Below are 72,089 nucleotides of genomic sequence, written 5' to 3'. Positions count from 1 at the left end.
AATAGTTTCAGTAATTTATCATCTTCTTTCCAGAGGATAATAAAATCAATTTGAGAAACTAATGGTGAAACACGAATTTTAATCCACTCAAGATATTTTTTATTACTTCACATTCACCCCTCCTCAAATTTCTCTTGAATATATTGTGGTATACATATATATATGTAATACACACACCTATGTATTATATGCATGTAACTAAGCATACACATACACATATTTTTGTAATGTCTTTTGTAATGTCTTCAGTCATCTTTCAATTTTGAGACATTGTTTTAATTATTCTTATTAATTAATATATAATGTATGTCATGTTATAAACATGTTTTATGAAAGCACTTGTTAATTTTATTTGTCAATTTATATGAGTGATGGAGTAGCCTGACATTCATTATTCTAGGTTTGCCTAGAATTAGGTGTATTTCCAACTCCTTTATTTGCTATTACTGAAATATTTTTCTTCATCTCTCTTTTATTTGAAAGGAATTAAAAACTGAAGTCACAGCTAAACAACTAACATACAAAAGATTCAAATCTAGACACTATTCTAGGTTTGCCTGTGAGGGTATTTTTGAATGAAATTAACATTTAAGTTGGTAGACTGAACAAAATAGTTTTCTCTTCCTAATGTGAATTGGTCTCATCGAATCAGTTGAAGGTTTTCTAAATCAAAAGGGCTGATTCTCCTTGCGTAACAACTGTTTCTGCCATCAATAGCTTTTGAACTGTGACATTAGGTTTTTTCCTACCTTTGTACTCAAACCCAGTCACTGGCTTTCCCAGACCCTGAGCCTGTCAACCTTTGGACTAGAATTACACCATTGACTCTCCTAGTTCTCAGGCATTTGAACTCAGACAGGAACTATACCCTTAGTCCTCCTAGGTCTTCTGCTTGCCAACAAACCCTGCAGATTTCTGCACTTTGGAGCTTCTATAAACTCAAGAGTCAACTCCTTATGCTAAATCTGTATACGACACACACACACACAAACACATGCACATGTACACATACACATTGTGTGAGTTTTCATTCTCTGGATAACCACAGGACTAATATAGTCAGTGTTAAAATAGCTTACTTGAGATATTAAATTTGTTTGTTGTTTATTATATTCACATTTTATAAGAAGTAAAAATAAAATGTTCTCCATTTTAAAGGAAAAATAATCTCATTGGAACTTTAAATATTAGACTTTAATTATAAACTAAAACTAGTATTAGATTATTTATAGCACACCAAACCTTTAATCTTGTAAGATGTTGAATTTCTTCATTTAATGAGTTCCTATGATAGTTTATTTAGAGGGCATTATAATCTTTTTCACATGGTTACTTGTATTTATAATTAGATGTATTTCCAACTCCTTTATTTGCTATTACTGAAATATTTTTCTTCATCTCTCTTTTATTTGAAAGGAATTAAAAACTGAAGTCACAGCTAAACAACTAACATTCAAAAGATTCAAATTTTTCTTTCCCTAGAGATGAACACAATATTAAATTAAGATGGATCATTTCTATGTAATATTTAGTAACTACCCCAAATTGGTACTAATGTTGTCAAAAATATCAAATGTTAGCATTTTTATTTTGCTTAGACTTAGTATAAACCATTAATTCAATGTTTTTAAGTATGTGTAAAAGCTATCAGGTAATAGATCATCATTGAAATTATATTTTTCAGAAAAACTCTCTACTATTTTTATGAAAGGTTGCTATACAGATATGTTTATCTTTCCCATCCCCTTAAACATCTCTGCTGCATTCCATTATCTGAATAAGTCAATGGTTGGTTATTCAGGTAGTCCCTGAAACAACTTACAAGTTTCTTCTCTGGTTTTTAACCATAATGCTGTAATGACCATGAGTCTTCGTGTTTCTATGAAGAATGAAGACCAGAATGTCACTATAATAGAACCCTTTAAAAGAGATCACTGCATTATTGTTCCTATTTCTCAATCCCACAAGCTATTTCTAAATTGCTCCCCAAAGTAATTATACTAATTACTGTCCAGTTAGTAATATGTGAGACTTTGGTTTTTACCCAGCCAATACTTTTCATATAATTAGATGTCAATTTTTATAATATAATAAGCCTAAAGTGGCAATTCATTGTATTTGTTTTAACTTATAGTCTAGTCCCTTGATTACATGCATTGCTGGGTACCTTTATCTATATTTGTTGACCATCTGGCATTTTCAATGAATTGTCTGCATATGTATATATTCATATATATAATGTGTATATATATATATATATATCCTTAATATATATTATTGTGTTATTGGTTTATGTTTGTTATTGGTATTTATTTATTTCTTTTTGTATTTCATGTTACTTTAATTTGACATTCTGATAATTCTAATGTATCTTTTATATTTGATTTCAATTTAATATAATCAAATTTATCTTACATTTTTATTACTTGTGTGCTTCATGCATATATAAGATGTATTAAAAGATGTTATCATATTCAAGAAAGATACCATAAAGAATATTTTGAGTAATTTGAAGTTTTGCTTTTAATGTTTGTCATTAATGCATAGTGAATATAATTTTGATAAGATATAATGTATGTACTTAATCACATCAAACGTTCACTTTTACTCAGTCATTTGTGCTGACATCATTAATTTAAGAGTTCTTTTTTTTATTTTTATATTTTGGTATCAGGAATTGAACCCAGGGATGCTTAACCATTGGGCCACATCACCAGTCCTCCATTATATATATATTTATTATGTATATATCCATATTATCAGAGATAGGATCTCACTGAGTTGCTTAGGTCTCCCTAAATTGCTGAGGCTGGTTTTGATCTCAAATCCTCCTGCTTCAGTCACTGGGATTACAGGCTGCACCAGAGCACCAGGCAAGAGTTCAATTTTCACTTGCTTTTTTGTAATAAAAGTTGGTATGGCATTACTTTGTCAATGAAAACATTTAGTCACTGGATCAAAAGTGGTAAGTGACAAAACGCAGGACATTTTCAAAAGGAAAGCTACTTTCTTCATAAAGATTGTCCTTTTCTCTATTTGGAAGGAGAGAGTTCCTCTAAATTACTGGTTTGCATGTCCAGTTCCAACCACATCTCTTTTCACTCTCTTCTCTTTGTCCAAACTAACCCTAAACAAAACATTTTAATCTGGTCATCTTTATGCGTGACACAGAATATGTAAGACAACCTTGTTGTTCTACAAAGAATTCTAGGAATCTTTGTTTAGGTGCCTGTCTTACCAGAGGATGATGCCTGGGTGGTAGCATCAGGGAAATGTTGCAACTGAAGTGACTGTTCAGCTCTTTTGGATTTCTTTTTAAACAAGGGTTTAAATATTTATGGTCTGTATAGATACAAATTTCCTTAATTTTCACTTTAGAAACATTGAGTCTCTGTAAGTCCTAATTTTTGTTCCTGCATCTATTTGGCATGAAATAAAAAGACACTGTTAAGAAACTCTCTAGTCAGCCATTCTTAGGTGGTAGCGTAATTATATACATGCACTATGTTTCTGAGTTATTGCTGAAATTTGCATTTTTTATATCTGCAATATTGTGTTTTATTTCTGCTTTAGATGGAGATGATAACTTTCCTATCTTGCTACTATTAGTTCCTATGACAAATTAGAGGCACTTAACGATTATGGAGAACTCAAATGCCCCAGGTGAAAGTCGCCATTTGTGACAATCCAGCTGACCTGATCTGCTTGTCCTTTAATGTTTCTAATCCTGAGATTGTTTCATATTTAAATGTGGGATTATAATATAAGTGCCAGCCAAGTTAGCCCTGATGACACTTTTTGGTTGACCAAGTTATAAAATGCTAGCTAAGAACTTGGTTCTTAGAGAAGTTTAGAGAAGTTAACTAATTCTCACATGCTTCTTTCTTGTGGTTATGTACATAATTATATTTTCAGAGAGAAATCATAGAAATAGTCATGTATGTGTGTATTATATGCATGGATATATGTATTATCACCACATACATATTCATATTTAATAAAATATTATATTTTACTTTGTTTAATGGTAAAGGAAGAACTTAACAGAGGAATTACTGAAACAGATCATTGATTCTTCCCCACAAGTCATATTGGTTTTTTGAATCCTTCTCTAAGTAAAAGAGGAAAACTTAGAAAAATATTGGAATTTGAAGTTATGGTGTTTTCCACACTTAAAACTATATTATTAAAATTTACTCTATAGAAATTGTTGTATAATATAAAGCTGCTCCCCTGCCCCTTACGCTGCAGTCATTTCCCGGCCTCCCAACTACTTGTCAGTCTGTGAACATCCTAGCTAGCTATTGGTTCATCAATCAGCTTGCAAGTATTCTTCTCTGTTATTGGTCCCATTAACCCACGGAATTTGACTGCTTACGGATAGCTCCTCGCCATTTTTTCTCTCTTCCTTTCCTCACTTTCATACTTTCTCTCTCCTACTCACTTTTCTTTCTCTCTCCTCATGGCCTTTCGCACACTCTCTTGCATGTGCTTTCTCTCTTTTCCTCTCATTTTCTCTCTTACCCTGCAGGGAGATGCTCTGTTTGCTTAATAAACCCTCTTACATGAGTTTCCGTGTCCAGAATGGTTTCTGGGTTCTTACAGAAATTAATGTCTATAATGTAAGAACTGAGATCATACTGCTTCAATTTCCCAGATAATTTCCCTTTTTATCACCTGATTTTTAATCCACTAGTTATATATTCTTATGATTTATACAATTTTCACTGTGTGATTCGATAGATGTCTTGAGTTGTGTATCATACTTCTGGATTCAAGTTTGAATGCCCACTCTTCAATTTCAACTTACGAAAATACAACTTTCTTTAGAATTTATAACAGAATCCATGCTACTCATGGGCGGTACCATGCCAGCTGTCAGTACAATATAAACCATTTTCTTAATCTTGAAAATTAAAGCAGATCTGAATAGTTCTAGATTAAATGTGTTCTTTAAGTCTTACTGTCATCCAGCCTTCCTGGATCCACTCTTTCTGTTTTCATACATGTATTCCTAGTCCAAGTGCCTTCATTGTTGTGTATCTCTATCCTTCTGGCACCTCTGCTGGGGACCCCTTTCTGGGAAAAAGGGGGGAAATTTTGAAGACAGTTTTCCCCAGTCTGACGTAGCACCTAGTACCTCTCTTCTATAAACCTTCCCCTTCCTCTCCTTAAGCTTAGGGTTTATAAACTGTTAGAGAATTTTGGGGGGAGCTCCCTCAACAGCGGGCAGAGAGGACCATCTCTGCTGATCTACATGAACCTCCACAGGCATGCCATTCCATGAGAGAAAACAGAACACAGCGAGTAGGTGCCTTCTCAGGCTTTATACTTTTCTATATAGCATCTGATATAGTTTGGATCTGTGATATTCCTCAAAGACCCGTGGGTTAAGGAAGGTCCCCAGCCTGTGGATGTGGTGGAGACTTTAGGAGGTGGGATCTTGTGGGAGGAAGTTAGGTCATTATGGGCATGCCCTTGAAAGGGATATTGGGATCCCAGGATCTTCCTCCGTACTTGTGCTTACCAGTCACTATGAGGTCAGCATATTCCTCTGATGAGCTCCTTACCACGGCTTCAAAGGAATATTGCAAACTGACCATAAACTGAAACTTCCAAAAGTTGTGAGCCAAAAGAACCTTTTATCTTTTTAATTTGATCATTTCAGGTACTTTGTTACACTGATGGACAGATAACACAAAAGTAGTCCCAAGAAAAAGGGTTATTGTTGGGAATACCCCTGACAAGGTATAAAAACCTCTGGAACTGGTTTACAGGAAATTTGGAAGTTTGGAGAAGCAGGCTATAAAAATCATAGAATGCTATAAGTGGAACTTAATGGACAGTTCTGGTGATGACTCAGAAGACCAGAATGCTGATGGGAATGTAAGCAGTTAGGGCAATGCTTATGAGATTTCAGATGAGAATGAGTATTCATTGAAAATCAGACTAGAGGGCCCAGTGTTAAATCATGTTAAGCCATGACAGAGCACTTGGCTGCATTTTGTCCATGTCCTGAGATTTTGTGAGAGGCTAAATTTATCTAGTAGAGGAAATTTCAAGGCATCATGGCATTCTGGCAGCAACATAAGTGTTCTTGGTCTTTGTTAGCCAATTTACAGTGATTAATGGAAGCAAAATGAAACGAAGCAGAAAGATTTGGAAAATTTGTAGTTCTCTGGTAAAGGAGTGTATTTGAAGGTGCAATCAGGCTGGGTGCAGTTACTAAAGAGATTAATACATTAAAAAACCAAGCCCAAAATCCAAAGGCTGAATGTATTCCCTGATAAGTGGAGAATGATATATAATGGGGATGGGAGATGGGGAATGAGAGAATAATGGGAGAACTTTAGAATATGTAGAAGGAAATGAGAGGGAGGGGATATAAAAAATGGTGGAATGGGACAGACATCATTACCCTATGTACATGTATGATTACACGAATGGTATGAATCTACATTGTGTATAACCATAGAAACAAAATGAGGGACCCTGTTTGTGTACAATGAATCAAAATGCAGTCTGTAAAAATTTAAAAGCTAAATAATAATAATAATAATAATAATAATAATAATAATAAAAGAAACCAAATGCTTTGCAGGAAGACAATAAGAACAAAGCCTTGAGGGCATTTGGCATTTCAAGCATTGTCTTAGAAAAGACTTTAAACTTGAACTTTTCAGTGGTGCTGTAATATTTAAAACTTCAAGGACTCTTGGGATCCAACTAAATACCTTTTGCATTGTGAGATGGAGATGAGCCTTTAGGAGACAAGGGAAAATGCTATAATTTGGATCTGGGATGCCCCCAAAGGCCTGGTCCCTGGCTGTGGCAATATCTGGAAGTGGTGGAGCCTTGAGGACATAGTGCCTAGCAAAAGGTTTTAGATCAGCAGGGTGTGCATTGAAGGGACTGAGGGATTGGATACCTTGGTCTCTTATTCTGTTTCATTTCATGCCCTGAAGTGAATTTGCTTCCAATACCACCTGTTCCCACTCTGATGCTGTGGCTTACTACAGGCCCCAAATCAATGGATCCAACAGACAGTAGACTGAAACTTCCAAAACTGAGGTAAAATAATAAGTCTTTTCTTTTAAAAAATTGATTATCTTAGGTATTTTGTTACAGCAAAGGAAAAGTGACTAGCACACCATCTCAAGAAGTGATTTAAGGTTTATCTCTTTCACTTTTGGTTTATACCTGGCAATTCCATGACACACACACACTTTCTCCAACCTCATCTCAGTTCTTGACAAGAGGGATGGTAGGACACTTCCTTTCACCAACCATACCTCTCTCTACTTAAAGGCATAACTTTAGATCTGGAAAGCCAAGGTCAATGAACAGAGGAATTTGAGAAAATGGCTGAAATGTTAGGGCTAGTATAATCTAACATTAGTTTATTCTGAACATAGCAAAAATATGAAAGTTATTTTTTCTTTAATTTTCCTCTCCTGATATCTGAAGAACAATTTCCTGCAACACATACTAACACACATACAAACAAATCAACAATGCAGTGAGTCTCCCTCACAAAGTCCCTTTGAACATAACAGAACTTACCTGACTTCCTTCAACCAGTCCATTTGACCCCTTGGAAAATGTATCCTAAGTACCTTCCTGTCACAGGTTATGCCCATCTGCATTCTCCCTGTGAAATGTGTCTTGATTTGTTTCTCAAATTACTAGTGACTCAGATACCAATCCCTATGTCTTAATTCTCCATCAAGTTCCATTGATCACACACTAGAATATTGAATAAAAATGCTGAGAAGTCTCCCATATAAAGGGATACAAAGGAAAAAAAACACAACATCCCAAGCCAGTGCTGTACAAAGCATTTCCTATTATATTCACTCCCCTTTATATTTTGTTGAGGTTAACAATGACTTTGAGTCTGTTTTGAGGTGATTTTTTTTTTCACATAAGGGAATTTATTAAGCAAAGAGAGTGTCTCCCTGCTGGGTAAGAGAGAAAATGAGAGGAAAAGAGAAAGAAAAGAGAAAGGGTGCGTGCTAGAGAGAGTGGAAAGCCAGGAGGAGGAAAAGCAAGTGTGTCTTGAGGTGATTTTTTTGTCTAGTTTTATATAAATTCCCTAGCAGTTCCGAAACTCCTCCCTGCTTTGTTTTTTTTGAGTTTTGATGCATCAGCAGAAATGGAAATTAGGAAACTTGTAAATTTTACATTGAATGTGTTATAACTTCATACTTAGACAAAACTGGGACATCATGGGCACTGCATAATCCTCAGTACATATCTCTCATCAATTTATGAAAATAGTTCTATGTGAGCTGACAAGTGATAGTATTCCCCTTTAAAGTAAGAAGAAAATAAATTTATAATCTTAATATTCTACCATTGTGATGACTGAGCTCATGAAAAAATGATTGTGCCATGATTCACTGAAGATCTTAGAAATACATTAAATAATTCAAGACCATTTTAAAAGCTAACAGAGCTCGTTCTAAGAGAGCTATTTCTCAGGCTCATATTAAGATGAATATTTTAACATTTTCATATCTATTTAAGAATACATTTTTAAAGAAAATATCAAAGGAGTTTTCCAGATGGCTTAAATTTAAAAATTATCTTTCAAATTAAACAAGAAAAGCTTATAAATATGACTTGCTTTTATCGATCTGCCCACGTGTTTATCAGATGCCTGTTCTAGTTATAATTCTACCATTTGAATGTAAGCACAGAACATTAGTCTCCTCTACACACTGTTCTTTTTAAGTTGGCTTAAACTAATTAATACTTCAATTTGTATTAACTGATCTAAATATATACTGTTCATATGCAACCACATTTTGAAAAATATTAAAAAGTATGTCTGTGCATACATCCACTTGAGCGCACGCGCACACACACACACATACACACACACATACCTCTTGTTATGTACAGAATTTCTGGCATTTATCTTTTGTTATGGTTTGGATATGAGATCTCCCCCAAAAGCTCACATGTGATACAAAGCAAACGGTTTCAGAAGAGAAATGATTGGGTTATAAGGGTCTTAACCCAATCAGTGAATTAATCCTTTGATAGGGATTAGCTGCAAGGTAACTGAACTGATAAGATGTGGCTGGAGGAGTGGGCCCCTGGGGGCATGCCTTTGGGGTATTTATTTATTTTATATCTGGAGAGCAGAGTCCCTCTCTCTGCTTTCTGACCAACATGTGAGCTGCTTCCCTCTGCCACACTCTTCCACCATGATGTTCTACCTCACCTGGAGCCCCGAGGAATGAAGCCAGCCATCTATGGACTAAGACCTCTGAAACCATGAGTCCTTGATTAAACTTTTCTTCCCTAAAATTGTTCTGGTCAGATCTTTCAGTCACAGCAGTGAAAAAGCTGACTAAAACATCTTTATATCATTATTCAATTTATTAGACAATGGGATCAGATTATAAGACTGTAAAGCCTTCTATCACCTCCTGAAAATAAAATGAATAGAATTGAGACTAAAGGACATTATTTATACTAAAATAAACACAATTAAATAATAGTAAATCAGAAGTTTAAAGCAGATATGTATCTATTCGAATATTATCCAGCATAATCATTAAGATTTATATAACAGCCTTCATTTTCTTTGACAAAAAGTATTGCTCAAATTAACTAGAAAATGTGACTTCTATCCAATCTTCCAACCTAAAAGAAAACCTTAGGTGACATAATAATGTAATGATAATTTATTGCAGTGGTAAAAATTATTGACTCTGAAGAAAATATATTAAAAATTATGTAACTTGCTCTGGAAATGATTATATTAGTGATGGTGTGTAATTTTTGTTGTTTTTAAGCCTTAGATCCTTCATATTTAAATGGAAGTAGCAAATACACACACACACACACACACACACACATACAAAGGCAAAAACACACTATGAAACACACATTTGTATTTTACCTCTCTCATTAGCCTAAGATCTCTCTTAAATGTCTGTGTTCTTCAACTACAGCTTAGCTACCATGAATGTTTAGTAATCTGAGTACACATATGGTTAAATTCAAAAAATGCTTATCTATCTTCTAGAAAATTAAAATACTTTGAATCTAACTTATACTGCTATGGAATTAGGATTCCCAAGTTCTGAAAAAGACACCCAAAGAACCCACTTTTAATTTTACCTTTAAACATTCAAGGAAAATGCACAAAATAATAATTTTAAGTAATAAATTTACAAATGTGTGAATATAAAATAATTTTAAAATAATGTGCAAATGTCAGGTGAAAAGCTAAATATTTGTAATTTCACATTTTATTTCAACTGTGAGCACATGTATATTTATTAAAAATGACAGCTGGAAACATATTTTGTTTTAACTATTGTTTCTTATATTCAATCATGTGATAGTCTAAATGCAAAGCCATTGAAATGGAAAATAAATTTTCAGTGAAAAATGTGTGAAATTGTGTATAAAAAAACATAAATCGCTGTGGGTTTTTTATGACTTGTCAAATATGAAAAACACTTTTGAAATTAGAGCAATCGAAAGAAAAATTCTTTTAAGATAGGTCAGTCAGATATTTAAGAGTAAGCTCTCATGATTCTAAAAACCTGTGACAGTTCAATGCAAGATTATAAGTAATGTTATTTATATTATAGATGACTACAAGTTTCTCCAAGATTCTTTTTCTTAAGAAAGATTCCTTAGTCACTATTTTGAGGAAAGAGAATGTGGTCAACAAAAATACACTGTTGACATCAATATTTTCTTAGCATTGCAAGCACTTTGAGAAATGATTGTATAAAGTAAAATATCAGAGATTCCAAAAATATAGTACGAATTGATTTTAAGGGTAATGATTTTGTTACTAACTCTTGTCAAATGAACATTTTTTAAAAGTTGAATCATATTGTCCACCATAGTATGCCAAATAAAAAATATCATTGTCTCTAAGTAGAATATATGTTTTATCAATAGCTTTTTGTTACTAAGGCATCATTCCATGCCAGCAGAGTCTCATGGTGTATAAATGTTCTGGAGAATAGAAAAAGAAAGTTATCGACATCATCTTACAAGAATATCTAAACTAAAATAGACAAAGACAGACAAAAAAATCATAATGTAATCTCTCAACAGTATAAAATCTTTCATGCAAAAACCTAATTAAAAATTAATACATGGAAACAAATAGCAAAGAGAAGGCATATGCTAACACTACACAGCAACACAGATGATACTCAGAAAATTAATGTTTGGTCAAAAAGGACAGGCATGCCAAGCATAGTGGTGCATTCCTATAATCTCAGCAACTTGGAAGAAGGATCACAAGTTCAAAGCCAAACTCAGCAACTAAGCAAGACCCTAAGCAACTTAGTGAGACCCTGTCTCAAAATTTAAAAAAATACATAAAAAGGGCTGGAGATTTGCTCAGTGACTAAGTGCTCCTGGGTTTAATCTCCAATACCAATAAATAAATAAATAAATAAGTGAAATTAACTCATCCAAGGCACAACTGTAGTGGTATATTAGCAACTGCAGTGGGCCACCTGACTGTTGATTCTTTTTTTTTTTTCTTTTGGTCTAGATTTTAGACACACGGGTATGTACACGTAAGATTGAATAAGAGTTTTTCTGTTAAATTTAGGGTTGAATGGGCCTTGGGGGAAAACACGAGATCCTATTTAATAGACTGAAGGCATTTCAGCATGTCAGCATACCTTGAGGTAGTTTAGGATATCTGCATCACATAGTGCATACAAATATCACATACAAATAATGGCAGAGTATCAAGGAATGGTGGTGAAAGTAGTTATTTAAACTAGAAGAGCTGTTATCTCTTCTTCCCTATATTAACATGGCTCACTCCCTCAGTGTGTTCGTATTTCACCTCAAATGTTTCCTCACCCTAAAGATCTTTCAACATGATTTTAGTTTTAAAAAAATTAAAGATTAATCCATAAACATACAATCTATTTTGGGGTTTCCTTGTAACATCTATCACCATTATAAATTGTAGAAATGAATGAATGAATAAAATTCAGGTAGTACATAGAGACAATGCTATGGATATTCATGGATTTATAAGAAGGATGAAATTTATTCTTTTTCTAAGATGTCATGAACAGGTTTTCATGAACAGACTACAAGATCATTTTTATACTCAGGATGATTGCCATGCAGCATTGTGGAAAAGGATTCAGTGTAAAGAGAATCCCAAAGTTTGAGACAATGGTTAAGGAACTGATGAAATACTATAGGGATTAGCCTGTAAAAAATCTTTACTTTAGCATTCAGCAAGATATAGAAGGGAAGATAAATTTAATTAACAATGATGAATATGTAATGACTTAATCATTGTACGAACAAGAGAAACAGAAAGACCACTATGGGGTTGCTTGTCAGGTTCTAGCATGGTTATCTCTAGGGGTAGGATGTCCTTTGAAAAGAGGAATCTCTCATATTATGATTTTATTTTATTTGACCATTTGCTTATTTCTATTTCTGGTCTTGGTAAGGACAAGTAAGTTAATGATACAGAAATAATAAATGTTTGGATTGTGGTCCACATCACTTATATACCTGATAGGGTTAGTGTATGTGAAATTCTAGCAGGGTAAGCCACATAAAAGAAGATGTTCAGTGAATGATCAAATTGACTTGTGGAAGTATATAGAAGGTGAGAACAAAGGAAACATGAACTGAACTGGGTTTAAGCAAAGAACATAAAAGGTAAAAAATAAAATAAAAAATAAAACACTGAAACTTTCAAGATTTCTATGGCCTTGATGTTTCTTTTCTTTCCCCCCTGTGAAAAGCAAGAAAACAACAGAGGCTCATACTGCTTGGTATTACTTGAAATAGAAATGAATGTTTACTAAAGAAATATGAATTATTATTAATAGTTCAGTTAGAGCTGATCAAAGTATTTTTAGATGAAATGTCAATTTTCTACAATTATATGCCACTTTCTGGTACCAGAGATTGTGTTATGATCTCTACTTTTGTGTTCATTCATGAGAGGAATTTAAGCAAGACACAAAACATGGTAAAAGTAAGGCTAAGTGTATTAGAAGAGAAAGAGGAAGGGGAAAAAGATTCTCTCTCTCTCTCTCTCTCTCTCTCTCTCTCTCTCTCTCTCTCTCTCTCTCTCTCTCTCTCTCTCTCTCCCTCTCTTTCATTGGTCCTCTCAGAGAAGAAAGCAAAATCTCACTTCTTTGTGTCCCAGCTGTTGTCTGGGTAAGAAGGAGACGATAGAAGGCCTGGCCCAAGTACCAGCTCTCTTTACTCTAGATTGACAAACAACATTATCTAACAACCTACGAACAAATTTTGGCCATGCTGACAGGTCCTAATTGGACTGGTTTTACAGAAATTATGGTCAGTTGATTCTAGTGTTAAACATTTAGCTTTCTTAGGTCTGAGAATCTCTGGTCTGTATTGTGTGTGTAGGATCTTGCTTAAGATGTCAGCAATTATACCCTTTTGAACAAACATACCTTTGCCCTTTGGTTCACCTGAATTTATCTATATTTCTCCTGTTGTAAGAGAAATAGTTTATAGGGTTGAGATAGGGCAAGGGGCCTGAAATAGCTATCTTGTCAGAACTTGAGGAGCCACAGAGGGATGGTTAGTGATCAACTCATTTATTTTCTTAAACTTCTGACCCAATGCTCTTGTCTAACTGCTACTTAACTTTTCCACTATCATAAAAGATGTATAGCTACTTCAGAAGGAAACATACAACCACAGAAATGAAATGATGTACCCCATTTCTGTACAATGAATCAAAATGCAGTCTGTAAAACAATTAAAAGATAAATTTTAAAAAAAGAAAGAAAGAATGGATACATGGGATTAAGTGCTACATCTGGATACCTAAGTGTTTTTTTCTTATTTAGATGCAAGATGGATTACAAGGATTCTAAAGTCTATTCTGAAATCTCTATTTTAGCAATTTCTGTAGATAAAATGTAAGACCTAAAGTTTATTTTATTTCATTGTTCATGAATTTCAGTCACACAGAACTCACTGGCAATCTAATAGTATTCATTTATCCTTAGGTTGGTATAGTGTAGATTCTTAACTCATCAAGGATAAAGGATTTGGATCCAGTAGATTCAAATTTTAGATTTAAATTATAACAAATTTTAATTTAGATTTTATATTTAAAATATTTTCAGTAGCTTTTACTAATGACTGCAAAGATAATTACTGGTGTTTATTTAAATATTGACTCTTTCTTTGTCAAAAGTGCCATAGGTTAATTTCATGTATAGCTGTTTGCATCCTAAATTGTGATGTCCCATCACATTCTGAACATTATTACGTAGTCTCTACATGCAAGACATTCATATTCTTAACCATATTACAATCATTCCAAGTTAGCATACGCATGTCACAGTATTGCTCCATAATACTCAGAGCCCCTTCAAATTTCACCAATTTTTCTGTAATCCAAATGAACTCACTTCAGAATCCCACACTGCCTTTAGTTATCATGTCTTTCAGTCGCCCTCAATCTGGAACAGTTACCACTCTTTCCTTGACTTTCATAGCTTTTTTAAGATTACAGGCCATTTATTTTGTAGGATGCTAACCAGTTTAAATGTGTCTTAATGTTTTCCCCTGATTTGATTCAGGGTGTGTATGTTTGGCAAGAATTTCACAGCAGTTTTGCCTTGTTCTCATCGCATCCAAACAGATGGTGAAGTTCCAATCTGTCCCCATACTGATGAAGTTCATTTTGATTACTTCATTAAGGTGCAGCCTGATGTGCTTTTTCATTATAAAGTTACATTTATTTCCCCTTTGTAATTTATTACTTTTGTGGGAAGATATCATGCAATTATGTTTTGTTCTTTATCAAACTTTAAATTTACTCATTATTTCTAAATAGATTTGTTTTTATATTTTATATAAATATAAAATGAATTTTTTAGAATGTATTATAGCATGTTAAAATTACTATTTTTTAACTTAAATGATACCAGACTTGACCAATGGCATCTTGTTTCTGTGTACTTTTGTCATAGTATCATTCTTCTGTTGAGGACTGACTTCTTGGAAAACAAGATGCTCCTACTCATCTGGTGTTTCCACTAGTCCAGCCCTCAAATCAGACATTTTCAAGGTGATCTGTCTTTATAGTGAAAAAATATTGCATTTGGAGGCAAGATTTATTTGCTAGGTGTGCTGGTGTTCTTATGATACTTAGGGTGTTGGTGTTAAGTTGGAAACTTGAGTACTTTGGCATATAAATAAATATAAACATGTATTTATTCTTTTAATCAATACTGTATATGTAACCAGGCTTCTTGTCCCACTTTGGCCCTCTTCCCTGCACAAATGCTGTTCTCACCCCAATCCAACTCTCTCATGCCATGTGGGGTTACACCACCAGGCAGAGGGCCTCTGTTTCCCACCCAGAATCCTGGATGCTGGAACTAGTTGTCCATCCTCTCAGAAGTTTCCCAGGTTCCACAGCCTCGGGCTCACACCTCAGGTGGCACCCTCCTCAACCTGCTCATCCTTCATTGTTCTGGGTTGCCCCACCATCCATACCTTCTTGGAAAAATGTAAAAATGTTTACATAAGTTATTTTAGTTCATGGAAAACACATTGCCATCAGGGGAGAGATTATAAAACAGTGTTCCAAAAGACAAATATTATCATTCATTTCTAGAAAATGAATGGAAAATAAATCAAATGAATGTAAATACAGATTAAAGTAAATACTATGAAAATTTCAAAGAGAATATGCTTTTATGTTCTCAAATGAGTTGAAGAAAAATTTTAACCTCGCTTGTCTGTGTGGAAACCTTTGCGGTAAATTTCAAATACCATGCTACAGTAAAGTTAAGTTTTCATGAATTTTGACAGAACATTTTATTTATTATTCCTGTATCATCAGTAAAACATTTGAACTCATTATCTAAATAAAAACACATTCCCTAATTATAATGATTGGCTATACTAAACCATAACTGAATACAGTTATCTTCTTTAACATATACACAAGTTTGAATGATAAATGAATTGAAAATGCTCTTTCTCGTGGATTTGAATGAATAAGTAAATAGATGTTTCTGGAGAACGCCTTATGTATTTGTTTTAACTTGTGGAAAGAAAAATGTTTTATAATGTGAGAATGAAAACATTTATCAACTATGACAATATTTACCTATTCAGTAGAAAAAGAAGAAATAATTTTAAATAATTACATGAAATTCAGATAGATGGCTCTTTGCCATGGATTCGAAGTTTTGAATGTAACAAGAATTTTCCATGAACTCTCTATCCATATTTTTGTAAAGACAGAATGGAAAGTGTTTCTTAATATTTTCTAATACTCTGTTTTTAATTGATTCATGGAAATTTGTTCTCTGCCACATAAGAGTTAATGTTTGCAGAGAAAAGGACAGTAGATATCTTACATACTATCTGGACAGTAAAGGAATTTGACTTGCTTAAAGAAAAAGCCTGGCATGTGCCTTGACATCTGAGAGGTAATCCCTGGGCCCCTGTATGTTACGCCTGATAGGAATGTCTTTGTTTGCCTGGAAGCCTTGTCCATACTTAGCTATGTAATTTAGATCAGGGACTGGCCACACCTGTGTAGTTTTAGGATAGGGCCAGGACAGAAGGAATAAAAATTCCACTTAATGTAATAGAGGTTTTCAGTCAGGTGTCCAGTGACCTGGAGGTTGAGAACCACTATATGAAAAAAAAAAAAAAAATCAATCATGACCACATAATCAAGCCCCAATGAAGTCTCTGAACACTGAAACTCAGGCTCAAATCTCCATATATCATACATAAATGCAGAAAAAGAGTAATGTATCCTGAAGCCCTGTGTAAAAGGCAGTTCTGTATTTGTATCCTTCGGGGACTCTAAGTATTTCTTCATCTGATTTTAATATCTGTATTTTCTCTAATAAACTATAGCCATAGCACAACAGCTTTCAATGAGTAGATAAATCTTTTTTTTGTAAATAATTTAAAATGATGCAGTTTGAGGACCTTCTCTCCCCTGCTTCTGATATTGCAGTTAGTGTCAGAAGTGAGGCAGGCTTAGAGATTTTGTCCTCTCATTTGGTAATCAGTTCAAGTCTTTCAATAGTGTAAGGAAATAGATTCAGACTATCAAGAAAATAATATCGACGCGGCTGCCGGGGGAGGAGCTGCGTGGTGAGCTGTTTGAACTCAGAGCAAGCGCTCCTGAGCACCGGGGGGTTGCCCGGAGGAAGAGGAGGAGCGCGGCGGGTCGCTTAGTCTGGGAGTGACTGCATTGGAGCTACAGGCGGTGGCCAGAGGAGGAGCTGCGGGGCGAGCTATTTGAACTCAGAACGACCGCTTCTGGGCACCGGGGGATTGCCCGGAGGAAGAGGAGAAGTGCGGCGGGTCACTTGATCTAGGAGTGACTGCATCAGAGCCACAGGCGGTGGCCAGAGGAGGAGGCGAGTGGTGAATTGATTGGATTAAAAATGACCGCTCCTGAACACCGGTGGCCTGCCTGGAGGAGGAGCACGGTGGGTCCCTTGGTCTCGGAGCCACTGCTCCTGAACACCCGGGGGGCTACCCCGAAGAGGAAGAGGAGGAACAGGGAGGGTGATTTGGACTTGGAGTGACTGCCTAGGGCTACGGGCGATTGGCGGGAGGAGGAGACGCTAAGTGAGTTGCTTGGACTCCTAGTGACGGCATCGGAAACCGGGCGGCTGACCGGAGGAGGAGGTGTGTGGCAGGTCTCTGGGTCTCGAAGCTATTGTACAGGGCTCCAGGTGACGGCTCAGAGGAGGGGCCACATAGCCAGGCGATTAGGTGCAGAGCAGGGTCCCAGGACCGGCTTCTTGGTAGAACAGCCGCACAGAGACACGCCTAGGGGCGGAGCGAAGTTTCCATGACTGTGGGCAGATTCTCTGGGAGAGGCAGCCTAAGGAGACTCGCCTGCGAAGGGTGAGGCTCTCAGGCCCAGGAGGTAGGTCCAGGACCCTGGGAAGGTTGCAGAGGAAGACAGCCCAGCCCAGGCGGTAGTTGTAGATTGAGGGGAACCTCTAGGAGGGGAACTGACCAGTGAGACCTCCCCACCGGGTGAGTCTTCCCTGCCGGGTGAGGTTTTCCCACAGGGACGGTAAAACCAGAGACACAGGTACAAACAGGCCTTGCCTCAGCCCGCAGCCTAGTTCCCCATTGGATGACCATTGCTCAACAAGTGGAGGCACCTCTGCCGACTAGCAGGGAATATACCCCACCTGAGGGTCACCACCCCTACAGAGGCAGCTTCTTCATGGAGCTCCGCATTATCAATTTCCTCCAAGATTTCAGGCTACTGAAGGATAAGAGGGGATATACTACCAATCTTCAGGGACATTATATGTCGATAGAGGAAATCTGCAATATCTTAATGACCCACTGATTCCTGAACAATATGAAAAAACAAGGGAAGAAAATGCCCCAAACAAATCTAGATGTTACATCAATAAAATCCAACGACAGCATGGCAGAAGAAATGACAGAAAGGGAGTTCAGAATGTACATAATTAAAATGATTAGGGAAGCAAACGATGAGATGAAAGAGCAAATGCAGGCATTGAACGATCGCACCAATCGACAGTTAACAGAGCAATTTCAGGAAGCAAAAGATCATTTCAATAAAGAGTTAGAGATATTGAAAAAAAACCAAACAGAAATCCTTGAAATGAAGGAAACAATAAACCAAATTAAGAACTCCATAGAAAGCATAAAAAATAGGATAAAACACCTGGAAGACAGAACTTCAGATATTGAAGACAAAATATTTAACCTCGAAAACAAAGTTGAACAAACAGAGAAGATGGTAAGAAATCATGAACAGAATCTGCAAGAACTATGGGATATCATGAAAAGGCCAAATTTGAGAATTATTGGGATTGAGGAAGGCTTAGAGAAACAAACCAAAGGAATGAACAATCTATTCAATGAAATAATATCAGAAAATTTCCCAAATCTGAAGAATGAAATGGAAAATCAAGTCCAAGAGGCTTATAGGACTCCAAATACACAAAATTACAACAGACCCACACCAAGGCACATTATAATGAAAATACCTAACATACAAAATAAAGACAGAATTTTAAAGGCTGTGAGAGAAAAGAACCAATTACATTTAGGGGGAAGCCAATACGGATATCAGCAATTTTTCAATCCAGACCCTAAAAGCTAGAAGGGCCTGGAAAAACATTTTTCAAGCTCTTAAAGAAAATGGATGCCAACCAAGAATCTTATACCCAGCAAAACTTACCTTCAGGTTTGACGATGAAATAAAATCATTCCATGATAAGCAAAAGCTAAAAGAATTTACAAAAAGAAAGCCAGCATTACAGAACATTCTCAGCAAAATATTTCATGAGGAAGAGATAAAAAACAAAGAAGCAAATCAGCAAAGGGAGGAATTATCCTAAAGGAACTGTCAAATAAAAGAGGAACCAAGATGTGTCAAAAAATAAATAAACAAGTAAATAAAATTTTAAATATGAACCAAATGACCGGGAATCATATCTCACTAATAACCCTGAATGTTAATGGCCTGAATTCATCAATCAAAAGACATAGACTGGCAGATTGGATTAAAAAGAATGATCCAAAAATATGTTGCCTGCAAGAGACGCACCTCATAGATAGAGATACCCATAGACTAAAGGTGAAAGGATGGGGAAAAACATACCATGCACATGGACACAGCAAAAAAGCTGGAGTATTCATCCTCATTTCAGATAATGTGGACTTCAAGCCAATGTTAATCAGAAGGGATAAAGAAGGACATTTCATACTGCTTAAGGGAAGCATAAATCAGCAAGATATAACAATCATAAACATCTATGCCCCAAACAGTGGCTCATCCATGTATGTTAAACAAATTCTTCTCAATTTTAGAAACCAAATAGACCATAACACAATAATACTAGGTGATTTTAACATGCCTCTCTCACCACTGGACAGATCTTCCAAACAAAAATTGAACAAGGAAACCATCCATCTCAATAACACAATCAATAATTTAGACTTAACAGACATTTATAGAAAATACCATCCAACCAAGAGTGAATACACTTTCTTCTCAGCAGCACATGAATCCTTCTCTAAAATAGACCATATATTATGCCACAAAGCTAATGTCAGCAAATACAAGAAGATAGAGACACTACCTTGTATTCTATCAGATCATAATGGATTGAAGTTAGAAATAAATGAAAGAGTAAAATACAGAAACTACTCCAACACCTGAGATTAAACAATATGCTATTTTATGATGAATGGATAACAGAAGATATTAGGAAGGAAATTAAAAAATTCTTAGAGGTAAATGAGAACAAAGAAACATCATATCAAAATCTCTGGGGCGCTATGAAAGCAGTACTTAGAGGAAAATTTATTTCATGGAGCGCATTTAATAAAAGAAGTAAAGCTCAACAAATAAACGACCTAACACTACAGCTCAAAGCCCTAGAAAAAGAAGAACAGACCAACACCAAAAGTAGTAGAAGACAGGAAATAGTTAAACTCAGAGCTGAAATCAATGAAATTGAAACCAAAGAAACAATACAAAAAATTGACAAAATAAATAGTTGGTTCTTCGAAAAAATAAACAAAATTGATAAAGCTTTAGCCACACTAACAAAGAGAAGACGAGAGAAAGCCCAAATCACTAAAATTCGGAATGAACAAGGAAACATCACAACAGGCACAACTGCAATACAAAACATAATTAGAAGCTATTTTGAAAATCTATACTCCAACAAAATAGAAATGGTGAAAATCTAAAAGCATTCCCCCTAAAAACTGGAACAAGGCAGGGATGCCCTCTTTCACCACTTCTTTTCAATATCGTCCTTGAAACTCTAGCCAGAGCAATTAGACAGACCAAAGAAATTAAAGGGATACAAATAGGAAAAGAAGAACTCCAACTATCCCTATTTGCTGATGATATGATTGTATACTTACAGGAAACAGGAAATTCCACCAGAAAACTTTTAGATCTCATAAGTGAATTCAGTAAAGTAGCGGGATATAAGATCAATGCACATAAATCTAAGGCATTTTTATACATAAGCGATGAATCTTCAGAAAGAGAAATTAGGAAAACTACTCCATTCACAATAGCTTCAAGAAAAATAAAATACTTGGGAATCAATCTCACAAAAGAGGTGAAAGACCTCTACAATGAGAACTACAGAACACTAAAGAAAGAAATTAAAGAACACCTTAGAAGATGGAAAGATCTCCCATGTTCCTGGATAGGCAGAATTAATATTGTCAAAATGGCCATACTACCAAAAGTTCTATACAGATTCAATGCAATTCCAATTAAAATCCCAATGATGTATCTTACAGAAATAGAGCAGGCAATTATGAAATTCATCTGAAAGAATAAAAAACCCAGAATAGCTAAAGCAATCCTTGGCAGAAAGAGTGAAACAGGGGGGATCACAATACCAGATCTTCAACTCTACTACAAAGCAATAGTAACAAAAACGGCATGGTATTGGTACCAAAATAGAAAGGTGGATCAATGGTACAGAATAGAGGACATGGATACAAACCCAAATAAATACAATTTTCTCATACTAGACAAAGGGGCCAAAAATATGCAATGGAGAAAAAATAGCCTCTTCAACAAATGGTGCTGGGAGAATTGGAAATCCATATGCAACAGAATGAAACTAAACCCATATCTCTCACCATGCACGAAAATAAACTCAAAATGGATTAAGGACCTCGGAATCAGACCAGAGACCTTGCATCTTATAGAAGAAAAAGTAGGTCCAGAGCTTCAACATGTTGGCTTAGGACCAGACTTCCTCAACAGGACTCCCATAGCACAAGAAATAAAAGCAAGAATTAATAACTGGGACAGATTCAAACTAAAAAGCTTTCTCTCAGCAAAGGAAACTATCAGCAATGCGAAGAAAGAGCCTACAGAGTGGGAGAAAATTTTTGCCAATCATACTTCGGATAGAGCACTAATCTCCAGAATCTATAAAGAACTCAAAAAACTCTACACCAAGAATACAAATAATCCAATCGACAAATGGGCTAAGGAAATGAATAGACACTTCACAGAAGAAGATCTACAAGCAATCAACAAACATATGGAAAAATGTTCAACATCTCTAGTAATAAGAGAAATGCAAATCAAAACTACCCTAAGATTCCTTCTCACCCCAATTAGAATGGCGATTATCAAGAATACAAGCAACAACAGGTGTTGGCGAGGATGTGGGGAGAAAGGTACACTCATACATTGCTGGTTGGGCTGCAAATTAGTGCAGCCACTCTGGAAAGCAGTGTGGAGACTCCTTAGAAAACTTGGAATGGAACCACCATTTGACCCAGCTATCCCACTCCTTGGCCTATACCCAGAGGACTTAAAATCAGCATATTACAGAGACACAGCCACATCAATGTTCATAGCTGCTCAGTTCACAATAGCCAGATTGTGGAACCAACCTAGATGTCCTTCAATTGATGAATGGATAAAGAAAATGTGGTATATATATATATACAATGGAATATTACTCAGCCATAAAGAATGATAAAATTATGGCATTTGCAGGCAAATGGATGAAACTGGAGAATATCATGCTAAGTGAGATAAGCCAATCTGAAAAAACCAAAGGACGAATGATATCGCTAATAAGTGGATGATGACACATAATGGGGGGTGTGAGGGGTTAGTGTTAGGGTTAGAGTTAGGGTTAGGGAGGGGGGCAAGAATGGAGGAAGGAAGGACTGTATAGAGGGAAAAGAGGGGGGGGGGGGGGGGGGGGGGAAGGGAAAAAAATAACAGAATGAATCAAACAACATTACCCTATGTAAATTTATGATTACACAAATGGTATGCCTTTACGCCATGTACAAACAGAGAAACAACATGTATCCCATTTGTTTACAATAAAAAAAAAGAAAATAATATCAACAGCACACTAAAAGGAAAAAAACAGGTGAAGTCTAAATGTGATTATTTTGACTTTCATTAAAATTGTCAGTAATACAGTACTAAGTCAATTAATTAAGATAGGACTCTTTTCACATTTAAAAAGATTTTCTGAAATTACAGATGTTTAATTAACTGAACACAAAAAACAAAGAATTTTAATACAACATGAAGTAGGATTTTTGACACTTTTGTAAAATGAGTAAAAACAGAATGCTGTCATTTTACAAACATAAATTTTCACAAGTAGAAAATTTTAATAAATGCAGATATACACAATTAAAGTCAATTCAAGAAATCAAGATAAAAATTAAAGTCAGAAATACAATCTGTCAGTTGTTAAACCTGGAAGACAAATGTGGTGTCTGAGCCTGAATGAGCTTGGGTGTGAGAAACTACTGGAACCTTCTCTGGGGGTTCACCACATTCTCTTGAGTTTAACTGGTAAGAACCTCACCAACTCTGACAGGAAGATCTGGGGAAAATACTCTTGTACTTCTGGAAGGGGAACAGAAGAATAATCATTTTGAAATATTCCTAGTGCGTTCTCTACAACAAAGGCCACTCACCAGGAAAAAAGCCAGAACCAGAGGCTCCTCCCATCTGAGATCATGTCCCCATTGCAGCTGGCCTTCTAGACCCTTCCACCTACAAGAAAAGAACCGCTGCATCTCCACAGAAACACTGATGAAGTTTGCATCCCAGAAACATGGGAATAGCAAGACTATTTTAATCACAAAAATATAGAAAGTTTCCCTCTGAGACATCTCCCCACTCTCTGAACCTATGGAAAGTGAGCTATGCCCTGCTCTGAGTTACTCAATGATGTATAGAACAGCGGTTTTCAGGCTGTACCTAAAACTGAGTTGCTCCACTTTGTAAAGCATTTATTTGCGATAAGCTACTTCATTTTGAGTTTAAGTACTGAGGTAGAATGACTTTACACCTTGTTTGCACAAGTAAACAACCACTAAGCCTGGCACAACTCTGAAGTACAAACTGATAAATAAGTTAATCATGCTAATAAAAATGATCACCTGTGAATTTATAGAATTAATTAAAAGCACATGGATGCATGGGCATATCAAGGTCATATCAGCAAAACAAGGCCCAGGAGTTTATCAAACGCACCAGACCGGTGAATAATGCAAACTCCTCCTTGAAACCCATGAAAGGAGGAGCTCCTGCAAGAGTAGACACTGAGGCCCCATGATCAAAGTTCATGAGCTTGATCCTCCTCATAAACTTTGCCCAGGAAAATCACCACAGTGATGAACCTCCAAATCTCTGTCCTCAGACTTTAGCAGAGTGTGGTTTCTTCCTGACCCTGATGACCATGCATGGCCCACTCTAAGCTGGTACTGTAAAACTGCCATGTTTCTGGACCTGGCCTAGAAAATGTTCCTGTGCTTTGACAGCTCTGTGTGAACACATTCTTTGGCTGGTTCTTAGTTGACCATTTAAGTGACTCTTTGCATTAGTATCTCTGTCTTTACTCTCAGTTCAACCTCCTGATCCCCTGTGACTGCCTGAACCTGTTCTTGACCTTTAAATGTGAGATACACACACACACACACACACACACACGCATATACACACTCCCAAGGCCTGCCAAAGTCAAGGGGAAAAAAAGTGTAGAAACACTGAGCAATTATTAAAACTAGATTCAGGTCTGGCCCATGTTAGAATTATCAGACAGGAATGTAAAACAATTATGTTTGACATGTTAATGAGTCAAACATAAAAAGTAGATGCCATGAATGATGAATATGTGAGCAGACATGGAAATTCCAGAAAGCATCAAATGATGGATCTCAAACACTATGACAGAAATAAAACATTCTTTGATAAGGTCATTTTAGATTGGACACAGCCAAAAATGAAGTCAATGCGCTTGATAATAGGCCAATAAAACTTCTCAAACTGAAATGAAAAAAGAAAAATTTTTAAAAAAAAAGTAACAGAATATCTAAAAACTGTGGGACAAGATATGAAAGTATAGCAGAATGAATTGGAATATCAGAAATAAGAGAATAGAACAAATAAATTGATAATAATAACTAAAATAATGATATTGAAATAATAATAATAAAAATAATAATTTTCCAGAACTGTGAGCAAAATGAACCATATTACTTCAAAAGTAGTCTGTGTCAAGTGTTTCCTTATACTAATAGAAAACTGACTAATACAATGGTATATTTTTCTATCTTTTTAATTTTGAAGATTACCCACCAAGGTGAAAGACAAGATGCTGTACCACATACTGCTTATGTGAAAAAGACCAACAATATTTTTACAGCATTTTAGGTTATGGAAATTAAATACACCATATTTTCATGGACCAAACCAACCCATTTATAGACGTCCAGTAGATTGCCAGTTTCTCGTAGGTGACAGAGCAAGAGAAGGCCCTGCAGTATAGCCAGGCTATGATACAAGCCACTCCACCACTTGAGCCTCATGATAAAGCAGAACTAGGATACTTGAAGTGCCCGTGTGGTAGGAAGCCTGGGGAAGGCATCAATAAGGCCAGTCGTAGCACAGAACTCTGACATACCTCCTTATTTCTGCAAACTATCTCTGCCTTGTTCCTCCATTTCTACCTCATGTGACTTCTGTTAATATTTCCAAGCATGATGGCATGAAACTCACAGATGAGAAGGATATCTATTGCTAGCAATGAAATGAAATGTTGAGTGCATTCAAAACTAATTTATCATTAATGATTAGGGTAAACTGGAGTGAAAATAGACCAAGAAAAGCTCACCTCTAGGGGCTGCCTCTCTTTCAGCACATTCTCTTTTGGGTTACTCTTGCTATGATTTAACGATATTCACATATCTTACTTTTGCTCTCCTTGCAAATAAACATTTACTATTTTCTTTTAGTTTCTGTGCCCAAATAGCTTCATTCTGCATGCTGTCTCAGCTTGCTGTTTCTCAGGCTTTATAGTAAAGGCCCTCACTTCAGTTCCTATATCTTAATTCAAAATCAAGAAAGTACAAATGTACTTTTTTGTGAATCTGACCAACTGAAAAAATACCATAAAATTAAAAGAACTGAATCCCTCTGTTTCAGATTTCTATCTGTGAAAAAATTAGGGATAAGATTGGAATGGGGTAGTATGATGTACAAAATATCACTTCGTCTTACTAAGAATTTCAGCTCGGAAAGTTTCCACAAATGAATTCACAGGCATTTTATGAATATTGTTTTCCTACTATGTCTACTTTTTGAGATGTCTGCATAAAATTATTATACCAGTGTTCCTTTTTGCTTGTTCTTTTTTTTCTTTTTTTATTTATCTTTTAATATTTTGCAGACTGCATTTTGATTCATTGTACACAAATGGGGCACATCATTTCGTTTCTATGGTTGTACACGATGTAGATTCATACCATTCGTGTAATCATACATGTACATAGGGTAATGATGTCTGTCTCATTTCACCATTTTTCATACCCCCTCCCTCTCATTTCCCTCTACATAATCTAAAGTTCCCCCATTCTTCTCTCTTTCCCCCCACCTCCACCCCTATTATATGTCATCATCCACTTACCAGGGAAAACATTTGACCTTTGGTTTTTTGGGATTGGCTTATTTCACTTAGCATGATATTCTCCAATTCCATCCATTTATTTGCAAATGCCATAATATTATTCTTCTTTATGGCTGAATAATATTCCATTATATATACATACCACAGTTTCTTTAACCATTCATCTGTTGAAGGGCATCTAGGTTGGTTCAACAATCTAGCCATTGTGAACTGAGCTGCTACAAACATTGATGTGGCTGTGTTACTGTAGTATGCTGATTTTAAGTCCTTTGGGTATACACCAAGGAGTGGGATAACTGGATCAGAAGGTGGGTCCATTTCAAGTTTTCTGAGGATTCTTCACACTGCTTTCCAGAGTGGCTGCACCAATTTGCAACTCCATCAACAATATAAAAGTGTGCCTTTTTTCCCACATCCATGCCAACATCTATTATTGTTTGTGTTCTTCATAATAGCCATCCTAATTGGAGTAAGATGAAATTTTAGAGTTTTTTTAATTTGCATTTCTCTAATTACTATGGATGTCGAACACTTTTTCATATATTTATTAATTGCCTGTATGTCTTCTTCTGTAAAGTGTCTGTTCAGTTCCTTGGCCCATTTATTGACAGGAGGTATCACAATACCAGACATTAAACTATACTACAGAGCAATAGTAACAAAAACAACATGGTATTGACACCAAAAAAGACAGGCAGATCAATGGTACAGAATAGAAGACACAGAGACAAAACCATATAAATACAGTCACCTCAAACTAGACAAAGGAGCCAAAAGCGTACAATGGAGAAAAGATAACCTCTTCAACAAATGGTGTTGGCAAAACTGGAAATCCATATGCAGTAAAATGAAATTAAACCTCTATCTCTCACCCTTCACAAAACTCAACTCAAAATGGATCAAGGACATAGGAATTAGACCAGAGACCCTGCATCTAATAGAAGACAAAGTAGGCCCGAATCTTCATCATGTTGGTTTTAGGATCAGACTTCCTTAACAAGACTCCCAGAGCACAAGAAATCAAAGCAAGAATCAATAAATGGGATGGACTCAAACTAAAAAGCTTTTTCTCAGCAAAGGATACAATCAAGAATGTGAAGAGAGAGCCTACAGAGTGGGAGAAAATCTTTTCCACATGCACTTCAGATAGAGCACTTATCTCCAAAATTTATAAAGAACATACAAAACTTTACACCAAAAATACAAAGAACCCAATCAATAAATGCTTGTTCTTTTTCATTATTGTGTATAATACTTTAAACTCACACTCTATTTTCCTAACCTTCTCTCACATTCTCCCAAATATTTACAATGTCATCCTTAATTGTCATATCTAACATCTTTGATCACTGAGCTTAAAAATTTGCAGTATTTTTCACCATTGAAACATGTTTAAATTTCATTTTCTCAAGATACAATGTTGGTATTTTTTCCTGGTTCTTAATCGCCTTCCACATCTATGGCTTCACAGGTCTTTTTCCTCTGCTTACTCCACTGATGGTTAAATCTTTCTGGGGGTTTAGATTTGGTCTATTTTTTGCATTATGTCTCCCCACATATGATCTCATCAACAGTCATAGATACAACTCACATGTGTTACTCTTATTCTGATGTATATTTCAAATCTAACTCCCTGCCATAAGTTATAGAACAATGTTTCTAATGCAACTACAATAACAGTCCCACTATAAAGTGAATTAAATTCTAATAGAAGAAAATATTGTTAAGTTCCATTGACAGAATTGCATATTGAGATGGAATGATGAAGAAATGTGAATCCTGAATTGAAAAACTACATTGGAGAAGGTTAGTCAGTCACATAAACACATAATACAAAATACTAAGTACGAACCACAAATATGTTTAGCATAGTGAAGCTTTGCAAATTAAGTGATTATGGAGTTCGCCTTTTGATCAAGCAAAGCTATCAACTTGCTCACCTACAACGTCTTGAACGCTTAGAAATTTCTATGTAATATATATTTGTAGATGTTTTCCCAGTCCATCGATTGTGTGTAAAAATTAAAGGCAAGGAGTAGAATAAGTCAGATGAGAGGTCAGGAACAAGGTGCCTTTTTTAAATGACTGATAGAAAGGAAAACTTTGTAAATGTGAACTCCTGAAGACAATCTAAAAACAATGCTTTGATTTTCCAAAGTTTTGGTCCCATTGGAGAAATGAAACCCTTGTGTTTAGGAATAAGCTTGTAGGGATCTTACTGTGTTGCTTGAATAGAAAAGCCAATAAGCTAAAATCCAAGTGAGATCAGAAGCCTGGAACAGGGAGGATTTTTATTGATTTAATATAGATAGACATCTAAATTATTTTAGAAACCATGCTTCTGCTGTTGAGGCCTCAAAGGGCGATATGTATACTGGGACTATGTGTATAAAGGGACTACATGAATTTTAGGAAATCTGGACTGGAAACCTCAGGTGCAAGCACTGTGTAGAGCACACTTCTTAGAAGCAAGTTCAATGGTGTTTCTCTCCTTTAAATCTAATCAGTCTGTGCAGGTAGTTGAATCTGCAAGATCCAGCTCTGTGGGTCTCTGATTGCTGGCCAAATGTTGGAAGACCATATGTAATGGCAATATTGTGTGTCAGGAAGAAGCAATATCTTCAGCCACTCTAGACAATCGGTATTTTCTCTCTTTGCTCTAAAACTTTGAGAATAGTTCAGTATGTAGATGATCATTAAGTGGAAGAAATCCAGCCATATAATAGTTTTTTTTGTTTTTCCAACTAGACTTCATACATAAAATCATACTTAAATGGAGCTGTTCACTCTGTATGCTTATGTAAAATTCAGGAATTAATACTTGCCTATGAATAGTGAAATCTGTTAGAGAAAGCTTCACAGTTGTTATGCCTGGCCAGAGTTCTGAATAATTTATGGAATGCTCGTCCAGTGAATATGATGGCAGCGAGTAAACAGGGAGGTACTAAAGAGTGGATACTTGAACAAGTGCATCAAAGTGTGAAACAGCATGATGTATTCAGGGAGTTGGGAATTTAGTAGATGTGAGATATATGCTTCCAAATGACAATAAATATATCTGTTCCATACCTATAGAACAACAGCAGTTTCAAACAAAGAGCAGACCTTTAGTATATTTATTATGAGCACATAAATGAGTACATAAATTATTGTAAAGTGGGGAGGGGAGTGAATCAAGTAAAAAAAGTAAAGAGACTTGTGATTTATGAAGTTTCTTGTAGGTCGTACTAGGATACTTTGGTTTAACCTTATAGTAAAATATTGTTGAGTTGAAATCATGAGAGTGTGTACATTTCTTCATTTCTATGAAGGCAGTATAGTATAGTATAGTATAGAAGAGAAACAACATTAGCAAAAAATCTTCCAAATGCAAATTTTACTTACAAAGTAACACTTGGATGTATTTCTTCAAAATAAATTGATCAAGATGAGGTTTGCTAAAATTGTAGAAAAATCACAAAAAATTAAAATCACCTATCTTAAGGAACATCTTGTTACATATTTAAATCCTTCAAATGAAAGTGAAATTTAAAATAATGAAATCACAACTTAAAGTGTTTTAAATAACCTCATTTACCTCGACATTAATTTCCTGATCTAATCATCTCAATTACATTTCCATTGCAAATAGCTCTACCTTGATGATTTGTGATCAATTTTATATTTATATTGTGATAACAAAAATTTGTGTTTTGATGACTAAATCACTTAATGCAATAATTTCACTACATAAATTTACATAACTGTTCTGACCAAAACTTACTTGTACACACAGCTGGGGAGAAGCATATCTTTGATGATAAACTTATTTCATTGTAATGCTATGCAATTGCAGTGACTTCTAATTTATTTTGATTAGGGAATAACATGTTATGCACACATATACAAATTCAAATTCACTAAATATATATTAGGTATGAATTATTGATGTAAGGTTGAATCTTTAGATTCTTGGCATTAAAGGAAAAAAATTTCAAAATTTCAGAATACTCAATCAGTGGGTGTAACTGATTTTTTAAAAATGTTATGTCTTAGTTGTGATATAATAAAAAAAATTTCATTATAAAATAGGATTTGAATGATTATATGTGAATAGTAATGTCTATGTACAACTTTTAGCAACAGAAAATGGCTTGGAGGTTCAAGGTTCAGATTAATCATCACAGAAGATAAAACCAAAAAAATGTTAGTGAGGTTCAACAGTGGTAATATTATTACCATTATTTTTTAATCCTATTTTATGCATGAAGTAAACGTGTCTCAAAGAGACTTTTGCTTAAGGTTTTGATGATTCTCTATGACACGGGGATAATGGCAGGGATTTGATTTTATGTCAAGTAGGTAAAAATTGAGATGACATCTTTCTTGACACCTAGTTTCTTAACTAGCCCTAGATTTATTTTATCACTATCTTCTAAAATAAAAATATCAAATTAAGTTTTGCTTTCTTTTCTGCTTATAGTAAACTTGGTAAGAAAGACTTGAAAATTAATAATTTGAACTAAATCTTCATAGAAATTAAATATAATTGAAAAAGGAAACTTTAAACTCTAGTTCATTTTGATCAAATGTAGTAACCCTGTAACTGCTTAATTCATAAAATTAGTGGTCAGCCTTTTAGTAGTTCTTGAAGCCATTAGCATATTTTGTGTTAATCTTCAAAATACATAAAATATTTTGAAATATTTTTGACATAATGATGTAGATATTAAAATTCCTTTATTTATAGATTGTCTACTTTGTATACATTAATGATAGACTTACAGGCATTTTGTAGTATTTTAACATGAACTATAATTTTATATTAAGTTTGAGACATTTATGTGTTTTCTACCACATTATGTAAAAACCTTTCATAATTGCTTTATGCCTGTGAAGCTTTAATGATATTTGAAGTATAAGAGACAATTTCTTTAAAATTATAAATAATATGAATATTTAAAAATTAAGTTTTAAAATATTAGGCAGTATTTTAATTACTAAAAACAAAATATTTTGATTAATTGTTTCAGACCTGTTGGAAAATGTATTAAAATGCAAAATTAAAATGTAAGTCATTTCCTCTAAACTAGCCTTTATTTATAATAAATCTGGCATCAAATAGAGGAGGGAGAAATGAGTTGGATATTTTTTGTTATTTGAAATTTTTTTTTAAATTTATATCAAATTCTAAGGAAAACACAAAATGGGTAGAAATTGTAGTGTAATTTAGATTAATTTGTGTCAATATTTTTTTCATATTGCTTTTTTCTTATCATAAAATAAGATTCCTTTTCATTTGTCTTCCTTAATATCTGTTGATTGATCTTAATAGTTTTCTTCAGACACTTTATTTTAATTTATTTTTTTATTTGTTCTTTTTAGAACAATACAATAGAATGTATTTTGGCAGATTATACCCACATAGAGTGTAACTTATTCTGTTTAGGATCCCACTCTTGTGGTTATATGTGATGTGGAGTTACTCGGGTCATGTATACAAATATAAGGCTAGGAAAATTATGAAAGATTAATTCTACTGTCTTTCCTATTCATTCATCCTCCCCACTCCCTTCCCTTCATTTCCCTTTGTCTAGTCCAGTGGATTTCCATTATTTCGCTCCCCAACTTCCCCTGTTTGGGTTGCATCCACAAAACAGAGAGAATGTTTGGCCTTGGGGTTTTGGGGATGGGTTTATTTCACTTAATATGATGTTCTCCGTTCCACCATTTACCTGCAAATGCCATAACTTCATTCTTCTTTATGGTTAATATTTCGTCCTGAATATATACCATATTTTATTTATCCATTCATCTCTTGAAAGACATCTAGGTTGTTTTCATAGCTTGGCTATTTTAGTTGAGCTGCTATAAAACATGGATGTAATTGCATCACTGTAGTATGCTGTTTTTAAGTCCTTTGGAGATATTTAACTGGGTCAAATGGTGGTTCCATTCCAAGTTTTCTAAGGAATGTCCATATTGCTTTCCATAGTGGTTGTACCAATGTGCAGTTCCATCAACAATGTATGAGAATACCTTTCTCCCGACATCCTCACCAACATTTATTGCTAATTCCTGAAATTAACCAAATATGGCAATTGCTTATAAATTTTTTCTTTGTAGAATCAAGTAGCTAAGATTTTGTTAGTATTTTCTCATTTTAGTTCACAAAATCATTTAAAACGCATTTTAATGTTTAATTCTGTCTTCATCTGGTTTTAATATGTACTTAATATCAAACTCATAAAATAATTTCAGAGGTGACTGTTATTTATCTCATCTCTGAATTAATGACTATAAGATAGACATAATCTATTTCTGGAATATCTGATAGAATTAACCTCTATATCCATGTGGGCATGTTTTCTTTGTTTTAGATATTTGGTTATTTGTGCAAAGTATAATTAATTATCTTAGTACCATTTAGTTTTCTGTTTTACAGTTTTGCTATCAATGTTTTTTTAGAAAATGACAAATTTTGTTAATTATGTTAAAATTAACAGCAAAAATTTTTATAAAATTCATATTCTATATTTTAATATCTCTGAATGCATTGATATAATTCTGTATATCAATATATCTGTACAACCTATATATTTTTTCTAATTTATTTGTCTGTCTTCTTTCTTTTTTATTTTTATTTATTATTTATTCCAAATATTTATCGATATTTATCTTTTTATTTTATGGAAAAAAATTATTTTTTGTGGTTACACTTTTATGATAGGATTGTCCAGAGAAAGAGAATGAATAGGATGTATATAGATTAGACTGACAGATACATAGATAGAGATAAGATATTTATTTTAAGAAATTGGCTAATAAAACTCAAGTTCTACAACTGGCAGACTTGAGACCCCAGATAAAGTAGTGTAATTCTGGACATAGAAAAAAAAGAGAACATAAACAATGTCCAGTTCAAAGAATCAGGCAGGCAGACTTCCATTATATTCATAAGGCAGTAAGCCTTTCTGTTATGGTCAATGTTTGTAAATCTCCCATATGTGCTTGAAAAGAATGTGTATTTCAAGGCATGTTTCATTTGTATCCATGGCTAAACTAGAATTTATGCTGTTAAGATTCTTAAAAGCTGGTTTAGTTGATGTTTGTTTTCTTTATCAATTACAGATTAAGTATATACAAATATCCAAACACATATATTTAAAATTTTCTCATTTTAAATCTCTTGACATATGTATGGAGCTGTGTTATTAGGAACACATTTGGACACTAACATATCTTTATATTCAATAAAATTATTCTCTACTAACTTGACAATATTAATATTTTGCAATCTATTGTAATTGTTTAAGTCAGTGATCATCAATGTATTATAAAACCTTTGGTTGATAAATTATTGGGAAATTTTATGGTGATAAGCTGCTTCCTACTGTTTATGTTCTCATTGTGAAAGATAAACAAAACTTTAAAGTAGAAGAATCAAGTTGGCCACTCCTAAATTCACTGGTCAGTCTTAGAATATATAAGCTAAACAGGATCGCATACAAATGCAATCCTCAATGATTAGAAATTCTATATTCAAAATAGCCCTAGAGTAGAATAGTGGATAACAACATTCCACAAGTCCCACCCACCATCTCTTTGTCTTTTTATCCTTTAACCCAAGTTGAAAGTAGAGACAGACAGGCACTATATAAGTCAGGATTTTTCTGACTGGTGGTGGTAGTGTTTATTCTACCATTCTGTCACTTCATGTCTACCCTCTTTATCACTAAGTTCTGAAGACTATAGGTCTAGTTAACTCATCCAGTTTAGGACATGAACTATTTGCCATTTCCTGAACTTATAGTTTAGGCCCCAATGTTTACTTGCAGTTCACAAGCACAGAATCATTAGGTGATCCTTTTCTGCACATTCCATTTTGCTGGATAAATTGTAAAATTGCAACAGTTTAATAGATAATTTCCACTAGACTCAAAAGAGGTTAAAGTGTGAAAAATCAGAAACATGTTTTATTTTGTAGATCCTACATGAATTTGTATAAACGAATTCTCATTTTCCAACTAAAAACTAATACAGTGAAGTGTCCAAGGCCACACAATAGTAAACAGTAAATTTGGGGTTTTAACACCAGGCTGGCTGCAGTCTTACCTGTTATGATGTATTACCTTTCTCATATGAACACTTGTTGGAGTGACATTAGCCCTTGCTTTCATCCCCTCTTCTTTTTGATCTCTTTTTCTAAATTTCCACACTAAATAAAAATTATAGCTCTCCATTTTATGACTACTGACTTTTTTATGGGGTGCAACTTAAGAACAGACCAATCAACACTGAAAAATCCAAATTTGAGAGTCTTCATTAGCCGGCCACTGACTATCTCACATAATGCCTCAAAAATGGCTACTGGAAGAACAGCCTCAACAATAGGGTTGCAGGGGTTTTTATATCATAAATTTGTACATCTATCAGAAGTGTATGTTGCTATGGTTTAAAATGACAAACTAATGTATGAAATCATTAGCAGAGGAGGAAGTGGGTCAAAATGACCTTACTTAAGTACAAACTAAGGAATGGTTACTAACTTCTAAACAATCACTGTTGACATCACCATTAACATGGTACATTGTTTAGGAAAAATAGGAATTAAAAAGAGAAAAATTTTTCATTATATAAGAATTGTCATTTCATCATTTTTTATTTTCAACATGTCATGCTAAGTAATTGATGATGGGTTCAGAGGCCGGGAGATCCCATGGGAGAAGCATTTCCTATATAACACAGAGTCTCAGAGCAAAATGTTTAGTCATTGCCCGTATAGCCTGGCTTATAACATTTCCATGGAGTCAAATATGTCAAACTGTCACAACTTCACTCTCTTCTATCATAAAATTTCCAAATTACATTCAAATATTAAAAAAAAAATATTAAAGCTTATCTCAAGCACTTCAGCTAGAGGAAAAACACAAATAATTATTAAAATGTCCTCTGTTATGAGATGTGATTACCACAAAGCTTTATGTCTTAGATTGCACTCCAGCATGGCAGTACTAAGAGCTGGTAGAATTTATAAGAGGTAGTGCCTAATGAGAGATGGTTTAGTTATTGGGGACACTGCCATTGGAAGGGGCTAATGCTGGTCTTAGAAAGTTAGTTCTTATGAGTTTTTATAAAAAGAGCAAAACCGGCCTCTCTCACTCTGGCTTCCTGTCTCACTATTTGTTCTCTACCTCTTCTCGCATGAGCTCCTGTCATGATGCCATCTCCATATGTAATAGATTCTAGTTGCCCTCATAAAAGAGCAAACTGTGTGGGTTTAGCCAATATTGTGGACTTTCAGCCACCAAAACTGTGACTTCACTCAACTTTTTTTCTTGATAAAAGATCCTGCCTGAGTTATCTTGTTACAGCAACATAAAACAGTATCTTTTCATTGTTGTGTTTAATTCTGAAATTGCAGCATAAACATATTTAAATATAAAACATTCAAAATGGAATATATTAATGTCCTGTTTCCTTTCAGTTAATCTCATTTGTAATTTCTTAAGACAATTCTGAATATACGTAATATATCAAATCATACATTTTTTAAAACCTTGATTCATAATTTTTTTTTCTTCATCTCATCTTTTTTTGTCAGAAATGCTGCTTGCCAATCCTGAAATGGAAATTTCAGCCCCAATATATATGCACATTTTCTTATGACGATAGGGAAAATAATTCTGTAACTACATATATGAGCATACATACATTTACACACACATTGTTCATTTGTTCATTGTGAATTTGCCTTTGAAGTGTCCCTTTTAAAAACTCAAGAAATTTTTAGATTATTAAATCAAAATAACATTAAATATTTGCCATCCAACTATGTCTACTAGTTATGAAGTTAATTAATAAAATTATATAACCCTATTAAACTAATTAAAAATCTTAGAATATTTTATGCTTTGTTTCTTCATAATCATTCACACATAATTACCCTTATCTATTTTGAAACAATGAAACTACATAATATGTTTCTATTTTAAAATGTCTTTATTAGTGCATTTTAGTTATATGTAAGAGTGTGGTTTATTTTGATATAATCATACATGCATGGAATTTAATTTGTTCCATTTGAATCCCCAGTACTTCCTCTTTCCCTCCCTTCTTCCCCTGTTCTCATTCCTTTACTCTACTGGACTTTGTCATACTTATTTATTTTTAATTGGTGCTTTATAGACATACATAAAAGTGGAATTCACCATAATATGTTCATATATGTACATAGCATGACTTTTCTCAATTTCATTCCCACTGAATCTCACTTTTAGTATTTTTGTACACCAAGGTTCAAGTCTAGGAATCTAGACACAATAAGATAATGATTATCTTATCAATATCTACTTAATATTTGTATAGAGATACACAGTATATAGGATTATTTTTCGATGTTGCATTATATTGGTCGTCTTATTTAACAAGCATCAGACTTGTGTTAGGAAGGTATTGTTTTCATTTAATTAAGGAAGGAAAATCAGATTAGGATTTTATTACATGTCTTCATGTAACAAATTCAATGCAAATTTAAGTGTACTTCACTTGCTTGTCTTCTCATAATGATTAACTAGAATAAGTTGAAATATTAAAGTTCATTCACTGATATTCATCCTCTAAATTCAGAAATTATTCTTTTCCCTGAAAAATGCATTTCCTATTTTGGTTAAAGAAATAAGAAAGTACTGAATGAGTGCTATAAAATGAATCTCTAATATGACAAACCTGAGAGCTTAGAAAAGGCAGATCTTTTTTTACACCTTTAAACTAGAAACATCGAAAGCATCTGGAAATTGAATTTTCACAGCAGGGGCTGGAAAGGAAAAGTAAGAACATAACAATATAGTACTTAATTATCATAATTCACCCCAGGTGCTGAAATGCTCAGAAAGATATACTTATGATGAGTATCACACCTTGTATTCACATATTGCTAAAGATAAAGAGTCTTGATTAAAAGTCATGCATATTATATAAGAAGATAAAATAAGGCAAAGTTAATTTTTGCCAAGTATTATTTTTCTTTTTTAAAATGTTTACCTAAAAGTGAAAAAGTCTTGTATTGTTGTATGCATTCTCATCTGTTTATAAATTAGATATTTTAAAATCATTCATAAAAGTCCCATAATTACCAAATTATATTTTCACCATTCAGTACTTATTTTACCCAGTATAAAATATTGTATTAAAATCTTTAATATCAGTTGCACTGAGACTATTGATTGTTCCAAGTAAATGTTTACAAGACATAAATCCTAAATATATATAACAATGTTAAAACATACAGATTCACTAATGTTAAAAATTTTAAACCAAAAAGGGGTGGTGTGGTGGCACAACCTATAATCCCAGTTACTGGGGAAGTTAAGGCAGGAGGACCGCAGGTTCAAGGCCAGCCTAACAACTTAGTGAAACTATTATCTCAAAATAAAAAATAAAAAGGGCTAGGAATGTAGCTTAGTGGTAGAGTGCCCTTGGGTTCAATCCATGGTAAGAAAATGAAAAAAGAAAGAAAGAAAGAAGAAAGATTAAATCAATAAGTGCCCATTTTAGAAATTACATATTAATGGATATTAACATTTCTTAATATTGTTCTAGAAAACCACAAATGAAAGGAAAAAAAATGGGAGCAAACAAAGAACTTTGAAATAGTGATTTACCTCCATCTGGCCTTTTGCACAGCTGAATATCTCTCTTAAAAGATCTTCACAAACTAGTATTAGAAATAAGCTATAATAATCAACTGATAGTATTAAAGATTTAACTTAGATTCTTCTTTGTTACAGAAAAATTTTATTGTAAATTCAAGACATGCTGTTCTTCCATCAATATTTTTTTTACACACATTCAGTTTGAGAAGCATATACATTCAACAAAAAAGTTTACACTAGAGAAGTGATTTATCCTACCAGGTATCATTAATAAAGGAGATTGCCCTATGAAATGGTCTTGACACAATGTTATCTTACAAATAATTAACACCGAAGAGACATTTACCTGAACTCTTTGTATGTTACTCTTATTTTTGTAAAATTAAAATCAACTGAAACAAAAAATATATCACATTCAGGGAATAAATCCAATAAGTAATGTCTATCATATTTAGGAAAGTGTTTGAGGGTAAGACACTTAAGGGTAAGAGGTCACATTTTGGTGAAGAAAGTTTACATTTTATAAATAAATAAACTTAAAAAGTTATAGTCAGAGACCTCATTTTAAGCTGACACTTAAGCAGCAGCTGAGGTTCCTGAGAAAGCACTTCAAAGGTTGTTCAAGGAGAAGAGTACACAGGCATAGAAACCTTTTAAGTGCAAATGTATTAGAATGGGAATATGCCTGGATTGTTCAAAGAAGAGTGAGTTGGTCAAGCCAAATAATGAGCACACTAATGAAAAACAAATAGGAAAAAGAATAAATAGGATACATTGATCAAACTACAACAATAAGTCCAAGTCTTTGGGATTCTATGAAAAACACATCTGAATATTGACACAAGAAAAAAAATAAATCATAACTGCTTAACTGAATCTATGTTTAATAGACCATCCTTCATCCCTGAAACAAAACAAACACTTCAGTTCCAGATCACTTCACTGAGTAAATCTTTCAAATGTCTAAGAATAAATGAAGACCAATCTCACACAAACTTGTCTACAGAATGAAAAAGGAGAGCCTGCTTCTCAAATCATTTCAACAAGCCTGTTTAACCATGTTTACAAAATGTGCCCATGACATTACAAGAAAAGAAAGCAACAGGCCAGGAGCAGTGACTCAGGAGGCTAAGACAGGAGGATTGCAAGTTTGAGGCCAATCTTAGCAATTTAGCAAGGCTCACAGCAAGTCAGTGAGAACCCGTCTCCAAATAAAATACAAATGAATAAGAAGGGCTGCAGATGTTTATCAGTGGTAAAGTGCCCCTGGGTTAAGTCTCCAGTACCAAAACAAACAAAGTAACAGCCTACTATCTCTCATGAGCATTGACTCTCAAGAAAATATTAGCAAATCCATCTGGTAAATATATAAAAATAATAATGTATTCTGAGCACGTGTAGTTCTAGGAAAGCTGGAGGGTTTAACACTCAATTCACTCACTTAGAAAAAAAGGAAGTAATCATGCAGGCATAACAAAAGGACCAAATTTTTTTTAGTGAAATAAAGCACATATTTATGACAAAAGATCTTAGAAAAACCAGAAATTAAGATTTCCTTGATCTAATAATTGTTAGCTATATTTTAAATGAAGTTACCATTTAAAATATTGGAATATGTTCTTTGCAATTAAGAACAAGACAAGAATACTCCTGAATATTAGCAACTTCTTGCTAATTGTTCTGGTGAATCTAACCATTTCAACAAGTACTAGAAAAATATTTGAAGGCATAGAAATAAAATGTAAAACAACACAGAAAATTCAAACATGTAGTTTATATATGTTTGAATATATAAATGAACATAACAAGGTTACTGAATTAAAAACTAAGAATACAAGTCATCTGTACATTCTGTTCTTTATGCTTACAGATGCTATTGGAAACTAAGATTTTAAAATATCATTTTAATAGCATTAAAATAAAGAATCTATAAATAAAGATGAGGGAGATATATCTCTACATGAAAAATTATAAATTATAATGTTTAAAAACTGAAGAAAACCTAAATATCTAAAACAATATGCCTATTTAATAAATTGGAACACCTAATAGTCAAAATATAAATTTCTCTCAAATTCATCTATAAACATAAACAATTTAAATCTGAGAATTTTTCTTGTGAAAACTAGAAAATTTATTCTTAAATTTACTCAGATATATGAATATCTATAAAAGGTAATATATTTACAGGAGAAGGTATCTGGAGGATAGAAGTAGGTATATAGATAGAAGACTAGATCTGTATATGTATTGTATATACATGTAATAGAAAGAAAAAAAATTCCTAATCTTTGTATTAGTATGTGTCTATAATATAAATGTACACACATATTATATATTAATATATTTTATAGATACCTATATGAAATTATTACAAACTATAATCTTTAAGAAAGTGTGTTATTGGGGTAGTGGAATTCTAATTGACAAATGTAAATGAGTATAGGAACAAGAAATAATCCAATATCAAGTGATGTTGTTTCATTGTTTCTTTCCCACCAAATCTTATATTGAAATTTAACACCCCCAAAAAACACATTAGGAGAAAGAGCCTTTATGAGGTGATTGAAAAAGATAGGAGAGTTTCACAATTATGTACAGAGTAGTTTCTTATAAAAAGGTTTGAGGGCTTCACCCCTTCCATCCTATTTTGCCCTTCTGTTTCTTCAGTCAAGTAAAGATATAGTGTTTGTTTTCTCTATAGGGTAAGTCAAGAAGGAGTCATTTTGTAAACAGATACTAGACTTCTTATAGTTTCAATATTGGGTGACCAAAAGAGCTCATGTGTGAAACAATGCAAGAAAGTTTACCAATGAAATGATTGGGTCATGAAAGCCTTAACTTAATAGGTGATAGGTGAATTTACCCTCTAATAGAGATTAACATGGTGGTATCTATAGGGAAGTAGGGTGTGACTGAAGGATGAGAGTCACTGGAGACATGACTTTCCAGCATACATTTTGTCAGTGGTGAACAGAGACTCTCTGTTTCCTAATGCCCTGTCCCCAGCTGCTTTCCTCCACCACACACTTCCACCACAAGGTTGTACCTCATCTTAGAGAAATAGAGCTGGGCATTGATGGACTGAGACCTCTGAAACTGTGAGCCCCCAAATAAACTTTCCTCCACTAATTGTTCTTGCCAGATATTTTTCATCACAGTGGCAAAAAAGATTACTGAAGGGGGTTTTTCAAGATGGCGGACTAGAGGGTGGCTGCATTTCACGTTGCTCCAGGACTCAAGATTCAAAAGAGGAGATAGTGAGAGACTTGGGACCAACTCAAAGCCGCCGGGGGAGTCTCTCCCGTTGGGGAGGCGTCCCGGATGAGGCGGTAGCCCCAGAACGCAGGGAACTTTGTAAAGTAGAGTTGCCCAACGAGACACCCCTCCCCCCGCAGGAGCGATACACACGGACAACTGGGATCATCGTAGAGGAAGCGGCTCAGCACAGCGCTTGGACTCGGAGCAACCACTGGGGCTCCAGGCGGCTGCCTGAGGAGGAGCTGCGTGGCGAGCTGTTTGAACTCAGAACGACCGCTCCTGAACACCGGTGACCTGCCGGGAGGAGGAGCATGGTGGGTCGATTAGTCTAGGAGTGACTGCATCAGAGCTACAGGCGGTTGCCAGAGGAGGAGCTGTGTGGCAAGCTGTTTGAACTCAGAACAACCACTTCTGAACACCGGGGGGTTGCCCAGAGGAAGAGGAGAAGTGTGGCGGGTCGCTTGATCTAGGAGTGACTGCATCAGAGCCACAGGTGGTTGCCAGAGGAGGAGGCGAGTGGTGAGTTGATTGGACTAAAAGCGACTGCTCCTGAACATCGGTGGCCTGCGTGGAGGAGGAGCACGGTGGGTCACTTGGTCTCAGAGCCACCGCTCCTGAACACCCGGGGGGCTACCCCGAGGAGGAGGAGGAGGAACAGGGCGGGTCACTTGAACTTGGAGTGACTGCCTAGGGCTACGGGCTATTGGCGGGAGGAGGAGACGCGAAGTGAGTTGCTTGGACTCCTAGTGACTGCTTTGGAAACTGGGCGGCTGTCCGGAGGAGGAGGAGTGTGGCGGGTCTCTGAGTCTCAGAGCTATTGTACGGGGATCCAGGTGGCGGCTCAGAGGAGGGGCCACATAGCCAGGCAATTAGGTGCAGAGCAGGGTCCCAGGAGCTAGGTGGCTTCTTGCTGAAAGAGCCACACAGAGACACGCCTGGGGCGGAGCAAAGTTTCCAGGACTGTGGGCAGATTCTCTGGGAGAGGCAGCCTAAGGAGACTCGCCTGCGAAGGGTGAGGCTCCCAGGCCCAGGAGGTAGGTCCAGGACCCTGGGAAGGTTGCAGAGGAAGACAGCCCAGCCCAGGCGGTAGTTGTAGATTGAGGGAAACCTCCAGGAGGGGAACTGACCAGTGAGACGTCCCCACCGGGTGAGTCTTCCCTGCCGGGTGAGGTTTTCCCACAGGAACGGTAAAACCAGAGACGCAGGCACAAACAGGCCTTGCCTCAGACCGCAGCCTAGTTCCCCGTTGGATGATCATTGGTCAACAAGTGGAGGCACCTCTGCCCATTATCAGGGAATATACCCCACCGGAGGGTCACCACCCCTAGAGAGGCAGCTTCTTCGTGGAGCTCCGCATTATCAACTTCCTCCAAGACTTCAGGCTACTGAAGGATAAGAGGGGATATACTAGCAATCTTCAAGGACATTATAAGTCGATAGAGGAAATCTGCAATATCTTAATGACCCACTGATTCCTGAACAATCTGAGAAAACAAGGGAAGAAAATGCCCCAAACAAATCTAGATGTTACATCAATAAAATCCAACAACAGCATGGCAGAAGAAATGACAGAAAGGGAGTTCAGAATGTACATAATTAAAATGATTAGGGAAGCAAACGATGAGATGAAAGAGCAAATGCAGGCATTGAATGATGAGATGAAAGAGCAAATGCAGGCATTGAATGATCGTACCAATCAACAGTTAACAGAGCAAATTCAGGAAGCAAAAGATCATTTCAATAAAGAGTTAGAGATATTGAAAAAAAACCAAACAGAAATCCTTGAAATGAAGGAAACAATAAACCAAATTAAGAACTCCATAGAAAGCACAACCAATAGGATAGAACACCTGGAAGACAGAACCTCAGATATTGAAGACAAAATATTTAACCTCGAAAACAAAGTTGAACAAACAGAGAAGATGGTAAGAAATCATGAACAGAATCTGCAAGAACTATGGGATATCATGAAAAGGCCAAATTTGAGAATTATTGGGATTGAGGAAGGCTTAGAGAAACAAACCAAAGGAATGAACAATCTATTCAATGAAATAATATCAGAAAATTTCCCAAATCTGAAGAATGAAATGGAAAATCAAGTCCAAGAGGCTTATAGGACTCCAAATACACAAAATTACAACAGACCCACACCAAGGCACATTATAATGAAAATACCTAACATACAAAATAAAGACAGAATTTTAAAGGCTGTGAGAGAAAAGAACCAAATTACATTCAGGGGGCAACCAATATGGATATCAGCAGATTTTTCAATCCAGACTCTAAAAGCTAGAAGGGCCTGGAACAACATTTTTCAAGCTCTGAAAGAAAATGGATGCCAACCAAGAATCTTATACTCAGCAAAACTTACCTTCAAGTTTGATGATGAAATAAAATCATTCCATGATAAACAAAAGCTAAAAGAATTTACAAAAAGAAAGCCAGCATTACAGAATATTCTCAGCAAAATATTTCATGAGGAAGAGATAAAAAACAAAGAAGCAAATCACCAAAGGGAGGAATTATCCTAAAGGAACTGTCAAATAAAGGAGGAACCAAGATGTGTCAAAAATTTTAAATAAGAACCAAATGACCGGGAATACAAATCATATCTCACTAATAACCCTGAATGTTAATGGCCTGAATTCATCAATCAAAAGACATAGACTGGCAGATTGGATTAAAAAGAAATATACAAAATATGTTGCCTGCAAGAGACTCACCTCATAGAAAGAGATACCCATAGACTAAAGGTGAAAGGATGGGGAAAAACATACCATACACATGGACCCAGCAAAAAAGCTGGAGTATCCATCCTCATTTCAGATAATGTGGACTTCAAGCCAATGTTAGTTAGAAGGGATAAAGAAGGACATTTCATACTGCTTAAGGGAAGCATAAATCAGCAAGATATAACAATCATAAACATCTATGCCCCAAACAGTGGCTCATCCATGTATGTTAAACAAATTCTTCTCAATTTTAGAAACGAAATAGACCATAACACAATAATACTAGGTGATTTTAACACGCCTTTCTCACCACTGGACAGATCTTCCAAACAAAAATTGAACAAAGAAACCATAGATCTCAATAATACAATCAATAATTTAGACTTAACAGACATTTATAGAATATACCATCCAACCAAGTGCGAATACACTTTCTTCTCAGCAGCACATGGATCCTTCTCTAAAATAGACCATATATTATGCCACAAAGCTAATGTCAGCAAATACAAGAAGATAGAGACACTACCTTATATTCTATCAGATCATAATGGATTGAAGTTAGAAATAAATGAAAGAGTAAAAAACAGAAACTACTCCAACACCTGGAGATTAAACAATATGCTATTATATGATGAATGGATAACAGAAGATATTAGGAAGGAAATTTAAAAATTCTTAGAGGTAAATGAGAACAAACATCATATCAAAATCTCTGGGACACTATGAAAGCAGTACTTAGAGGAAAATTTATTTCATGGAGCACATTTAATAAAAGAAGTAAAACTCAACAAATAAACGACCTAACACTACAGCTCAAAGCCCTAGAAAAAGAAGAACAGACCAACACCAAAAGTAGTAGAAGACAGGAAATAGTTAAACTCAGAGCTGAAATCAATGAAATTGAAACAAAAGAAACAATACAAAAAATTGACAAAATAAATAGTTGGTTCTTCGAAAAAATAAACAAAATTGATAAACCTTTAGCCACACTAACAAGAGAAGACGAGAGAAAGCCCAAATCACTAAAATTCGGAATGAACAAGGAAATATCACAACAGACACGACTGAAATACAAAACATAATTAGAAGCTATTTTGAAAATCTATACTCCAACAAAATGAAAAATTTTGAAGACATCAACAGGTTTCTAGAGACATATGAATTGCCTAAACTGAACGAGGAGGACATACACAATTTAAATAGACCAATTTCAAGTAATGAAATAGAAGAAGTCATCAAAAGCCTACCAAAAAAGAAAAGTCCAGGACCAGATGGGTTCTCAGTCGAGTTCTACAAAACCTTTAAAGAAGAGCTCATTCCAATACTTCTCAAAGTATTCCATAAAATAGAAGAGGAGGGAACCCTCCCAAACTCATTCTATGAAGCCAATATTACCCTGATACCTAAACCAGACAGAGACACATCAAGGAAAGAAAATTTCAGACCAATATCCTTAATGAACATCGACGCAAAAATTCTCAACAAAATTTTAGCAAATCGCATACAAAAACATATTAAAAAGATAGTGCACCATGATCAAGTGGGTTTCATCCCAGGGATGCAAGGTTGGTTCAACATCAGGAAATCAAGAAATGTAATTCACCATATCAATAGACTTAAAGTCAAGAATCACATGATTATTTCAATAGATGCAGAAAAAGCATTTGATAAAATACAGCACCCCTTCATGCTCAAAACACTAGAAAAAATAGGGATAGTGGGAACATTCCTTAACATTGTAAAGGCCATTTATGCTAAGCCCATGGCTAATATCATTCTTAATGGTGAAAAACTGAAAGCATTCCCCCTAAAAACTGGAACGAGGCAGGGATGCCCTCTTTCACCACTTCTTTTCAATATCGTCCTTGAAACTCTAGCCAGAGCAATTAGACAGACCAAAGAAATTAAAGGGATAGGAATAGGAAAAGAACAACTCAAACTATCCCTATTTGCTGATGATATGATTGTATACTTACAGGAACCAGGAAATTCCACCAGAAGACTTTTAGATCTCATATGTGAATTCAGTAAAGTAGCGGGATATAAGATCAATGCACATAAATCTAAGGCATTTTTATACATAAGCAATGAATCTTCAGAAAGAGAAATTAGGAAAACTACCCCATTCACAATAGCCTCGAAAAAAATAAAATACTTGGGAATCAATCTCACAAAAGAGGTGAAAGACCTCTACAATGAGAACTACAGAATACTAATGAAAGAAATTAAAGAAAACTTTAGAAGATGGAAAGATCTCCCATGTTCTTGGATAGGAAGAATTAATATTGTCAAAATGGCCATACTACCAAAAGTGCTATACAGATTCAATGCAATTCCAATTAAAATCCCAATGATGTATCTTACAGAAATAGAGCAAGCAATTATGAAATTCATCTGGAAGAATAAAAAACCTAGAATAGCTAAAGCAATCCTTGGCAGAAAGAGTGAAGCAGGGGGTATCGCAATACCAGATCTTCAACTCTACTACAAAGCAATAGTAACAAAAACGGCATGGTATTGGTACCAAAATAGAAAGGTGGATCAATGGTACACAATAGAGGACACGGACACAAACCCAAATAAATACAATTTTCTCATACTAGACAAAGGGGCCAAAAATATGCAATGGAGAAAAGATAGCCTCTCAACAAATGGTGCTGGGAGAATTGGAAATCCATATGCAACAGAATGAAACTAAACCCATATCTCTCACCATGCACGAAACTAAACTCAAAATGGATTAAGGATCTTGGAATCGGACCAGAGACCCTGCATCTTATAGAAGAAAAAGTAGGTCCAGAGCTTCAACATGTCGGCTTAGGACCAGACTTCCTCAACAGGACTCCCATAGGACAAGAAATAAAAGCAAGAATCAATAACTGGGATAGATTCAAACTAAAAAGCTTTCTCTTAGCAAAGGAAACTATCAGCAATGCGAAGAAAGAGCCTACAGAGTGGGAGAAATCTTTGCCAATCTTACTTCAGATAGAGCGCTAATTTCCAGAATCTATAAAGAACTCAAAAAACTCTACACCAAGAATGCAAATAGTCCAATCGACAAATGGGCTAAGGAAATGAATAGACACTTCACAGAAGAAGATCTACAAGCAATCAACAAACATATGGAAAAATGTTCAACATCTCTAGTAATAAGAGAAATGAAAATCAAAACCACCCTAAGATTCCATGTCACCCCAATTAGAATGGCGATTATCAAGAATACAAGCAACAACAGGTGTTGGCGAGGATGTGGGGAGAAAGGTACACTCATACATTGCTGGTGGGGCTACAAATTAGTGCAGCCACTCTGGAAAGCAGTGTGGAGACTCCTTAGAAAACTTGGAATGCAACCACCATTTGACCCAGCTATCCCACTCCTTGGTCTATACCCAAAGGACTTAAAATCAGCATATTACAGAGATACAGTCACATCAATGTTCATAGCTGCTCAGTTCACAATAGCCAGATTGTGGAACCAACCTAGATGTCCTTCAGTTGATGAATGGATAAAGAAAATGTGGTATATATATATGATGGAATATTACTCAGCCATAAAGAATGATAAAATTATAGCATTTACAGGTAAATGGATGAAACTGGAGAATATCATGCTAAGTGAGATGAGCCAATCTCAAAAAACCAAAGGACGAATGATATCGCTAATAAGTGGATGATGACACATAATGGGAGGTGGGAGGGGTTATTGTTAGTGTTAGAGTTAGGGTTAGGGAGGGGGGCAAGAATGGAGGAAGCAAGGACTGTATAGAGGGAAAAGAGGCGTGGGAGGGGTGGGGGGGAAGGGAAAAATAACAGAATGAATCAAACAACATTTCCCTATGTAAATTTATGATTACACAAATGGTATGCCTTGACTCCATGTACAAACAGAGAAACAACATGTATCCCATTTGTTTACAATAAAAAAAAAAAAAAGATTACTGAAACAGAAATTGGTACTGAGAGGTGGAAACCTTGATTGGACCAACCTGACTATGTGATTAAGGTTTTGGAGCTTTAGAAGATTTTGGAGCTTTTTTGGAATTTATGGCAGGAATTTTGAAAAGTTTGGAGATGTAAGATAGAAAACCTTTAGATTTCTTTAAATGGTCCTTAATGGGCAATTCTGGTGGCTTCTCAAAAGACCAGAATGTCAATAGGACTGTGGGCAATGAAGACTGGGTTCATGAAGTTTCAGAGGGAAACTGGACTAGAAACTATTTGTGCTATGTTATGACAAAGAAGTTGTCTACATTTTACCCATGACCTGAAACTTTCTGCAAGGCTGAATTTAAAGGTGATGGATTTAATCTGGCAGAAGAAAATTCTAGACCGCATGGTATTCAGGCAGTGGCATGAATATTACTAGTGGTTTTTAGAATGCTTTTGTGATAATAAGGATCAGAAAGCAAAACAGAAAGATTTGAAACACTTGGACTTGAAAAACTTGGGAGCAAAACTGAGGTTAAGGAATTTGCAGTTGTTAAAGACATTACTGTCACTAAAGAAATGCTAAAGAGTTGGCCAAGAGACATTAAGAAAGATGGCTTGAGGGTATCTCAGGAATTGACAAGACCACACCAGTCTCAGGTTCAAGGATGTAAAAGTAAAAATTCCTTTGAGAATAGACCATGGGGTACCCTGCTTGCAAAAGGGGCCTAGAAAGTTGTTTCATTTTGCTCAGCCATCCATGCACTCAGAGTCTGCTGCATCCGGGGTTCCAGGAGTCTTGGCTACTGCTCAAGATGGCAGCAGACCTTGGCATCAACCATGTAGCTCTGGTTCTGCAAGTATGCAGAATTCTGGATTTAAGGGGTCATGAAGGCTGTCACTGAGATATCAAAGGAATGCCTGGGAGGCCAGGCAAGGTGCAGCATCATCAGAGTTCTTGCTGGCTGCTCCTGAGAGGGTGATGGTGGAGATGTGAGAATAAAGTCAAAGTGGCACAGGAAACCCCAGAGATTAAGAAACACTGTGGACTGTCTGATGATGAAAGCTACAGGAATTGAGCACAGAGAAGTCAGCAGAGAGGCCATGTGGGCTTCAACAAGCAAAACCATGAATTGGAGCTAAACAAGTGCTTTGGAAAGAACATCACGATGCCATGTGCTCCAGATGCTAAACTTGGAACTACAGGAATGTTTTGTCCAGCTGGATTTTGTTCTTTCTTTGGTCCTAGCCCTTCTTTCTTTATGCTATTTCTCCCTTTTAGAATAAAAATGGTTATTCTATGCCTTTATATATTTGATATATGTAACTTGCTTATGATTTTTACAAAGCCTCATGCTGAGGATTTGCCTTGAGACTCAGAGGATATTTTGAACGTGGACTTTTGGGCAATCCTGAATCTTTTGAAACTATGAGGACTCTTGAAAATGGACTAAATGTATCTTGCATTGTGAGATAAGCATGAACTTTTGGGGGCCAGGGGTAGAATGCCATGGTTTCAACATTAGATGTCTCCAAAAACCTCATGCCTAAGACAATACAGGAACATTTAGAGGAGAAATGACTGGGTTATGAGAGCCTTAACCCAATCAGGGCATTAATCCACTAATAGGTATTAACTGTAACTAATAGGGGTAACTGTAGGCAGATAGGGTTGTACTGGAGGAGGTGGGTCATTGAAGGTGTGCCTTCGTGGTAATATATTTTGTCAGTGGTAAGTGGATTCTCTGCTTCCTAGTGCCAGGTTCCCAGAGGCTCTCCTCCACCATAAGCTTCCACCATGATATTCTGCCTCAACTCAGAGAAATGGAGTTGGCCATCTATTGACTGAGACTTCTGAAACTGCAAGCCCACAAAATAAACTACTTCTCTTTTAAATGCTCTAATCAGGTCATTTTAGTCACAACAGTAAAAAAGCTGACTGAAATAAGACCATCACCAAACATCAAGCTTCTCTATGCCCTGATCATAGACTTCTGCCTCCAGAACTGTGAGAAACAAATTTCTTTGCTAAAATTTGGATCTCAAATGTTCCCCAAAGGTCATATGTTGAAGGTTTGGTTCCCAGCTAGGAAATCAAAGATGTGGGAGACTAGAGGAAGGAAGTTAGGTCACTGGGGACATGCCTCTGAAGAGAATATTGAAACGCCAACTTCCTATCTCTCTTTCTTTTTTGCTTCCCAAAAACCATGCAGTAAGCACTTTTGTTTCACCATGCACTTCCCACCAATGATTATGTGCTTTGTCACAAATCCAAAAGCAAAGTACTCAGCCTTCAATGGACTGAAAACTCTGAGACTGTGAGCCAAGATACATCTTTTCTCCTTATAAATTGGTTTTGTCGAGTGTTTCATCACAGTGACAGACAGCTAACATACTGTTCTCTATTCATTCTCAGTTATAGCAGCATAAAAAAACTAAGACATAGAACCATCTGATTTATGGCATGGTTATATATGGGAAAAGGATAACTTTACAATAAATGATGATGGATCAATTTCGTGTCCATATGAACAAAAATAAATCATTACTCCTAATTTATAACATTCGCATATATATTTTAATGTGAGATCCTTTTGTCCCACTTATTACATATTCATATATTTGGATGTAATGCTGTTTTACACACTAAAGTGCATGTTATTCTTTATTGTGAATTTGAACAATGAGCAATGCAAAGTAACTCTCTATGTTCAACTAAGGAATTGCATGGGTTATAATTTATGTCACTATTGCTGACTTATTTTTTTCTAAATTTTCCTTCCTATATGTGTTTCCATGTCTTTGCTTATAAATATTTTATGCCATTGTACTTGATGACTTGTCTGTTTATTCTTCATCTAGTTTACCCCAAAATTTCTTTTCAGTATTGTATATGTTATAAGCCTAATTGGGAAGTCAAATATTACTAAACATCATATTGGAAGAAAGCTGGGTGTTTTAGTCAGCTTTTTTGTTGCTGTGACCAAAAGACCTGACAAGAACAATTTAAGGAAGAAAAGTGTAGTGGGGAGCTCATAGTTTGAGAACTCCCAGCCCATAGACAGCTAACTCCCTTCTTCTAAGTTCAAGGTGGAGTCTGACATCATGGCAAAACCGTGTGGTGGAGGAATGCATCTCAGTACATGATGATCAAGAAGTAAAGAAAGAGACTCCACGTGCCAGATACAAAGTATGTGCCCCAAAGCACACTACCAGCAAAGTCCTACCTGCGTGCAGTCACCACTCATTTAATCCTATCAGGGGATTAATTCACTGACTGGGTTAAGGCTCTCATAGCTGGATTACTTCACTTCTAAACCTCCTTACATGTCTTACACATGAGCTTTTGGGAAATATCTAATCTAAACCATAATGCTGGGTAAAGCAGAAGAAGATTACTTAAAATACCTAAAATATATTTAGGCAGATGTTGGGTTTTTGAAGCTGATCAAAAAGCTATTTTTAGTATTTATAATTTTTCAATTCCACATATCTATCCTGTGTTTTCATTTCCCTCCAAAATCTTTCTGACTTTTGGATATTTATCTGGTGATATGATCTTCATTCTGGAGCATTCTGAGAGTTGGTTGTCCTGCCTCTCTAGAGTAAATACGTTCTTTCACTGGGCAAGTTAGCATAAGCAAGTGCCCCTGGACCCCCTAAGTTCTATGCCTGCTTCTTGCTCCTCTCATTGTCTAGCATTAATTTCCTTTTCCTTTTAAGTTCATCGTCATTTTCTCTAGGCAGTACTGTATACTGCTTTTATGACTCTTTGGCTGTTCGTACATAGGGTTCAAATGACCACATTTTAATTAAGTGAAACAGCTCCCCAAAGTTATGGTGTCAGAGCATTAGGTACCCTGCCTTCTAAGTACTTGTCACATTGTTCCTTTACCTAAGGAGTGTGACCCAGGTATACTCACTTTGTGAAAATTATTTCAAACTACATTTTTTTCTAAATATATGTTTTACTTCAATGCCAATGCTATCATAAAATGATAAGAAATAAAAGCAAATTTAACAATAACAGAATAGAGAAAGAATACTCAGAAGATTGTTTTCATGTGTGTAGAAAATTTCTAGAAGAACTTGAGGAAACATTTCTTGGACTCTTGTGCTTTGGGTGAGCTACACATGCTTTTCTGACATTTGGATCTATTACAAAGTGATTTTTCTTTATGATTTTAAAATATCAACCCTAAAAATATCACTTAATTGATGAAATCTAATTAATTGATCTAAAATTATGAAAATAGACACGTTTTATTTATGACTAAAAATAATTGATACCATTAATTTTTGTTGAGTAAAATACATCAGATACACAAACTGTCACCTGGTATTGTTTTCATTCCAGATCATTGTGCCTGGATTCATAGTTAAAGGTATAGATTTTATAGACAAGTGTAGGCTCATTTCATAACTTCTATAGATTTATTTAAAACCAACCAAGCATATTTTGATAGATCTGTTGTTTTATTTTTTAATGTTTAGTAGTTATGTTTAAATGTAAACAGTAACTGCCATTCAGACATATAAACAAAGGATATATACATTTTTATATTATTTTAAGTATACTCTCTTTGCTCATTTCTAGAAAACTACCATTGCAAATGGAGGGTATAAGTTTGCACAAATGCCAAATATAGGTATTCCAAATGGAAGGTACAAACTTGCTCAAAAATTCAGAGCGGGTATAATTGAAATGTCAGCACAATATAATCTCATGCTAATAATTTCAGATTATATAAAACATTACAGTTATACTGCTTTAATCTTGTGACAAAATCATCAAACAAAACTCAAACTAGTAGTGTATTAATAATATTGTTATCATTCATAATAAAAATAAAAATGATCCCATAGAAAATTACACTTAAAGCAATAAAAGTAATAAAGTGCAGAATGTTTTCATATTAGATTAATATTATTTGAAATTATTTTTCCTGCTTTACAAGTACAATAATTCACAATTACATATTCTTCTGTTTTTTTCTAAGGGAAAAAATAGGAGGAGAGTTTATTGTTATTTCCTACTCTTTTTTCTTTAAGTTCACCAGAATATGACTGTAAGCCAGAATGCTTTCTGCTTTCTGTGCTATAACCATAGCTTAAAAAATAAATCAAACTTTATTTTTGCACTTATAAATTTGGTTATAATCAATTTTGCTAAGCAGTTTTTCACACATCCCAGTTGTCAAATTTCCTTATATTGCCTTTCAAACTGATTTTATTTCAAAATGATCTTTCTACATTATTTTTCTGTCCTTTAAATATACCACTCCATGATGCAAAGTATTATTACATATGAAGATTTTCTGGTGTAACTTATTAACATTCTGCTCTGCTGCCTCTATTTGTCTTACTGATTTTAAGATTCAGTTTGTGTTATGATTGGGATATGAAGGAACCCAAATATTCTTGTGTTAATGCAGGAATATTCAAAAGCAGAAGGATTGCATTATGAGAGCTGTAACCTAATCAGTCCATCCTAGTTTGAATGGATTGAGTGGAAACTATAGGCAGATGGGTCATCTCTCCAGGAGGTAGGTCACTGGGGGCACGCTCTGAATGGTGCATCTTCCCTGTAGCCCCTTCCCACCCCACCCCTCTGATTTCCTGGCTGTCATGAGGGGAGCAGCTTCCCTTTACCAGCACACCCTTCCCCTGTGTTGTACTGCCTCACCCTGGACCCAGGTTTGGCCATCTACAAACTGAGATCTCCAAAATCCTAATTCCCAAATAAACTTTCCCTGCTCTAAGTTGTCCTTATTAAGTATTTCACTCACAATATACAAAAGCTGACTAAAACTGCAAATCTTTTATTTTGCAATTATGTAGTATTATAATTTCCATAATTATTTTCATCAACTCTCAATTTTAATTTGTTATCAAAGAGAGTCTTGCTTCACACAATGACAGAAAAGCTTCTCATTTTCAGTTTTCTGGAATATTCTGTACATGAGTAGAAACATGCCTTTCTTTGTGGCTGGGGACAATTACAAATAAAGTCTTCCAAAACTGTTGGAGTTCCAATTTTCCTTTGTTGAACAACATGTTTAACTACATGTTCCATGTCTTTAAGAGTCACAGGAATAACTATTTCCCTTCAAATCGGGTTTTAACAGTTTATGATTTTAAGAATTAACACAACTCCTCTGGAGTTTCTAATATAGTGCCTTACAGTTTTTAATAACATCCTCTTTAGGTTTTGATGACTGCATTTTTTTCAGTGATTTTACATTTCATTGTGGTAACTTTGTGTGGGTATACTTTCTCATTCTCTTTTTTCTTGCTTTATCACCTTTTAAACTGTTATGACCTCCCACTAGGTTTATGGGTTTGAAACTTTTTCTGATAGTCATTATCCCCTAAAATATTTTGAAACTATTTTTAGAATTTTTATATCTCTTTGAATAACTGAATATTTTATAATAATAATCTTTATTCACTTTTTGCTTTCTAGTATCTCTAACAAATTTATTAGATGTAGATTATATTTAGAAGCCTAATTCTGATGTTTTTGTTTCTGTTAATTCTGATTCACAGCAGCCTATTTTCATTGTAGAGTGTCATTTTCAAGTTTAAGTTCACTGAAATGGAAACCAAATGTTTCCTTGACTGTTCCTTCTCAATAAATGTGTGTTTCCTTCTTCCTATCACTTCAGGAATATCAGGGTAGTATTCATGGGTAATATTTCATGTTAATTCATTATATTGAGGTATCAATTCAAACCCCAAACATACATAGGGAAAATCTATAGTTACAAACCCTCAAGGAAGTCTTTTCTATTTCCACCGAAAACCAGGTTAACACAGTCTGCTCTGTTCATATTATTTGCTAGAGTGATAGCTGTTGGTAGACTTTTAAATATATAGAGAGACTTATTAGGATAATGGTTTTATTCAGGAGGCTCACTTCCCATTCTCAAGCTACCTTATGCGCAAGGTTTTCTCTCACATAATTAAGAGACCATTGGAAACAATTGTCCCTTGAATATTGTTCTAGGCAGCCCCACCTCAAAAACGCCCAGGTTTTGCTCTGGTTTCTATTATTGCTTCGGTTTTTCTCTATGTTGCTGGCTTCTTGGATTCCTCCTTATCGAAAGGTCTAATGATAAAGTTAAAAAGACCATTAAATCCATCTAGCATTTCTTGACATTTTACAATGAAAGGCTTTTGGCTTATTTGCTTTGCAAATGGTAATGGTCGTTGATCACATTCATATTTATTTGATATGGTACAAAACTATAGCAGATATTACAGGATTATTATAATTTGAATAAATATGTAAACTGTTTTCAAGGCACCCACTACATTGTAAGCATTTAATTTATATTAGAGTCTTTGGGTCTATGTCAAAAACCTGAAAGCTCATAAACTTTCTGGATTGTTTAATTTCAGTCAACAAATGTTCAAAACATACAGGGTCACTTTTATGGGTTACAAATATTAAACCATATTACTGCTATTTAATATAGGCAATGATTTTAAGATTTCCTCAGATTTTATGTTAGATGTCCCATTTACAAATGGAGATAGTTTTCTAGTATGAAATTATATTCTAATTTCCCTTGAGGAGGTAAAAAAATATATGTCTCTTTTTTTTCACCCATCACTAGGTGCAGGGCTCAGGACCCACAACAAAACATGGATTCATAATAGAAAAGTATACAACTGTATTTAATGTAAGTTTTACATGGGAAGGAAGGCTTCATAAGGAAATGAAGGCCCAAAGAAAGATGTAAACTTGACTGTTTTTACGTTTAGGATTGATGAAGTGAGGGCAGTCATGGAGAATTATTTGGGGATGAAACGGGGATCATCTAGCAATGTCTGTTTACTGAGGTTCTTCCTCATACCTGTGTGTCTTTTCTCTGAGTATAGGGAATGTACCTTTTGAATAGGGCTTTATAATTGACTTCAAGAAAAAGGAATGGGAGAATATCAGAAAGTACCCTTTCTGGGCTTTCAACCTGCTTCCTGGGGAAAGGGTGAAGGTAAGAGTGATCTGTTTTCTCAAATGTCAAAATTTCATGCTTGCAGGCAGCCTGTCCTGAACGCCAATGATTTGTGTGTCCTGATTCCACATTCTCACATTTTAACTCTGCAGTGTAGAATGGGATCAAATGTGGGAAGCAGCGATCTTAAAAGACATCATGTTCCTTTAGTAAGTTGAATATCTCTGTGCATTAAAAACTTTAGTTTTGATATTATTTTTCAAGGAAGGATTATATGACTAGTAGTCAAATGCTTTGGAATTCTTGAAAATTTTAATTGCTAACAGTGTTGAAACAAATGAGTTTGATCACTGATGGGTATAAGGTGATATAGATTATTAGATTACATGACCAAGGTGTTCACATATATTTTTCTCAGTAATCCTTAAAAGCCTTTTTGTGTGTATAGATTAATTGAAGAAAATGGGAAAATTTTTCACGATATAGTGAATTACATGCAGTTTCAAATTTAATTAATACTTACACTCAACCATGTGGTGTACATCACAAAATTTAAAATTTTAAGTAAAAGAAGCCAGAGACAAAATTTAGCAATAAAAATAGAAAATGAGAAAGACAGAATGGGAGGGAGGTTCCAGAAAGAGCTTAATTATGGTTGTTAACAATGAGTTCATTTAGGTGAAGTATTCAGAGATATTCACTACTATTTTCACAACTCTGTGCGTCTAAAAATTTCAAAAGAAAGGCCACAAGGCTGAAATTCTCAATTATTGTTTCAGGATGCACTTATGAATGACAAAACTTTAATAAACGATTATCACAAAGTTCAGGGCAGTGGTTCATTTGGCGAAAGAGATGGAATCAGGATCAAAAAGAGGAATGCAGGGAACTTACAGGGGCAGACATTATTCAATTTCTTGACCTAATATTGGTGTTTTCATGAGTTTTCACTCTATTAATCTCAAACAATACATATTTCTATATGTTTATTATATTCCAGGATTATTATAATTTAAATAAATACGTAAACTGTTTTCAAGGCACTCACTAAGGAAGTAAATAAGGACAAAATTGGCATATAATCATGTGTTATATGAAAATCTTTGAGGAATTGAAACTGACATAAAAATTTAACTATTGGTGTAAGACATAATATAGAACTTTTACAGCATTTTTTGCTTGACAGTGATTTGCCATAAATAAAGATAGATTTTAAAATGTGGACCACATAGGTCAGGAAAATTTTCCTTTTCCTCTGCTTGCTTATGATTCATTCCTAGGACACTATAAATTAAGCTGATATGAGATAATTGACAAGAGAAAAGCAAACGGACATTTAATAATACATGCATTGTACAAACAAAAGGGAGTACTTAGTGATGAGGTCCTCAAAGGGGTGGTTAGAACTTGAGTATATATGTAGCATTTCACCATAGAGCAATACTTTTGGAGAAAATGGTAAGACAAAGGAAAATGGACTGTGAAATTCTAGGGACCATAAAATGTGTATATGGGTCAATATATGGAGAAACTAAAGGTCCACAGGGCAATTCGTTATATCAATTCCTCTGGGGTTATTGGTATTGATAAGATTAACATATTCTTCCTAGTAGAGAAAGCAGGAGAGACACCTTCTCAAATTATCACCTACTTTTAAGCAAATATAGGTAAGGTAGAAAGTCTTTCTTACAGCTGCTTCTTAATCATCTTCAACTTACACTAGTCAGTATACCAAGTGGTATATTTTGAGGTACTATATTTTACTACCCTTAATTGCTTTCCTGAAAGTGTTACATGTGATAATGAGAATTTATTTTTGAGACCAACATTTTAATACTGATTTTATTTTTGCAGGAGGCATGTATGTATGCCATTAATTTTGTCATGTTTTTTCTTATATTGAGAAATATTATTTTCTAAAGAATAAATCATTTTATAATTTCCAAGGAACTTTTGACAAATATTGTAGTAAAAGTTATTCAATTCAGGTTGAAAATTTGTGGTTATACAAATATATAGTATATCTATGGAGGAGTTTTTATTATCAAAGTAGGTTTTTCTAACTTCCTCATTATGATCATTATGATCTCATCACCTATTTTGTAGTTATCTCTATAATTACAATACAGGAAGAAAGCGAAGCAATGAAAATACTACTTCAAATACAAGCCAAAAAAATTGTAGAAGTGAATAAATACTTGTTACAACATAGTGAAGGAGATCATTATGTTTATGGGGGGAAAAAAGTTTTCAGAAGAGTCTACAATAAGACAAAATTTCAAAAAGAAAAAAATAAAGACATCTGGCCAAAATTATTTATAGCACTAAGAATGCAGTCTGATGTTTTTTTGTTTTAATTGCAATGCACCAAGGAAGAATTCAGTAGGGCAACATTTTTAAGAGACTCAAGGGAAGGAAAGTACCATCCAGTTTACATCCACCTTGACTTCCTGTCAGTGTTAACCAAATGAACAGGTTTTTAGCATGTAAGAAGTCAGGCAATATTGTAATCCTGAACTCTTCTAAGGAATCTACTAGAATATAATCTTCCTATAAACTAAGTGATGATTGAGACATCTTCAGCAAAGAACTGATGGGGAGCATTTGATACATATGCTCCCCTATGTAGACTAGTTAAACTTCATGTTTTTAGGTTTGGGTTTTTACTTTATAATGGTATGAAAACATGCTCGTACAGTGACTTTATTTTTAAATTTCAGTATGGTATTTGTTTCAGTCTGCTTTTCCACTGCTGTGATAAAAATAACTGACAAGAACAAATTTAGAGGAGGAAAATTTTTATTTGGGGTCCATGACTTCAGAGGTCTAAGTCGACAGATGGCCAACTGCCTTCCTCCGGTCCTGAAGTGAGGCAGAACATCATGGGAAAAGTGTGGTCAAGGATAGTGGCTCAGGATTTGACACCATGAAGCAGAGTGATACTTCTCCTCTCACCAAGGAAAAAATATATACCCCAAAGGCACATCCCAGTGACGCAACTCCTGCAGCCACCACCCTACCTACCCATAGTCACCACTCAGTTAATCTATGTGAAGGCATCAATGCACTGATTAAGTTAAAGCTCTCATAACCCAATAATTTCACCACTAAACTTTCTTACAATGTCTCCCACATAAGTTTTTGGGGGACACCTAATATCTAAACCATAACCATTCAATAAATTGAATATGATATTAAAAATTTCACTAAAAAATTTTGTGTTGGGTGATTTTGCCCAATAGGGTCATGTAAACATTCTGAGTATGTTCAAGGCAGGTGAGGCTAAGTTGCAGAGTTTAGTGTGTTAGGTATATTAAATGTATTTATAGCTTGGGGTACTTTTGAACTTACAGTGGGCTTACATAGCCCTATAGTAAGCCCAATATAATTAAAGTTAGGGAGAGGATGGAAGAATAATCAAATATTAAAGGTTACATAAAAAAGCTAATCAAGGAACTTATTAAATTGGGATTAAAAAGTTAACTGCTGAAACACAATACAAATACCCCCTAAATAAGAAAAAAATATTGGAGTAACAAAAGCAATTAGAAAAAGACATGTATAGACACTGGGCACAGTGCCACATACCTGTAAACATACATGTATAGACAGAAAATGTTTGGTAATATTAAAACAAAATAATACAGTATACTTGAGACCTAAACATTGTTTATCTAAAGTTTGTGAATGGTCTTAACATAAAAGACAATAAACAAAATTCAAATTGGCTCACAAAAGCAAGATCTCATTGTATGCTGTATATACTGTACAAAGGACTCGCATGAATCAAATCCAGGGTCAGAGGATGGATAGCTATGCCAACCAGTGAAAATAATAGAAAAACTAACTAATTCTGAAATTAGACGAAAACAAAATTCCTATGAAAAATCATTAACTATAACAAAGGAGACAATTCTGAAAGCTGATGTAGCAGTTATGAATTTGAATGAATAAAATAACACAAGAATCACACTGTAATGTTAAAATTACAAGAAATGCACCATTTTTAGAAACAAGAAAAAAGATGAAATTAACAGTCAATCTAAAACATTTACAAAACTCATAAAAAGAAAACGTTAGAAAATTCTAATAGATGTAAAATTACACTTTGGAAAACAAACATGGAACCCAGATGCACAATATTCTTAACTAGGACCAAAATTAAAATGAAAAGAATAAGTTTTTCTAATTTATTTTCTAAATCTAACATGATCCTGAAAATAATATCAGCAATGTATTTTGCTAGAGCCATATTATTTGACTCTTAAATTAAAATTGAAAAAAATACATAAAATTTATAAAGATAGAAAAACATTAATATAGAAAAACTTTAAAGGTAGGTTTTGTCCTATTAGTATTAAATCATTCTAAAGAGCTCCTGTAACAGAACAATGGGACCACAGCTCATGGAGAAAGAGAAATACCAATAGAACAGAATTTTTTAAAATTCAACTTAAAATAATTCAAGTCTATAAGGAGGTTTAGCAGATGAAAAAGGTGGTATCTTGCCTCAACAGGCGAAGATGGACTTTGAAAAATAGTTTTAAGAAATGGAAAGCCATATGGGAAAAATAGATAAAATTGGATTATACACAGGAAAATTTCCATATGGATCAGAAATCTAAATGTTAAGAATAAAACTATTCAAATACTAGAAGAAACCTAGGGATAACTACACTAGAAACTGAGAATGGGGATGGGTTTTCCATGTATAACTACTTGAAACCAGAGGCAACAAAAGAAAAGACTGATATCCTTAAGTCTGATTAAAATAACAAGGAATAAATATTTGCGTGGTGAAAAATATATGTATGTATGTCTAGGCCAGTAACATTAATATAAAAACAATATTTAAAATAGAAGAACATTATAAAGTAAAATTCTCAGGTAAAATGTATATGTGACAAAGATAATAATAGTCTCTATTTTTAAAAAGAAAAACAATCTATAAAATGTCCCTATACAACATTATTCATCTTCATTGGTAATAGGGGACATTGAAATTCAATTCTTATACAAAAGAAAATGATATCTAATGATTATAAAATCCCATCCATTAATTCTTAAACTAAGAGATCTCCTTTTCAGGAGAGATGCTTGAAACTATACAAAACTACATATGTGCAAATTTATCCACTGTGATTAATATTTTTAATGTTAGAATTGGAAACAACTTAAAAGCACACACATAAGAATTTTTTTGGAAAAAACTTTGGTTTAACCATACAATTTAGCTATGCATCTGTAAAAAATATGAAGAAGATTTCCATGAAATGAAATGTACCAATTTTCAGGATTTATTGTCACAGCAAAATAGTGCACTGAGTGTGTGTGTATGTATGTATGTATACATTTATAGATTTTTCTCACATAAAATCCTCATCACTCCCTTTTTAAGTATTATGTGAAATTTTTTTGAGACTTGTAAATATCTATAGATGCACATATGAACTGCATAAAATTGTTTTGCTAATACGAATGGAAATAAGAAAAGAGTACTTAATTTGCAAAAAGACGGACAGGAAAGATAAAGGAGAAACATGAATTTGATTATCTACAAGGACTGAGTGGAAGCAGGTATGAGGGTAAACAAAGAAATATCACTATGCAGAACTGCAGATATATCTTGGTGGTAGAGTGCATAGCATGCACAAGGCCCCGAGAAAATCCCTAAGACTGTGCAAATATATATATATGTATATGTATATATATATATATATATAAAAAAAACATTCCAAGTTTTCTGAGAAATCTCCATACTTTTTTCCATAGTGGTTGCACTAATTTGCAGTCCCACATTTGAGTGTACGTTTTTCCCCACATCTTTGTCAATATTTATTGTTGCTTGTATTCTTGAGATCATTTGGGCATTTCTTTTAGCAAAAATGTGCATTTTTTTAGCAAAAATGTGCAAATAGCATGCAGCTCAATGAATGAAGAAAAGATTTCCCATTACCTCAACTTCAAATTCCCCTACCTCTGAATCCCTTGCTATTCTAATGGAGACAAAATGATAGCATATAAAAAATAAAAAATCTACAAAGAATGGCAAGTTGATAGTCCCCTCTCAAAGATAGCCACTATTTTGAGTTCCAAAACCAAAAATGAGTTTTGTCTGTTCTTGAACTTTATAAATGGAGTTGCATTGTGCATGCTCTTTGGGTCTGCCTCTTTCCTCATTTTGTTTATGAAATTGATCCATGTTGTTGCATGCAGAAAATAGTTTGTTCAGTTCATTATTAACTTTGAATTGTGTATCTACAATACACATTTTTGTACATAAACTATACTTCACAATAAAATAAATGAATATAAAAAAATTTTTGCATTCGATTGGAATTAGAAGTATTTCCACATATTGGGCTGAACCAATCATGTTTCCACTTTTCCCTCTCTCTTCCACCATAAAGGTCCAGAAATAATGATATTTAAATACAACAACCATTCTGGGACAGAGATGTTAGTTTATAAACATCATCCATTTCATTGACCTCTTACAGAAATTAGTGATTCTAGAGCTGGGGCAAGAAATATACAAAATGACTCTCCAAAGACTTGAATCAGAAGGTAAGGAAAAGCTTTGAAAAGGTGGACTCATGTGAAAGGAATATGGACTTAAATACTAGAGCCTACTTTCCAATCAGATATAATATGAACATCAAATTGAAGAGTGATGATAATAAATTATGCCACTGAATAAATTGCTAATCAATCATTACATACATATAAAAATAGATATGAATAGAAGATAGATTGATTAATTGATCAATAGATGATAGATAAGAAAGCAGGCAAATCTTTTCTTAAACAATAGATTTTAAAGAAAGAAATGTAGAAGAAAAAATTCTAAAATTATTTTTCAAATATCATATAAAAATTAATTCAAGATTCATCAGTAGAGACAAAGATGGCAAATGAAGATAGGACATTTACAAGTCTCAAAAAAATTCACATAGTACTTAAAGAGGGAGGAATAAGAATCTTATGTGAGGAAAATCTGATGGACACTAAAAGGAAAAGGTAACAAAATGAAGTTGGTGAATGTAGCTTGGATCAAGGAAGGCAGTAAATTTCCATCAGGGCCTGCCATTTTTTGAGACAATTAACAAAATTTGAATATGAATTTATAGTTAAGTGATAACACCATGCCTTTTAAAAATGTTCTTACCTTGATCATTGGACTAATGTAAACAAATGTCCTTGATGTTAAAATATGTATATTAAAGAATTTAGAACAAAATGTTAATTGGCATAATTCTGGATACAGGGTAACTGAGTGATCTTGGACTTTTTCTATGAATTTACAGTTATTTAAGATGAGAAATGGAAAATGGGCTGAAAATGAAAGAAGCAGAGTTCATTATTGGAGCTGAGGAGAAAAATAGTCATTACCTCTTCTGGATAAATAGTTCTCATTTTTTGAGGAGAATAGCATACGCTTAATAGTATTTTTTTCAAAATGTGTAGTATACATTATAAATAATGAATTAAACTGAAAAACATGCAGGTCATAAATTAGATTAGTTGAATACAACATAAAAATGTAGTATTTTAAGGTTTAAAATTGTTACATAATATTCAAGATCTTTTTTTAAAAAAGAAAGCAATAATCTATGTAATAATGTCTCTTTTCATGCTACATTTTAGATTAAATCCTGTCGACATTATTGTATCTTAAAAAATCCAAGAGCAAATCAATAATAAAGTCTTCTCATATTTCCAAAAAAAAAAAATTTAGAAGTCTTTGTTAAGGTTTGGGGCTATTATGTCCCCCCAAAATTTATGTGCAGAAAACATGGTCATCAATGCAGAAAGGTTCAGCGGTAGGGATTTAAGGCAATGATTGGATCATGATGATTCTAACCTCATCAGTGGATTAATCCACTGAGACAATGAAATACTGCGAGGTGGGGCCTAGTTGTAGAAAGTAGGTCACTGGGGCATGGTCTAGAAGGTTTTCCCTTCTCTCTGGCCCCTTCCACTTTCTTTCTCTCTGTTTCTGGCTGTCATGAGCTGAGCAGCATTCTTCCAACATGGCCTTCCACCATGGTTTATGCCTCATCTCAGGCCCAGAGCAAGGTGCTGACAAATCATGGACTGAGACTTTTGATACCATGGGCCAAATAAGTTTTTCCTCCTTCAAGTTGTTTGTGTCAAGTATTTTGGTTACAGTGATGAAAATCTGACTAATAAATACCTCTAGTTTGTTCTGAGCTCTTTCTCTTTCCCTCTTTCTCATAAATATGAAAGGCTATTAGTTTATAAGCAGGAAAACTGACAACTAAAGGCTTCCTCAATAATTTTTATTTTGGATCTTTTCTTAAAATCTGAATAAATAATTTTCCAACTTCAGACTATGGGAGTCAGACCCACCAATTTATTTATTAGACTCAATTTTCTCCTTTCTGTCCCTACTTGTGGAATTAAAATATCTATTGAAGTTTTCTACAACCTGCAATTTTTCAGTGTAACCAGGTAACACATGCATACCAAAACTTGGGAAACTAATGCACTATACTCTACTGCACATTTAGATTCTTTCCTTTGGGGCTCTTTAATGGTAATACCTTGGAAAACATAAGTCTTTTCTTAAAAATTGTATATAACTCCTAGCAAATAAATTGCCACATTGATTTTGAAGAAGGAAAAAAATGACCATAAAGAATACAGTATAGGGTTGGGGATATAGCTCAGTTGGTAGAGTGCTTGCCTAGCATGCACAAGGCCCTGGGTTAAATCCCCAGCACCAAAAAAAAAAAAAAAAAAAAACAGAATATGAATAAAGATTATGAGTTTAAAGAATAAGAGTTTGAAAACAAATGAGACAGAAGCAATGAAAGAAAGGAAGAGCGAGAACGTGTCTATTTACTAGAGTACTTCATTACATTCAAGTTTCTAACTGCAAGGAAATAGAAATCAAAGTGTAATTTTATAACTAATTCTGTATGCTAGTAGTAGCTTAAGAGAAATATATTATTTCATGAAATTACTTACCCTCAGGTTGCCTTTTCCAACACTTTTAATTGCCACTTACAGTATTCTAAACTAATTGTAAGGCACAATTAAAGACTCCAGATGTGACTGTGATTTAGCTTGATGAAAGAAATTGTGAGACACTGATGATCAATGCTAATTTCTTACATTCTGCTCAAATCTTGGCAGTAACATGAGCAAATCCCACACAATGTTGTTGCACTACATTAATTATTTTTTCTTACTTTACTCAAATATGCCACACATTTGAAATTAATAGATTTCTTCAGATAACAACAAATAGAGGATTCTGCCAAATATGTGTATATAGTTTTTCTGAGCCTGAGATATATATATTTAGAATAAATTGCTAACAGCAAATGATTCACTAGTGTTAACCTGGGGACAGTGAACAGGATAACACTCCTTCCTTTTTTTTTTTTTTTTATCCTTTCTGTCCAGTTGGTTATTGTTATGATTAAATATTGTGATTAAATGTGGAATTCCACATGAATAGATACAATATCTGAAAATATTCTTAATCCTTGAAGTCACTGACAAGTACCTCAATATTATGGGTTCTAAATCTGCTTTTTCTATTCTAGAACACTAGGCATCAGATGCACGATGGAGGAAGTATATAACAGTGACTATATTGGCTTCACTTAGCCAGATTTGCATTAAACTTAGCCTTATCATTTACTATCTCTGAAATCTTTGGCATCAGATATCTTTAAGACTTGACATTTTTATCTGTAAATAAAATTAGTACCTGTCATCATACAGAGCATTTTTGATGCTTAAAATGTACAATGTATATAAGTTGTGTTAGTCAGCTTTTCATTACTGTGATAAAAATTCCTGACAAGAACAACTTAGAAAAAAATTTCTTTTGTCTAATGGTTTCAGAGGTTTAGTACTTGGTAAGCCAACTTCATTGCTCTGGGCCCAAGGTGGAAGACTATGGTGGAGGGAAGTTAATTTAGGACATGGAAGCCAGGAAGCAGAGAGAGAAGAGAAGGGTCCACAGGGAAGATGCACCCATCTGTAGCAGCAACCCCCTTACCAGGACCCACTTTCTCCCCCACACCCCACTTTCTTACAGTTACCACTCAGTTAATCCAAACTAGGATGGACTGATAAGATTAGAGCTCTCATAATCTAATTGTCACACCTCTAAATATTCCTGCACTAAACACAGGAGTTTCTGGAGGACACTTCATATTCAACCCATAACATAAGTAGCTGGTCTGAGGTTTCTATATTTAAGTGGTCAATTCATATGAATATGATGAAGGAAGTTAATAATAAAAAAGCACATTGGATTTGAATTCATTAATAGAAAATCAGAGACCAAAAGGGAAAAATAAATTTGAGAATGACCATTAGAAAAACTGATGTGAAGTCAACAAAACAGAGAAAGTATACAGCTAAAAATTCAGGTGAGAAAAAGTCATGAAAGATCTTTCATATTTTAAGATATTAAGAGCCCAATTTTCATGTTCTTTCTTACCATGATTTCTAGAAGGCACTTAAAAATTCTTGCTAAATTGATTTAAAAAGAAGCGCTTCGGGCACTAGAAAACAGAGTTTCTGATTAAGGATTGGTGATGAAGCCTATAGACAGCTTAGTGATTTAACAAGGATACAGTCAGATTCAAATGTTCCAGTGATTCTTAAAACACATGAACAAGCAAAAAACTGTCATAGTGAAAATAAATCATAGGATAATGTCCTCTGCATTGCTCTAAGGCAATGCAGGATGACAGTTACTCAGAGTAATCAATATGCCTTTTGAATAATTTTAAATAAGGTATTTGGAACATTCAGGATGGGATTCTGACTTCTAATGAAAAGAAAGATAGGACTATGTAAAAATGTGACTTTTATTTTTAGATTCTTTATAGTCAGAGGAACAGCAGATTCCTTAACATTTGTTGCTATAGCATAGATAGCTCCTAATTATTCTTTAACATGCATAATTTTATTTCTTGATCTTTTAAAGTCCAATCTGCAGTGCTTTGTTTTTGTTTTTGTTTTTGTTTTGTTTGGGAGGGGTACACATAGTCATTCAGGGTTACAAGCCAAGAAGAACTGGACATCTTCAAGAGGTGACTTCCAAGATTTCTCTGTGTGCAGATGTTGGCATTATCCCATGCACAACCTCAGAGAGCTTAACAGTACAGTATCTTTTGACCTGGCTCCAACCAACAGCAACTGCATCACTCTTCTGAGGGCATTTATGGGCATTAGAAAATGAATTGGAACCCATTCTGCTTCCAAACAACAGGAGGGAAATGCTACTTGGGAACCCAGGTTCTCAGAAATAGCACTTAGTTCTATACCAATTTCTTGATTCCAGAATGAAAATGAATTCTGATAATTTATAATGTGAAGTTGCTTGATAACATGCCCTTTAGTGTCTGCATTGCTTTTTCTTATTTTATGAACCCAAAAGAAAAATATGAAAGGATATGTATTTGTTAATACAGATCACTTGACACAGAGAGAGAGAGAGAGAGAGAGAGAGAGAGAGAGAGAGAGAGAGAGAGAGAGTCTAATATGGGGTTAGTGGATTATATAGGAAAGTGCTTGTAGGTAAAAGGATTTGCAAAAAATACCAAAACTGAGAATGTGTATGATCACAAACAAAACTATGTGATGAAATTAAGTAAGCTACAAATCAGATGAAATGTAGTATATAATAGTATAAATTCTTCATTAAATCTATGTCACTTGATTGTATAGAATTTAGTCATGTCATAATAATGAATTTTTGTGAATGTACAGAAACACACAAATCTTATTACCATATGTAAAATCTAGGTGGAAAGCATTATCTTCATCTCTAATATTAGAATTCAATATATCTAAAATATATCCAGCTTGTCTTGTAAAGAAGCTCCTTGTTACCCATCTAGAAGGTAGGATGCAGGCCAGATGAACATTTTCAGTCAGTCCAAAATGATATCTATGAGATGGCTACATCAAGAATCTATGTCATTTTCAAGTGACAAGTAAAGAAAGAGAGATTTCAAAATGCATGTAGTAACAGCAAGGGAGAAAATGTATTTTAAAATGTACTTCCTAAGAATAATTATCAATTCAAGAAATGAGTTTGTGGAATTCAGTCAAGAGTTTTGATTAAAGAAAATCAACATATTATTTTTTGAATGAGTGCAAAAATAATTCAAAGAACAAGACGTATACATCAGAATGACAAATAATAATTGTTATTTTGCCAAAAGAACTAACATTTATATATATATATATATATATATATACAGATTACTCTATTATTTATATAGTTGATGAGTATGATAAAAATTTATCTAATTCATTCCTACATTGAGTCCTTATGTGAGTAGATGATGTAATAAGTCACTTTTGCTATGTATGGATCCTCCCTTCATTCTTACAAAAAAAAAATGTTTTCAAAGTAACAACTATAATTTTGATGTTAAAAAGAATGCATTCATACTTATCTTGTTTCAGTATTTTTAAACTACTCTCCTTTTTATTTCTTAATACTATGTTAAAGTGTGCTTTTATTACATTGATCATCTTTATAACTTTATGTCATTCTTCCTAAACTCTGAACTTCTTGAGGATGCTGGATAGATCTTGTTCCAAATAAGGAAAATGAATTAAACACGTTTCCTTGGTTTTGAAAAATGGAAGTGCAACTTAAAGAAGCTTGGTACTTCATAGAACTTCATTTGTCATTAATTCATCCATTTATAAAATCATACTAAGTAATGACTATATGCTCACCCCTGTGCTAAGGACTAAAAACAAAATGAAACAAACCCTATATGATATGAAACACAAACTTCATTCTAAAATCTGAGGGAGTCATTAAATGGGATTGAGCAGTGGAAATATATATGATTTTTGTTTAAAAAGAATATTCTAGAGGATGTAAGTTATAGGATCTTAGAGTAGGAAGCTAAAGAATAATGGGTAAACAGAACATACTGTCATGCTCATGATGAGGAAATTTGGGGTATTAATACTACTATAAACATTGCAAAAGGATTCTATTGTAGTTGGTTCATAGAGATGGAATTTAATGAAGGAGAATGTCTAGTTTTCATGCATAGCATAGTCTCCCCCACATTGACCCTTGCCTTATTATTATCTTTGATCAGTAAAGTGCAACTGTAGTGCCTATGGAGCTGTAGAACAACTGAAGTGTCCACTTTCATCTTTTAGAACATTCCCTCTTAAAAACCAAGCACCAGACTCTCAGATGTCCAAGCCACATGAAGAGACTTTGAGGAAAACTATTCTCATCAACATCCCTGGAGGTACTCCCAGTCAACCTCCAGCATTAATTAGAACCACATGAGTAAAATGTCTTGAATATTCCATCCAAGTACAGACTCCAGATGCCTGAGGAAACAGATGACAATGATGTGGAGCAAAAGAACTGCCAGCTGAGTTCCAATCAAAGAGAATCACGAGAGATAATAAAATCATTTTTGTTTAATCCAGTAAGTTTTAGAATGGATCTGTCATGCAGCATAGATAGCCTAAACAGCTATTGGTACCAGAAGTGGGTTGCTGCTGTGCAATAAACTGAAACATGTGGCATCAGCTTTGGGACCAGCTGTCAGGTGCAAACTGGAAGGGCCTTGAGAAGAATATTAGTGAAGGATGAAAGAGAAATGAGGGAATTTTTGTCATTAGAGAAAAAGGTGTCCTGTTTTACATATTTTAGCAGATCTAGCTCCTGAAAAAAATATGTATCCATTGAACTTGCAGATATGACTAAAAACATTTCCTATCTTTAATAGAGAGAAAATCTCTAGTGGGTCTCTTTGAATTCTGGAATAAATACATATTTCATTTGAGCATGCTATTCCAACCATTTGCCTAATTAGTTGAAAGCATTCCAGTTTTGAGGGGAATGCAGAGAACAGGTTCTGTATTGAGTCCTGCTGCTACATCACTAGTCCATATGATCCAGAAGTCTTAACATTACTTGAAAATGGGGATGATGACTGGGATGTATGGCAGGCCACTGTGGGTGAATCACAGTATAAGCCTTTTTAATTTTGAAGCAAATCTATGCCCATCCTTGCAGATGATTATAATATTGTGGAGAAACAGTTTTATAATTGTTTTTAGGCTGATGTGAGATGAATCACTTGACCTTTAGCCACCAAATATCTTGAGATTCAAGAAGTCTATCACAAACTGGTGCTGTCAGAATCCATCAAGCCCTGACATTGGGTGTGAATAGCAGTACCCATCTTCAAAGGGAATTAGTAGAAACAAGGCTCCAACAGCTACTGAATGCACAAGTAAGTTTCACATGAAAGTGTTTGTATCTCCATGATTTCTACTGCCGCTACAGTGAAACCTGTTTCTTAACCAGCTCTTATACTCCATGGAAATTTCCTGATAATCCCTGTATGAGAAAATAAACTTTGGTGTCATTTCCAAATAATTCATCATAATAGGCTGTTACCAACCAATAGTGGACATTAGCACCTGCTCAGAGGTAGTTCGAAGCAAGATTTTAGAGAAAAACTTCCTATTAAGTAGTCAACTTTGGTGTTAATTTGGCCTGCAAGGAGAAATGACCAAAATTTGAGAAGTGTACCAACCCACAGGCAGTGGCTAACAGTTTGGTTGGGAGTCATTAACTTAGAAGGAACATGATTGGAAAACTGCTGGCAAGGAAGATAGAAAAGTGGTATGTAGTCAGATATTTCTAGTAACGTTATCTATGCCCCATTGCTTCAGAAAGAACAACAGGACCAGAGGTGAATCTTAATAACCAGGTAGACAAGATGAATGTTTCCTTGAATGCCAATTAGCCTCTCTTCAAGCCATCCTTAACCTTACCTAATGGACTCATTAATAATGTGGTAATGGAGGCAGGGATTGAAGTTACATAAGAGCTCAGCAACAAGAGCGTCCACTTGACCAAAAATCAACTGGTTATAGTCACTGTTGAGAGCCACACCTACCAACATCAAACTAACACTGATAGCACAATGTAGCACCATTCCCAGAAAGGATCTTTTGGCTGCACTGACTTCACCCTATAATGGAATGTGGAGTAATTTTTTCTCAGTGAAATAAATATTTGCTTTGGAATTTTGTACCATCTCTGCTTGGATACTTCTGCCAGAATGAAAAGAACATATGTATACTGACTGTATATTTAAATATCATCAACTTCATTCCAACTATTATTGTTTGTCTTTTCTCACTATCATTCCTTATTATTAAGAAACTTGTTTTTCATAAAATGAAGAGTTTTCCTGAGTTTGTGTTTGTAGAATTCATTGATATTATTATTTTCTCTGTCACCATGTTAAATAGTTAAAAGACCTTTTGCAAATTTATTTAGGGTCTCAGGTTGGCGATAAAACTTTGAGGTTAAAATAATGTCCTTTTTGTATAGAATGAACTATGATCAGTGATCAGTATAGTGTGTCTTTTCTTCTGAAACCTGTATTTATGAGCCTGGGAACAGAAGAATGGGACAGATAGCATCACCTCTATTAATTATCTTAATTATACAATGCAATATTTTTCCTTTGCATCTTTGAAACTTTGGGCTCTGTTGGACTAGACATTGTGGTAGGCAATGTTCTGAAAATGTGATACTCCCAACTGTCTTGTTTCTTTGTTACTCAAACTAGATATCATTAATGTTCTTCTGTGGAAGAATATTTCATGGCATAATTAAAATCCCTCATCAATTAGTTCAAAAATATGTAGACTATCTCAATGTTTCTAAGTTGTACCATTAAAAACTATCAGTGAACAAAGTATGAAAAATTCAACACATTGTTTCTGGCTTTGAAAATAGAGGAGATCATAGGATAAGGAATTCAGGCAGCCTCTGGAAGATGGGCTCAACCTCTGGTCAGCAGCCAAGAAATAAGAGCCTCAACCTTACAATACAGGAAATTAAGTTCTGCCAATGACCTAAAATTTTTGTGCCGCTTGCCGCCGCTTGCCGCCAACCTGCGGGACAAACGACACATACTCTTCAGAAGTTCATGAAGCAGCTTCCCCCTTTATTCAGATAACACCCTCAATATATCACTAGTCTCATGCATAAGCAATTATAATCAGAAATGTCTATCC

The sequence above is a fragment of the Sciurus carolinensis genome, chromosome 2 (genome assembly GCF_902686445.1).
Source record: "Sciurus carolinensis chromosome 2, mSciCar1.2, whole genome shotgun sequence".
NCBI lineage: Eukaryota > Metazoa > Chordata > Mammalia > Rodentia > Sciuridae > Sciurus > Sciurus carolinensis.
The sequence above is the reverse complement of the archived record's forward strand: the minus strand, read 5'-3'. Positions refer to the sequence as shown.